Source organism: Malus sylvestris, chromosome 15, assembly GCF_916048215.2.
Source record: "Malus sylvestris chromosome 15, drMalSylv7.2, whole genome shotgun sequence".
NCBI lineage: Eukaryota > Viridiplantae > Streptophyta > Magnoliopsida > Rosales > Rosaceae > Malus > Malus sylvestris.
The window spans coordinates 46,187,995-46,260,083 of NC_062274.1; the positions used below are offsets into that span (position 1 = coordinate 46,187,995).

Below are 72,089 nucleotides of genomic sequence, written 5' to 3' on the forward strand. Positions count from 1 at the left end.
TCAAAATCTCATTTTCTGCATGGCTCATTTGATAATAAGGAAGATTTGGTAGGCTAGCTCCAGGTACCAAATCAATTTGATGCTGGATGTTCCTCATGGGAGGAAGCTCGTTAGGCAACTCGTTAGAAATGAGTTCTTGAAACTTTTCCAATAATTGTTGCACTTCTAAAGAGATTTGTTCCTTTTCTTTGTTTTCTATCAACAGTCCCTTCATCACGATCGAAAATAAAGAATCTGCTTCTTTTATGGCCCCTTCAATCTCTTGCTTATCACTAGTTAGAGTGAGGAAACTAGTATTATTTGCTTTTGGTACTTCAGAGGGCGAAATAGGAGCCATCGCAATCTTCCGATTATTCTAAGTAAATAACACCACATTATCTCGACCTTTCAATGTCGAATCCACATCAAACTGCCACAGTTTCCCTAACAGTATATGACAATCATCTATATCAATAACATCGCAAAGTACTTCATCATGGTAATGCATACCAATGGAAAGTGGGACACGGCAAGTTTCTGTGACACAAACGGAAAGTCCTTTCTTCACCCATCCAAGTGAGTATGGGGTGACATGAGGTTCCGTTGGTAGCTGTAAACGCTCGACCACTTTCTTGGCCATGAAATTTTCACAACTTCCATTGTCTGCTATCACTTCGCAAACTTTGCTGTTGATGAAGCAAAGAGAATGAAAAATGCAGTGTCGTTGCCTATCCTATTTTGGTGTTAAAGAACTCGCTGCAACACCAAAGTGAGGTGATCCATTCCTTCTTCAGTTGTGAATTCAACGCCTTCATAGTCATCATCACCAACTTCTTCTTCCCCATAATCTACTTCTTGATTCCCTTCAGCCTCCAGCAAGTTGGCTTGTCTCTGTTCGGGACAAACGTTAGATCGTTGCCCAATTTTGTTGCAACGATAACAAATGTTTCCCATAGGTTTGGCGTACTGATTCTCCTTTGAAGGTTGGTTTCTATTTTGCCTCTTGTTAAAAGTTCTGTTACTCCCTTCATTTGATGCTCGAGAAGGAAAATTTGAAGGTTTCGACCTTTCCGAACTTTGTGGCATAGATTTCCCTTTGTCGGTGGACGAGACAACAAGGTTTTCAAAATGCTCTGTCACGTTCCTCTGGAAAGAGGTTTGTCACCTTTCTTTCTTTATTATCTCCACCTTCAAGGCCTCTTGCAAACTCCACAGATTTTGTAGCCCAATCTTTTCTTGAATGGAGGGTTTCAATCCATTCATGAACCTTGCAACCCTTTGATTTTCTGTCTTTACCAGATTGTTTCGCTCCGCAAGTCTTATGAAATTATCCGTATAATCAGTCACATTTCTGTTTCCTTCGATGTAGTTGTTGTTCATAATCCACAGGTAAAAAACGATTCATCAAGAATTGCTTCATTTTTCTCCAAGTGCGGATTCAATTCTTTCCTTGCCTCTGCCGAGTATTTTGTAATTGATCCCACCAAACAGCGGCAGTTGCTTTGAGACGGAAGGCCACCATTTTCACCATCTTTTTCTCGGGAACCTCCATGACATCAAAGAATCTTTCTATTTCAACTAGCCAATCCAGGAAGTCTTCGATTTTAAGGTTTCCCGCAAAAGTTGGAATGTCGGCCTTAATCCAAAAGTCATCAAAGTTGTTGCGGTTTTGATGATTTGGACTGTTAGCCGGGTGTGGTTCCATATCTTCTTCTTTGGATTCCAATTCACTGTTTTGAACACAGAGCCTAAGAACGCTCAGATTATTGACTCCATCAACTCTATGATTATTTGGACAGATGGCTTGGACCAACATCTCACGAAGTTCTCTAATTTGCGTAGTCAGATTTGTAATCTGTTCAGCTTGAGCGTCTAAGTCCACTCGAGTGATAGAGGCAAGTTCACGATCACAATCACCCATGGATAGATAGGATAATCAACGATGCCAAGACGGAAGAAACCTGTTCTGGTACCAATTGACACAACACGAAGCAATGAAAGGGCTACCAGCGTAATCCCTTGTAGAACAAAGTTACTGGAGTCCACCAGTTTGACAAAAATCCCAAAGAATAATTTGATTAATTGATTGAAAAGTGAAAAGATGATTACAAAGCTATGGCTTAAATAAGCCTTTTACAACCTCTTGGAAAACTTAAAAGACTTAGGAAATTAAAATGAAAATAACTTACATATAATAAAGCCCTTGAAACCCCAAAAGATTCCATTTATTAGTATACCGTTATTTTGATGACTTTCTGCAAAAGATGGCTCAAGCCATTTTTGTAGGAGAACTGTTTTAACAAATTTTTGCGAAAAATGGCTCAAGCCACTTTTATGGGAAATTAACACCTCTTTTAGGATTGCGTCCCTTTGTCTTACAAAGGTCCATCTCCTCCTCGATCCATTCTGCCATTTGTTCTACATCACAATCCAATTTCGAGTTTGTTTTTACAACATATGGTAGAATCAGGGCCTACCAAGGTATGGCATCATGCCCAAAGCATAATCCTTGGCACCTAAGACCTAAAACTTCAAGAATATAGATAGTATTCCTAAACCTCAACCCTGTAGAATATACTTCTGTCTTGATGGAATAGATCATTGGTTATGCACCTATTCGTGCCTCTACCAATGTCGTTGAGCACACCATTCTCGTAGTCAATATGTGAAACTAATTTTGGTCCACCGAACATCGTTTGAAGAGTAGAATTTTGACATGGATGACCTTGTTGGCTGAATCCCCTTAGTAAACCATTTACTTTGTGAACATTTTTCTATGTTCTTGGATTCACATTTGGTGTTTGTTTTAGTTGTGGATAATCTTATTGATATTGTCCTCAAATATGAGTTAATTGAATCATGTTTCTTAAAACATATGGCTGAATTCAATTAAATACGTGATTATGTACGAATGTGGGAAAGTTAGTTGTTTGGATGAATGCGATACTACGCACACTAACTTTATACCTAAATCACATCTCTAGCAATGACTTTAGGTTTATCCAACCTGATTAAGAACATTGGCACGCTCCTCGTTGTATGAATGGTACTAAATTACCATGTTAGAGACCTTATATTATCCCCATTTCGGAAGAACGTCGTTAAGAATATTCAAGAGAACAATGATCATGAATGAAACCACTACAGAAAATAGAGTGGAACATCTTTGCACCACCTCCAAAAATGAGCCTAAAGCTTTGCTTTGGGGCTAATAGGCTACCTCCCAACTAGGAGCACACCATATGTGGCAAGCCTAGAGTTGGGTGATTCGAGCAGTTTACTTGCTTTGACACAACTCTTTGGGACACTTAGGTCGAACAATGATGCCATGATGTATCTCTTTACTTGAAGTAAAGATCTTGTGCCTACAAGCACGCTTTGCCAAGCCTTCTCATTGGGGAAATTGATTTTCTAAATCATGCCTCACAAAGATACAAAATCACCCTTTTTCACAGTGGATTCAAGGGAATATAGATGGACTAATCCAACCAAAATGCAGACCATATAAGTACTTATAGTTTTGGTTGATGAATTGACAAACTGGTTATATGTTTGTCCACACACATTGCTGCTAAACCTCCTGACCGATTTTAAGAGTTCACCACCCTACTTATCCCATAAAGTCTAGAAGACTGGATAATGCCTGAGAGTTTATATCGCCGGTTTTCGATAAGTATTGCATGTTTCTTGGGTTTTTAATTGAGCATCAAAATCCCATGTTCACTCCAAATAGCTTCGCAGAGTGATCATAAAGCTCAATTTCAATGATTGCCCGGACCTTGGTGAACGCACCAAGTTTTCAGTTTCTACCTAGGGCTATGCAATCTTGTACTCAACTCTGTTGGTCCACCTTGAGGCTTATTGCCACCCAACCTATTTGACATTATAGTTGATTACTGGGTACGGACCTGACATTTCGTATTTACGCATTTGGGTGTGCATTCTATGTGCCAAGTTGGGCCGCCGCAACGTACCAACATAGGTCCTTAAAGAAGGATGTGAATCTTTGTCGATTACGATTCTCCTTCACACTAGCTCTCTTAGTGTCCTTGCATGCAATCTCTTTACCCCTCATTTATGGATTGTCATTTCAATGAGACAGTCTTCCCATCGTTAAGGGGAGATAAAAAAGTCAACATTCCTGTAGAACGGCACGAATTTGCGTGAACATTACCCACTATGTCTTATCTCAATCCCCATACCGCACAAGTGTGATGAGGAAGTATGATGAATTCTAGCTTTCAGAATGTTTCTCCAGACGCTTTCCTCTGATCTAGCTAAAATGACGAGATCATATACCAGCTGCAAACATGCTTACAAGGATAGACGTACTTAATGGACGTTGAGTCAACATCCTCGAATGATGTACCGTCCTGATGGTTTAGTCGTTCCTATTGGATGGTTCGGTACACCGGTGGATAGCCAATCAATCTGTCTTGGCCTGAAGCATGACAAATACTTGGTTCATAAGATTCACTTCTTTAGAAGAGGAAGTTCACAGCACAAAATGAACCCATACTTGATCGCTATCTTAAATCATTTCCATCTCATGAGATTAATCCAGATTACTCCCAAGACTTGAAGTTCTTAGTCCAGTATACTAGTTTGGATGAGATTATCATCGATGATGTTTTCACTTATATGGTAGCTATCGACATAAATGAAAAGCGATGATATCAAATCATGTTCCGTTGATTAGTGACAATGTAGAACTGATTGGATAACCAAAATCACAATCTAGGTTAAATTCCTTACCAAAGTGTGTTTTGGACCTATCGTTCTTACATTGCTCAAGGTAACCCTATTGTGTTATAAGTGGGAAATGAAGCGTAATGAGATGAATGAAACATTGTGATATGATGCATGCCTTACGACACAATGTTTCTCTTAAACGCCCTATGATGACTGCAGCATTACGAATGTGGTTAGTGTTTCTCCATGGGAATATAGATGCAAAGATTTACATGTAAGTTCCTGAAAAATTACATGGACTTGTTCAAATAGTTCCCAACCACGGAACACCCTATCAACTTGTTTAAGGCGTTCATTTACGGATTGAAGTTATCTCGTGGATATAGTATTCCCATCTAAGTGATTATTTGATCAGTCAAGGATATGAATTATGCCATTGCGTGTTAAATTATGAAGTCTTATTCTGAATTGCCAGAGTTACAGTTTATGTTCATGACATGAATCTCACTAAGACTCTAGAAACAGCTTGAGAAAATTGCCTCGTTCCTGAAAACGGAATTTAAGATGATGAATCTTGAGAAAACTCGTTTATGCCTTGATCTGAAGTTGAAGCATTGTTCTGATGGTACTTTGGTCTAATAGTCGAACTACACCCCGAAGGTGTTACCTTTGAGTATATCTATGATCTTTCATACGTTATATGCAAATGAGACCCTCGAAGAGGTTATGGAATCTGAAATTCTATATCTAAGTTCAACTTTAAGCTTTGTTGTACTTAGTTCATTGTGTAAGATAGGCCATCTCCTTCGTTGTTGATCTATTGGTAAAGATGCAGCACTACACCTACATGCAACCAATGAATTGATATTAAAGATGTTTTCCGCCACCCTGAAGGTACTACGGATTTGGGCAAATTCCAACACATCCTGAGTGGATCCGACCCCCTGATCCTCAGAATGATGCTTGCCTTGTTTGTTATACTGACGCTGGTTACTTATCAAACCCGCACAAGGCATATCCCCGAATGGTTATATCTTTACCTTTACCGTTAGGGATATAGCAATATCTTGGAAGTCCACAATATGGCCTTAGTTGTGAAATCTTCGAATCATTCCAAGACTCACCTTATGTTACTACGCCACATGTGAGACATGGTTAGGAGTTCTTGTTGAGCATATTTGAAGTATTTGTTGTTTTCATCCGTCGTTGAGTCCTGACAATGATCCATGAAGACTATGTCGCATGTATCAACCCAACCAAGAAATGATACAACAACGAAGTCAACGCAAAGACATATTGTGTCTACGACTACATCAGCAAAGCATCAGGAGATCAAAGTCATGCAAGCCGATCCCAGACAACCTTGCCGACCTCTACACGACGTCATTGCCGAAGTCAACCTTCCAAAAGCTTGTCCGAGGAATTGGTATGCCTAACTATTCATATGCAATGCTTGTAATTCTCATTTGGAAGTTCTGTCAAACTTAGGGGGAGTATCCAAAAGTATACTCACTTGATCTTAATGTACTCTTTTTCCCTACGATTAGGAGCATTTTTCCCCTGGGTTTTTGCTACCTAACTAGGTTTTGACGAGGCACTCATCTTGGGCTGGTTATACCCTTATGAGCTTTTTCTACTTGCGTTCAGAAGACGTTTAGTTTTGACTTAATGCAACTTCTCACTTTTCTCCTTAGTCTATGAGTTTTTCTCCCACCTTGGGTTTTACCATAGTAAGGTTTTGTGAGTTTTACTTTTATGCATTTTTCTATTGATTTGAAACTCGCATTCGCTCATTGTGTCAACGACTTCATCAACGGTACTTGCTTCATCGCTGAAGACTTGATGCGCCATTTAGTTGAGTGTTTACACACTCAAGGAGGAGTATTGCAGTCCTATTAGATTAGGAATGTGATTGTGTAATTCCTTGTGTATCTAGGGATATCTTAGAATATTCTATAGGGTTAGAGATTATCCTATTAGAGTTGTAATCCTATTAGGGTAAGGAATTTACTTTCCCTACTACCATAAATAAAGACACAATGGGGTGATACAACACACACCTCACAATTACACATCTCTCTCTTCTCTCTCTATGTGCCCGCACCCCTCTTTCTGACCTCCATAATTGTTCAGTAAATTATGCCTACAACAAAATTTTAATTATTATTAAAATCCCACTATTTTTCTTCCTTTGTTTGTATAATTGAAATTTTGTTGCAGTCATATTTAGAATAGGTATGTGATTGTGTAAATCCTAGGGAATATGAGAATGTATCTTATATTCCTATTAGGACTAGATTACCTATTAAATGTTGTAATCCTAAAGGGAAATGTTTTACCCTCCCTACTACTATAAATGAAGGCACAATGAGGTGAATCAAACACACCTCACAATTAAATCAATCTCTCTTCTCCCTAAAGCTTGCCGCACCCCTCTCTCTCTCTAACCCTAGATCGCTCAATCAAATAGACCCACAACAAATTTTAATTTGTCAAATTAAATTTTTAGTTATTCTTGCCAGTGAAATAGGTGTCAGCACTTTCCAATTCTAAATGCATGTAATTTGTTATCTGTAATAACTTGCGAATGCATTTAACTCGTGACTTTTAATTTTCTGTCCTTATAAATCTTATATAAAAAGGGTTCCTCCAAACAAATATATAATCAAAAGTTTCAATATGATATAGTTTTTTTTTCTGTACTAATTATTACTTTGTCATCTTATAAGAAGAAAAAAAAGGTTTTTTTTAGCTAAAATGATCTTTGAAATTTGCATAATACGTCACTTTGGTCCCTGAAATTTGAAATCAATAGAAGTGGTCCCTAAGATTGTACATTATCAATCATTTTAGTCCTTATGTGCAAAATTATGTTAAATAAGGATCAAAATGACAAATATACCCTCAATTTAATCAACAATGAGCCAAAATGATTTGACAAAAATCAAGGGTATTTTGATCATTTTATTCTTATTTAATGGAGATTTTTCACTGAATAATCAAAATGATTAATGGTGGACAAACTCAAGGACCAATATATTTTATTGATTTCAAATTTCAAGGATTAAAGTGAGAAATTGTATAAATCTCAGATACCATTTTGGCTAAAAAGCCCAAAAAAAAAAGAAAGTGTAGTTGGTTTTTTTAATTTGTCTTTTATATTCGTCTAATAATTTGTTGAATAGTTCCAACTATGTCTAGCTAGCAACAGTTTAATTAATGGCATGCGGATGTTGAGGGATATGAATTCTTTGCAAAGCCATCATTTGATTCAAGCACGGCAACCTCAGAAGGAAAAGTAACATACATTGCAACAAGTGGATTACTGGATATCTTATCCTGTCATAGGTAGGTCCCAAAAGTCCTTGTTATTCCGATACAAGTATAATGTCCAAAACTTCATTGACCTAATACAATAGTGGGTTTAAGTATACGTCTCCTTCATTAAAGGAAAAAAAAGGGCAATGATCTGATGGCCTAATGACAATTACATATACTTAGAGTTCGAGATTTCAGATTGTGAAGAAGAAGGTTAGTTAATTTAGATAGCCACGTTGAGTAATGAGCATAATATCTCATGATATAATTCTTAAGAGGAAGAGCTATATATGTATGTATGTATGTATGTATACATACATACATATATATATAGGGAGGTATTATTGGCACTCTAAAAATCTCATTCTGCACTCCTCACAAGTGTATATTTCTTTCCAAATATAGAGAGTTTGAAGTATAGAATGAGATATTTGGAGTGTAAATAACAATTCCATATATATATCTAATTAAACAAAGACAGCGATAATAATGTGTTAAACGTCTATAAAATAAAATAAAATGTTAAAATAAGCATGTGGCCTGCAATGCGTGGTGCTCTTTCTCCAAGAAGTTTTAGGGATATATCAATTTTGCTTGCTTGTACGTTTAGATTTTGATCAAAAGAAAGGTACATGTATGCTTAGATATATTTGAATTCAACGCAGTTTTTTCTGGCCTAAAAAGAATTTTTTAAGAGATAATACTTAATTAAGGATAATACTCACTATGTACTTACGTTCTGATTTGGCCCAATAAAAAAAAAATATTGTCTTGCTTTTTTTAAAGCCTAAGAAAAAATAATAATATGTCTATTATTTTTTAAGGGGACAGTTTAGTTGCGGTCCTTAACCTCGAACTGTTACAGATCCAAACCTTATGCATTTTATATTTTGGATTGAAGTCCCTCTCCTGCCACCTAAATAACACAATAATAAAAGAGATGCAATGACACCATAAAAACGCGAACCATTATTTTTTGCATTCATTTACACTACCAATTCAATTATTCAAAATTGCTTATGGGTTTCAAGAAAAATAATAATGATTGCTTATGGGTGCATTCTAGATTATAAAAAGAAGGGGATTTTTTTTTTAATTTTTATAAAATATGAGTACATTCATATAAGAAACTTGGGGTACATTTTATGTCACATTCAGGTCCGGGCCCCCACCACATCCCGGGCTCGACTCCGCCATAGCTAGACCTGGCATTCGTGTCGTGTTTACCCGATATCTTAACGGGTCATGTCGTGTAACACCCGTTAAAATAAACGTGTAAAATGACCCGACCCGAAATCGACCCGATAATATTAACAGGTAATAGGACCCGACTCGTTAGTCGTTAAGGAAAATATATTTTAAACCAAGAAATAATCAAATGAAAAACATAATACTAAATAAGTATATACATACCATATTGTCACATCCAAAACATGAAAATGCATTTTTCTTTTAAGTATATTTTCACTTACCTAAAGTCTTTAATAGTTTTTTAATTAATGTAGAAGTGTACTCCGTGGACGTAGCCAATCTGGGTGAACCACGTACATCTTGTGTTTGCTTCCCTGTCCCTATCCATTTACATACTTATCCACACTAGTGACCTGAGCAATCTAGCGAAGGTCACAAACTTAACACTTTCTGTTGTACCAAAGTCCTCACTGATTTTGTGCATCAACAAAGTGTAAATGTAAACAACAATCAACGGTTAAATTTTGATCTATGATTTATATGATTATAGTGGCGAATTTTGAAGTTAAGCTCTTCATGAAAGTTGTAAAGCTTGTCATTACGAGTGTTTATATATTTTTTCTATAGTTCATTAATTGTGAAGGGTTTACACAAGTATATAGGTTCAAGCTCTCCTATAGTGAGTACTAGTGAATGATTTAGTACAAATAACATTAGGAAATATTGTGAGAGAATGATGTCTATTTATAGAATAGAGTTTCTAGTTTCATTCTGACATTGACATGTGTCGTTTTGTGATTGGCTTCTGATGTTGACACGTGTCGCGCTATGATTGGCTTCTGATGTCGACACATGTCGCGCTGTGATTGGCCTCTTGGTTGGAGGGAAACTCTTCTGGGTCCTTGACGGTATAACATTTACCAATGCTCAGTAGTTTCGGGATTGGTCAAGTATGGTACAAACAGTGCTCCCCTAAGTTCCCGAGTGAGGGAAGCTCCTCGGTTGGGGACTTGCAAGATCCAAGCCATTGAGTAATCACAAAACTTCTAAGTACCGAAGTGTGGTACCATTTTCACTTGCCTTATCTGTCTTATATGTAGATGTGGCATCTTCTTTGGAAGTACTTTTCCTCCATCCAGGGGTGGTATCTTTAACCGATGAAGATGCATAAGGTAATGTATCAATTTCACTTGAAGCTTACTTGTAGTTTCGGGCTTAGTCAAGTGCAATACAAACCCTATAGTAGGAGTCCCCCAAGTCGCCGAGCTAGGAGATTTGCTAAAGGAGGTAACAGACATGGTAAGCAATCAGACTTCCAAGCAAGCAACCTAGATCGGGGGTTCAACTTCGACTTTTGGTTTATTATTCTCATTCTCCTTGTATCGTAAACAGCAACAAGGATAAGGATAAGCAAATGGAGAAGAGATGATATGAGATACTTTTGCTTTTGAAAAAGTAACTTTCCACAGGCTTATCCTTGAACTAGGCTGGAAGGTTTTCTGGTTTCCTCCAGAGTATAAGGTCGACTCAAGAATTTGAAAGTCAAAACAAGTCCATCAAATCTAGAGTACGTTCGACCCTAATGATATGGGATACTTTTGCTGTTGACAAAGTAATGGATGTATCGGCACGTGTTCTGTTACACTTGTTTCCACATGCTTCCTTGTATCCTTCTCACTTGTCCTATCTGTTCTTCAGGCAGATGTGGTATCTTCTCTAGAAGCATAAGATGTTGAAGATGAGTACTCGAGAACAATGCCAGGTAAGTAATCAGGTAAGCGGTTCCAGGCAGTCAGTTCCTAACTGAAAGCTAAATTCCAAGTGTTGACTGATTGCTCTCTTTCTCCTTGTCTTGCAGGTAAAAACAAGGCCAAAGGAAAAGACAGGGAAAAAGCATGATATGAGATACTCTTGCTTTTAACCTTGATGATATGAGATACTCTTACTCTCGCGTGGTTTGTTTGCAGAGGTATTATCGGGGGGAAAAAAGCAAAATATTTTGAGAGACTCTGCTAAGAGTGCCCTCTCGGATGTGAAGAAAAGTTGAACATTTCTTTTGTATTTGCATGTCTACCTGGCTGTGGAGGATAAAGGTCGACATATATAGGAATTGTCCCAACAGCGAGTGGTAACGCTGTTCCTTTACCCTTCTCGGTCATAGCAATGTAGTGGGAGCTGCAAGCTTCACGTGTTTTAACTTTGTCAAAGCACTTTGAAAAAGTGGTTTATGGTATCTGGAAAGCTGATGTTGCGTGTGAAGATTGCAGACAAGCTTTATCTAAGGAAATCTGGCTTTTGAAGTTCGGAGAGCGGTGCCTCTTCGATTTTTGAACAAGCAATCATGACGAGGATCTGGCTCTCAAAATTCAGAGAATGGTGCCTCTTCGATTTTTTAGAAAGCAATCATGTTGGGAGTCTGACTTTTGAGATTCGAATAGCAGTGTCTCTTCAATTTTTTAAAAAGTAATCTTGTTGGGAGTCTGGCTCTCGAGATTCGGAGGGCGGTGCCTCTTCGATTTATGAGCACGTAATCCTGTTGGGAGTCTGGCTCTCGAGATTCGGAGAGCGATGCCTCTTCGATTTTGAGCAAGCAATCTTGTTGGGATTGTTTTCTCGAATGTGAGTAAAGGTTGGACATTTTTGCCAGTCTGCCTTGCCACGGAGCACAAAGGTTGACACACATTGGGACTTTCTAGTTATCAAGCAGTGGTACTGTAACTTTACCCTTGTGGGTAATAGTAGGGTAGCTGGACCTTCAAAATTTATGTGTCTAAACTTTGTCAGAGATCTTTGGCAAAGTTATCTGTGGTACCCGAGGAGCTGATGTTAAGTGTGGAAAGTGGTGCCTTTTCGAAATCCGGAGAGTGGTGCCTTTTCGATTTTTGAACCAACGACCCTGTTGCCCTTTCTTTTATAAGGGCACCAATTGTGTGCAAGAAGTACATTCAGAGAGTTATTGCTTGTAGGAATTTTCCCCTTACTTCAGAGATTTATTGCACCTCATTTCTCCTTCATCATTTCTGAGAATGTCTGGCCCATCCAACCGTCGTTTTGACTTGAACTTTGGTGAAGAGGCAGCCATGCCTTCTTAAGACAACATATGGCGCCCATCCTTCTTATCCTTTACTGGTCCTCTTACCGTTGGGAAATTTGTGATGAAGAATGATATGACCATTGCGGTGGTGGCCAGGAACCTTCTCACTCCCAAAGATAACAGACTACTTTCCAAACGGTCTGATGAGTAAGGATTCTCTGGCTCTCAGTGTTCAGTATGCAGGTTCTGTGTCTAATATGGCCCAACGCCTATTTGTTCGAACCCGTCAAGTTGAATCATTGGCTGCTGAAGTGATAAGTCTCAAACAAGATATCAAAGAGCTCAAGCATGAGAATAAACAGTTGCACAGGCTCGCACATTACTATGCTACAAACATGAAGAGGAAGCTCGACCAGCTGCAGGAATCTGATGGTCAGATTTTACTTGATCATCAGAGGTTTGTGAGTTTGTTTCAAAGGCATTTATGGCCTTCGTCTTCTAGGGCTGTACAGCGTAATGAAGCTCCAAATGATCAACCTTTGGTGCCTCCTCCTTCTGGGGTTCTGCCTAGTACTGAGGCTCCGAATAATTACCCTCTGGTGCCTCCTCTTTCTGGGGCTCTGCCGACTATTGAGACTTCTCCTGAGCAACCTCGGTGAGCTCCATTGCCACTTTGTTAGGGGTCGTAAGGACTAGTCTTGCTCCACAACCCTGTTGGTTGGATAAGCCATCAACATATAGACTCCATGTTGGGGCTATTGGTTCTATTTTTTGAGCTTCCGAGGGTAATGAAACCAATTCTTTAGGCGTAGAAACAATGTCAACATGATATGTGAAGTCGGCGATAAAGTCTGCCACTACTTGGCCCTTTTCAACTGGCTTTGGTTGGTAGGAGATGTTAAACTCACCCAATGTTATCGTCCATTTGATCATTCGCCCGGAAGTGTCAGGACTTTGGAGTATCTGTCGAAGAGGATGATTGGTAAGCACGATGATAAAGTGTGCTTGGAAATAAAGGCGAAGTTTTTTAGCAGACATGACCAATGCTAGAGCCAATTTCTCAATGTTGGAGTATCGTGTCTCTGCATCTTGTAAGGCCTTGATAGCGTGGTAGACAAGCCGTTCGACATTACCATCATTTCAAATGAGAACGAAACTTACTGCTGAAACTGATACCGATAGATAGATAATGAGAGTGTCACCAACCTCAGGTTTGGAGAGCATAAGGGCTTTACTCATGTAGTCTATGAGGTTCCTGAATGCCTCAACACATTCATCAGTCCATGTAATGTACTTCTTACTTTCCTTAAGTTCTTTGAAGAAATGAGCACATCTATCTCTGGCCTTAGAGATGAACCTAGTTAAGGCTGCCACCTTACCAGTAAGGCTCTGGATGTCTTTTGAAGTTACTGGTTCCTTTATGTCGATGATTGCTTTGATCTTCTCAGGATTAGCCTCAATGCCTCGTTGGCTTAACATGAAGCCTAAGAATTTGCCAGAGCCTATGCCGAAGGCACATTTGTTGGGGTTCAACCTCATTCGATAACTCTTCAGAATGGTGAAAGTTTCAGATATGTTGGTGATGTGTTGGTCAATATGTTTGCTCTTGACCAGCATATCATCAACGTAAACTTCCATGCTCTTCCCAATCTGTTTGGTGAACATTGAATTGACCAGTCTCTGATAAGTTGCTCCTGCATTCTTTAGGCCGAAGGGCATGACTTTATAGCAATATAGTCCCCTGTCAGTAGTGAAGGCTATGTGTTCTTGGTCCGGAGGGTTCATGAGGATTTGGTTGTATCTTAAGTAAACATCCATGAAGCTCAGAAGTTCACACCCTGCCGTAGAGTCTATAAGTCTGTCTATGAGAGGAAGAGGAAAGATATCTTTCGGGCATCCTTTGTTTAGGTCGGTGTAATCGACACACATTCTCCACAAGACCTTTTGGAGCATAAGGTTTTCCTTGGTCAGATTCTTCTTAACAAGGACAACATTTGCTACCCACGTTGGATAATTGACTTCGCGGACGAAACCTATGCCTTTGAGTTTTTCAACTTCTATCTTCATTGCCTCGTACTATTCAGCTTATAAGATGTTCGCTTCTGTCTCACTGGTTTGGTCTTGGGGTCAATACTTAAGCGATGACAGATGATATCGGGAGAGATGCCTGGCATGTCCTCGTATGACCAGACGAAAACCTTAGTGTTCTCTTGCAAAAAAGATATCAATGCCAACCGAATAGGTGGTGACAAGGTGGTGCCAATCTTCACCATGCAATCCGGATAATCTTTTGAGATAGAAACCTTCTTCAACTCTTCAGCGGGTTGTGCTTGCTAGGTGAAAGAGTCATCTCGAGGATCGTCGGGTTGACTGTTGCCATCATGAAGATCCAAGTTGGTTTTGTCTGGGTTGGTCTTTATGACTTGGTCATGTATAGAAAGGGTTTCCTTGGGCACAGACAGGTGTTGTTGCTTGACCGAAGTGTTTTAACATGATCGTGCACTAAGTTGATATTCTCTGATGTAACCATTGCCATGGGGGGTTGGAAATTTCATCAACAACATATGTGTGGATATCATGGCCTTGAGATCATTGATGCCTGTGCGTCCGAAGATGAAATTGTATGCCGTTGGGCAATCAACCACCAGGAAGTTAGTGGTAATGGTAGCTATATAAATGCCTGTACCAATGGTGAAAGGTAAATGTATGCTCCCCAAAGGTTGCACGATATCACCGGAGAAGCTTATCAGCAGGGAAATCGAGCGATCGAGCAAATGTTCAGCTACATTAAGTGCTCTGAAAACTTTAGCAAACATGATATTGACCGAAGCCCCCGTGTCTACCAGGATTCGTCGTACTTCAAAGTTGGCTATGTGAGCTCCCACAATCAGTGGGTCGTTGTGAGGGTAGATGATACCTCTTTCTTCCTCAGGGTAGAAACATATTGGATCTCAATTAGGCTTTTGATACTTACCTCCTCTGATGTCTTCCATGTGAAACACTTGGTGGCCAGACCTTAAAGCTCGTTCACTATTTTTCATGGCCATGTTGGAAGATTTAGATATGGGTGTGCCACCACTTATGGAATATATCACATTCACCTGGCGTTGGTTACGGTTACCACTTTGAGGGTGAATGAGGAATTGATCAATTTTTCCTTCTCGTGCCAAAGCTTCAATATGATCACGAAGGGTGATACACTTATCGCCGTCATAGCCGTTATGCTCGTGGTAGCAGCAAAACATGCCCGTGTTCTTCGTAGGCTTGTAATCCGGGTGCCTCAGCTTTGGCTTCGGTATCAGGTGTGCTATGCTGGGGTAAATGGCCATACATGTGGCGTTCAAAGGTGTGTATGTCTCATACCTCGAGGTAGGGGCTGTCTTGACACGTGCTTGACCCACTGTGATGATTGTCTGGGGTCGGGGATTATCATGGCGATACCCTTGGTTATCGCAGTAGTGTCCCTTACTCCTTTTACTAAAATGAGACTGGTGAGGATGGAAATCTTTCCTTTTGCCCTGAAATTGATATGTCTGTTGACTTAGCAAAGTATTAAGTAAGGCAGGGGGAGGCATCGCTGCCGTTTGGAAGGTCGAGGTCTTCTCATTTGGTTGGATATGGCTTCCACTCCCTATTTACTGATAAGGGGTGGCTGTGGGGGGTTTCCCTTGATATGTCTTTGCCTAGACAGAGGCATGGTTGTAAGCATGTGCCATCACATCAGAGTAAGTCTTCCAAGTGTTGGCATTGATCATGTACTTGAAGAAACAATCACGTAGGCCTACCGTGAAGGCCTTGAGGGCGGTTTTGTCATTTGCCTCAGCTCAATGAGAATACTTATAGCTGAAACGATCGGCATAGTCTCATAGTGACTCGTCCGGCTTCTGGCGAATAGTGTACAAGTTATCTGCAGAATGGAAGCGATCGGTCTAGAAGATGTGTTGAGAGACAAACAATTTCCTCAGTTCCTCAAATGAGTCTACTGTTTCAAGTGGAAGACGGCATACCAGTTTAGAGCTCCGCCACAAAGGGTGGAGGGGAAGAGAAGACATCGCTCTTCATTGGTGTGCATCCGATATGCCATGGTGGACTCAAAGAGGTTAAGGTATTCAATTGGGTCCTCCCTTCTAATATAGAGTTGTAAACTAAGTTTTTGTTTTGTCTTCGCTTGAAGAGGGGTGTCGAGGATCCTCCTTGTCAGAGGGCCAGGCCTGGATTGGTTCTAGTCAGGTATCTCGGCCTAACGTTCGGCTTTCAACTTGTTTACTTCCTCAATGAGCTATAGGACAAGGGGGTCCTGAGTAGAGTCATGTACCATTGAGATTTTCTTTCATAAGTCTCCATCGCCTCTTAGAAGTAGGAAAGTTTGAGCAAGGGAGTGTGATTTTTCCTTGGACTCGCCGTACTGACTTCTAGGGCGAGTGTGTCGGAATACCTCAGAGTCCCATGTACCTTCATGTTCCTCTGGGACCTGTCGTTCCTTCCCTAGATTGGCAGCTGGCCTGGGTTGTGAGAGGGGACCGAGTCTTTCAGAAACCCTTGGGTCATTGATCTTCGAGCATATATGGAGGGGATTATCTCGACATTGCTTTAGGAAGTCTCGGCAATCACGATAAACGACTTTCGATCTTTCCAACCCTTCTGCAAAGAGGTGTCTTCCTCCGCTTTTCCTGTTTTGGGTCGAAGCAGCTAGGTTGAGAGAAGTCACATGTTGATCAATGTTTTGATGATTAGCTCGCTCCTCATCAGGGATACCCATGTCGAAGGAAGGTGACCCTCCGTGTTGGGGGGCACCCAGATAATGGTTGATGTCCACAGGGGTAACGAGCTCGCGTGTTTGAGTACGCCTAGTTTCGTGGAGCGTCTCAAAGAGCTTCTCATACTGCTCCTGGAGGACCTCATTCTTCATTGCTATCTTGTTGTTCTGAGCTTCTAGCTCATCAACTTTAGCTTAAAGAACAACCTTTTTTCCTTCATTCTTTCGTTGTTTCGCACTAGGTGCAAGATGGGTGTCATTCTGTGTGCTGTGGCTTCCTTTGCTCCCCATGTTGGAGAGGGATACCTGGTCAAAAGAGAGTGTACAAATGGTGGAAACCACCTTAACAAAGCTGAAGAGAGTGGGAATAAGTGTCGTTCCCACAGACGGCGCCAAATGTTGATGAACAAAATCAGTGAGGACTTTGGTACAACAGAAAGTGTTAAGTTTGTGACTTTCGCTAGATTGCTCCGGTTACTAGTGTGGATAAGTATGTAAATGGATAGGGACAGGGAAGCAAACACAAGATGTACGTGGTTCACCCAAATTGACTACGTCCACGGAGTAGAAGACTTCTCATTAATTGTGAAGGGTTTACACAAGTACATAGGTTCAAGCTCTCCTTTAGTGAGTACTAGTGAATGATTTAGTACAAATGACATTAAATAATATTGTAAGAGAATGATCTCTATTTATAGAAGAGAGTTTCTAGTTTCATTCTGACATTGACACGTGTCATGTTGTGATTGGCTTCTGATGTTGACATGTGTCGCGCTATGATTGACTTCTGATGTCGACACGTGTCGCGCTGTGATTGGCCTCTTGGTTGGAGGGAAACTCTTCTGGGTCCTTGACGGTATAACGTTGACCGGTGCTCAGTAGTTTTGGGATTGGTCAAGTATGGTACAAACACACTTCATTGTTCTCATCAAATTTTGTTTTTTCAGATTTTCGTTTTTGAAAACTTGATCTATTAGAGGATGCAGGAAGATGAACGGTTTGGATTGTTGATATGATATTCAGAGTTTTACGGTTATTGAAAATATTGCTTGATGTTTATAAAGTTTCTACAAAATATATGACATCGACTCATATTTCAATTAATCGTAAATATCGAAACGTGATATCAAAGATCTGAACCGTTCATCTTCTTACATCCGCCAGACGATCATGTTTTCAAAAAAGAAAATTTTAAAAATGAAATTCAGTAAGAAGAATAAAGCGTAAATGGCAATCGACGGTTAAATATAAATTTAAGGTTTATAAATTATAGTGTTGGATTTCGAAGTTGACCCCTTCATGAAAGTTGTAAAGTTTGTCACTATGAGTGATCGTATATTTTTTTTTACATTTTTTTACACTTCTACAATAATTATTATTAATTTTATTAATTTTTCCCTCAAATAAAAAACATTATTCATGAGGGTTTGGAGGATTTTAAAAAGGAGTAATTAGGTTTTCATCCTTATTTTTACTACTCTATTGATTAAAACCTTATTACTTTTCAATTTTTGATCAAGGTCCTTTGTATTAATAATATCATTAATTATTTCAATAATAAAATATTTTTTATTTATAAATATATTCATTTAATATTAAAAATGTTACAATTAGTATATTTATATTTATGGCTAAATTTTTTATCATATATTTTTATTTTTAGTTTGTACCCATTTTTAATTTGCAACCCTTTTTTAATTTGTACCAATTTTCCTTTCAATTTTAATTTGTACCCATATATTAATTTCTTTTTGTGCCCATATTTTTTAAAGTTTTATTTGTATTGTACCCATATTTTTTTATTTATTTGTACCCATTTTTATTTTTGCTAAATGTACCCATTTTGAAGAATGTACCCATGTTTTGATACAATAATTTTTTGGTTATTTTTTATGAATGTACCCATGTTTACACACACACATAATAGTATATTTATATTTTAATATTTTTAATCCCACAAATTATGTTTTTTATTTAAAATCTCATTAATATAAACAACTATAAATTTTAATTTTTAATTTAAAAAATATAGTAACGTACATAGAAATAAATTATCAATTAATTTTAGGGACTTGGATCAAAAATTGAAAACCAACAAAGTTTCAGTCAAAGATTGTTCATAACTAGGGACTGCATCCAAAGTCTCCCTTTTAAAAATCTAAACGATAATGTAAGTGTAACAATTATCTACTCGTGGAGGAATAATGATGAATCACGAGTGTTTATATATTCTTTCACATTTTTCATACTTGTATGTATGTCTTCTTAGTTCTTGCATATACAAATACTATATTAGTTTATTTTAATTGTGGACAACAACATGTTAAGTAAAATTTATCCTAGTAATGATAATAAAGAACTCTCATAATAAAAATAAATAATTACTAAAACTTTTTTTTAAACTTATATAGAATAATAATACAAAACTATATATTTAATATAGAATATATTGTATATATTAATATGGCTATTGTATTTTATAATAAATCTTTTAGTAATTAAACTTTAAAATTATCAAAATAATTTTTTTCTTAACGGGTCAAAACGGGTTACCCACGTGTTACCTGCGTGTATACCCGTTAAACGGGTTCTTAACGGGTTACCCGATAATGACCCGATAAGTTATGGTGTTGATCAAAAACCTATTATTTTCATGTCGTGTCATCGTGTCGTATCAGAAACTGCCGGGTCTAGCCATAGCACGATATTGTCCGCTTTGGGCCCTGACCACGCACTCACGGTTTTGTTTCTGGGAACTCACACGAGAACTTCCCAGTGGGTCACCCATCTTGGGATTGCTCTTGCGCGAACTAGCTTAACTTCGGAGTTCCGATGGAACCCGAAGCTAGTGAGCTCCCAAAATGCCTCGTGCTAGATAAAGATGTGAATATACATTTAAGGCGTACATGATCTACTCCCTTGGGCGATGTGGGATATTATATTTTATATATAAAAATTGATACATTTATATAAAAATGTGAGTACATTTTACATACAAAAAGTTGGTATATGTTATAAAAAAAAATGGTAAGTTTTATATAAAAAAACAAAATACGTATATTTTATATAAAAAACAATGGGTACCTTTTAGATTAAAAAATAAATAGATTTTACATTGGAAAATGAGTAAACTATACGTAAAAATGGTACTTACAAAAACAAATTGACACATAATTTACATGTAACGAAGTGGTACATTTTTAAAGAAAAATGGGTACATTATTAATAAATTGTGGGTACAAATAAAAGGTTAAAAAAGTATGAGGATGAATAAAATTTTTTAAAATATGGACATAAAAAGAAATTAATATAAGGGTACAAACTAAAACTGAAAAGAAAATTGGTACAATTTAAAAAAAAAGGTTGCAAATTAAGAATGGGTACAAACTAAAAAATAAAAATATATGATACAAAATTTAGCCATAAATATAAATATCTAAAGTGTAACGTTTCTAACACTAAATGAGTATATTTAGAAATAACATTTAATTATCTTGACATGTAAAATATTTTATTATTGAAATAATTAATGATGTTTATTAAAACCCAATGACCTTGATAAAAAAATTGAAAATGAATAATCTATGGAGTAGAAAAAAAGAGGGATAGGAACCTAATTTCTCTTCTTTTTTTAAACAAAAAAACATGTAAAAACATTTTTTGACACAATCAAAAGGCGAGTACTCACTAGTGAGTATCCAATATTATCCTTTAATTAATTTGTAACGTCGATTATAATTTTTGTTGCCATAAGTCACCTATGGATACAAAATAAATTTGTTTAAGCCTGTTTGAATTATATCGTTGCAGTCTTTTGAAGGATAATATTGGAAGCAAATTCAATATTTTTAGACGAACTTAAATTATTGGACAAAGCTAGTCTCTAGGTCTCACATTGTGGGAAAAGAAGAAGGTAATAAATGAACTCAACTTTTATTTCAAGTGGAAAAATACAATAAAATATGTAATACGAGTGGTCTTTGTCTAATTTTCTTATTTATAAATTTTTGTCCTTGGAGATTATAGAAAACTTAGACACTTATTTAAATGAGAGTGTGTGGGACAAATCTTCCCATAAAAATACACAAAAAAATGCTTAAATTAGTTACGTGAATGATGCGAGCCAAGTGCTATCTGTCCTCCTCATATACGAACCTTACTTTCAATTCTCAGCAGTTGACTTCACCTCTATGTTTTGATCTACATGTGTTTTTGTTTGGTCGCGTTTTGACTTTATTTGTCGACACTCGACAGCTCAAATATACCAAAGTAGCAGTTATATAGTATGTGGTCTGGCAACCCATGTTGAATATGCATGGGATTTTATTCGAAAATACATTCTCGAGCAAACTTTATGATGTGCAATAATTCTCAATATTTTATCACAAAAGCAAACTTTCCACGCAGATAATTAAGGTGAAATTGTTCAGACTCGAGCTTTTTTAGCGAACCCTTTGGGTTGATGTTTGTTTTTATATGGACTTTTACTTTTCTTTGGGCTCCCTTTGTACCAAAAAATAGAAATAAAAATACTTTTCTTCTTCTGAGAAAATTAAACTAGGGATGTATTGATAAAGCTAGGGATTCCAATATATAAACTTTAATAAAGATTAATTACAGAAATATATGGAAAATGTTAGCATGTATAGGGGAAGGAAGAATTTGGAAGATATAAATTAAACATTTCATGAAGTTACAGAGAAAGCAATACTTGGCTGACCTCCTTAATCACATGGGGTTAAGTAAGAATAGGAAGTTCATGATGCGATAGCGTCAAAAATTGACAACTTTTGTCGGAAGAAATTTCATTTTAAATACAAAGCTTATTGGTTTGTCGGAAAGGTTGCTACCTACCTAGCTAGTTGCTGTATATTCAACAATTTGACTAATTTTTAGCAATTTGCTTAATTTCTGTTATTTGAAAAGGCAGAAATATATTTTTATATAACAGCAGTACAGCACTAGATGCAAAGAACAAAATGATTATCGCCGCTGATGAGCTTTGCAAAGTGGATAATTTTTTTTCATTTCATCACGTGGTTGTTTTGTTTATTACAAAGTTGGGTTGCCCTTGTTAGAATAAGAATAGATAAAGACCCGCCCAATAATGGGTATGCTTGGAAACACATGGATCCTAGAGTAGATCACTCGCCCCACTCTATATTTTATTTATTTTTACATAATTAAGGACAACTAATTGTATATACTTTAAAGATTAAGTTCAATTATTATGTAATTGACAAAATGAAAATATTTTAACCAAGACTTGGAAACTAGCAAGAGCCTTCTTCCTAGTTACCAGTACAAATATAGCACGCATGTCCATTCATTCGCTCCATCTCTTTGTCTAGTATTTGCTGAGCGAGTGGGTGATAGGGAACATTTGTTCAAACTCCCCGTAACAAGGATATGGCTTACCCCTACTACTCTCCACCACCACCTTCACCTCCTCTACCATGCGCTCCACCACCACCACCACCACCACCTCCTCCTCCTCCTCTGCCATGTAACCCCGTAAGCTCACCACCACCACCATCCCCCCATCACCACCACCACCATCACCATCCAAAAGCACCACCGAAACATAACCAAGTCTATCCTCCTCCACCACCGTCACCAACACCACCACCGCCTCACCACCACCATGACTATCCGAAGCCACCACCTCAGTCACCTCCTCCCCCATCCCATCATCACCATGTTTACCCTAAGCCGCCACCACCATCACCGTCTCCACCGCCACCACATCACCATGACTATCCAAAAGCTCCACCACCTGAGCACCACCATGACCATCCTAAACCACCATCTCCTTCTCCACCACCACCACACCACCATGATTATCCTAAACCACCATGTTCTTCTCCTCCACCACCACACCACCATGACTACCCTAAACCACCATCTCCTTCTCCTCCGCCACCACACCACCATTACTATCCTAGGCCACCATCTCCTTCTCCTCCACCACCACATCACCATGACTATCCTAAACCTCCAACTTATTCACCACCTCATGCACTACCACCCTCAGTTCCAGCACAGCCCCCAACGAAGCATGTGGCACCACCACCTCACTCACATGTCTATCCACCAAAGCCTTCTTGTGGTGCTCCACCACCTGAACATGTACATCCACCAAAGCCCAGCCAACCTCCAGTACTCCCTCCGAAGCCATGCCCACCAAAAGCATCACCACCAAAGCCGTACCCGCCAAAAGCATCGCCACCAAAACCTTCTTATGGTGCTTCACCACCTGAACATGTACATCCACCAAAGCCTTCTTACGGTGCTGCACCACCTGAACACGTACACCCACCAAAGCCCAGCCAACCTCCAGTACACCCTCCGAAGCCATACCCACCAAAAGCATCACCACCAAAGCCGTACCCGCCAAAAGCATCGCCACCAAAGCCCGGCCAACCTCCAGTACACCCTCCGATGCCATACCCACCAAAGGCATCACCACCAAAGCCATACCCGCCAAAAGCATCGCCACCAAAGCCCAGCCAACCTCCAGTACACCCTCCGAAGCCATACCCACCAAAAGCATCACCACCAAAGCCATACCCGCCAAAAGCATCACCGCCAAAGACTAGTCAGCCTCCTGTAGTACAACCCCCAAAGCCATACCCACCAAAAGCATCTCCACCAAAGCCATACCCTCCCAAATCGTCACCACCAAAAGGTAGTCGCCCACCAAAGGCGGCGCCACCAAAACCACCAAAGGGCGCGACACCACCTGCATTCCCTCCTGGTTATTACATTCCACCTACTTATTACGGCAACCCTCCTCCTCCTAACGCTGTACCACCGTCATTCGAAATCGTTGCACCGCCTCCTGGGAAAAACCACACCACCGTTATCGCCGTGTGCGTTTCCCTGGGTGGTGCATTCTTCCTTGCGTTCCTCTTGGTCGGTCTCTTTTGTTTTGCCAAGAAGAAGAAGAAAGTGATGGTTCCTGCACCTATTCCTTGTGTTGAGGAAGAAGAAGAAATTGTCCAAGTAGCAGCAGTTGGAGGAGGAGGATATGGTGCGGAGCCAACTCCAGTTGCAGTTCCCATAGAGCAACATGGATATGGTGGTGGTGGTGCAGCTGAGATCGGACCTTCTTATGCTCCTCCTAGTCATCGTCCAAGTTGCTAATAAAGCCACGTCATTTTCGGTTGCATTCTTCTAAGTTGGTGTGACTGCATTATCCTTTAGGGTTTGTATAATAAACTTTGAACAAGTTCAAGATTTTAATTTCTTCATTATTTTTTGGATTTTATTCATTTGTGTTGTGTGCCTGTACGTGAAGCATCAAAGAAGAAAAATACAGTGGCCAGCTAATAAAGAGCTCGGGTTGTACTATGAAGGGAAAGCCCAAATGTGTTCGTGATGTAAAGTACTTTTGTGAATTATAATAAGAATGTTCATCAATTATCACGGCGAGTCAGTGACAGACGATAACTGCATGATCTATATATTGCTTTCACAAATGCTACTTTTACTATTTATTTGTACTTTATATTTTAAAAATGTTACTTATATTATTTATTTGTACTATATTTCTAATAGAGATGAAACCTAAATGCGTTTGCGCACTTTACCTCTATCAGAGAGATAATAAAAATAAGTGATAAGTGTAGCACTTATTAATTGTATATGTTATATTTGCTCACAATTAACTTCGCACTATTCATATAAAGCATTACACCTTCAACTACTAGGATGCCATTAGAACATCTCAAGTCAATCAAGCACTTTCACGTGAGAGTAGCACCATCATGTGCAAATAGTGGATTGGCTTCGCATTTCAATTCAGTGTTGTGAATTCAATTTTTTTTTTTTTTTTTTTTTTTTGTAATTTTCTGGATTCAAACTTTAATATATCTTACAATATAGGAATACATTTTGTAATAATCAAGCACTTTTTTGTGTGTTTTACATACCTTTTTCACATAGCACTTCTTAAGTAGTTTAATATATCATCATATATTGACATTCCAATTATAAAAGTTTTGTTTTTAGTATACTTTATATCATTTTTTTTAAAACAAATGTATCGTATCTACAATAAGGGGATGGAAAAGTGGACTAAGTATTACATTGTGGCAGCCCATAATAATGTGGTTCAACTTCGCATTTGATGAGAATCAAACCTACTGATTATATATCATTTTTTTTTTTTAACAAACGATAGTATCTACATTAAGGGGATTGGGAAAGTGGATTTTATTGCATTGAGCAAAACCCGAAGTATAACCGCTTTTTGAGAAAAAATTGAGACTTGGATGTTTCCATTGGAAACCCTTTCAATTAATCGTAAGAACTAAGAAGTGTGCTTGAGCTTTTTTTATATATTTCTCATTTTCCTTTAATAAAAAAACTTTAGTTTAACAATATACTTCTAACGAATACTTCCTAGTTGGCCTATAAGTATAGCATAAAATAAGATTGTGAGTAACCTCATAGAACAAGACTATAAACAATAAATTAATTACTTTGAAGGTATTGTGCTTTATGTAATTTTAGTCAAATGCAAACAAATTTTCTTCGCTCGTACTGATTAATATCAAGACAAGAGATTGACATCATAATTGACGTAGAATTTTTGTGGTAAAATATCCTGCAATTAGGTTAAAGGTCCTTTTCTTTTCTGAAAACAATTGCGTCAAAGGTTTATATACACACACAATGATATACTAGTTTAACTTGCGGAAGAGGAAAATGCCAACACATTGTCCTGATCGGCTAAATCAACCTACTGCCACTTAAACTCAAAGGTTGCAAGCAGGGTATTGAAAATGAGTAAAATATGGAAAAAGAAAAAATAACAAAAAGGATAATGCCTGCACAGATAGATAACGAAATGTCCGTCAGAATCCGGTAAAAAATCATGTATGGAAAGTCTAAGGCTCTTTTTATAATATTGTTTACCATCAATAATCATCAGGGATATAATTTTTCAGGATTTGGTTCCATCCGAATCCAATTGTGGGGATCCTAGAAATTCTCACATCTTAATCATTCATCGTGCATCGTACGGTCAGAAATCATTTGATTTTTTTATTTAAAATCATACACAAATAGTACCTGACGAAAATTGGCCACACTATGTACAATGAACGGTTAGGTTGTAGAGATCCCTAGGATCCTCACAAAGTGGATCCGGAGAGGATCCTCTTTCATTTTTTAATATGTCTAGAACATCAGACGGTACACAATAAATTATTATACAAATTGAGGAAATTTTTTTTTTTTTAAGGGTCAATCTACTTGTATAATGATATACAGCGTATGTATCCATGTTCCACTCACATTGAAAAATCTCTCATCATCGTAAAGGTATAAGATCTTGTAGTTAGGGCTTGGTACTGGGTTTCCACCTTTGTGAACCAAAACTTCAAAAGTTAATATTGGTTAGCCCAACATTGGGTGGGCTCTCATAACTTGACGTTAAAAATGTTTTCTTACATGAATTTATCTGCGATTCAGTGAAGACGCGTACATGGCTCAACTTCAGAGTAATCTTGACACTTCCCATCCCACTCGCTTCAAGTTTCATAAGGCCATTTGTGGTCTCATGCAGGTCCCTCAAGCATGGGTTCAAAGCTTCAGTTCCTTTGTTTTACATCATGTTTCATTTAAGGTCAAGCTATTCCTTTGTTTTACACCAAGATGACACTCTTCCCCCTCGTTCGAATATTTCCTTTACAATTATTCCAGTTCATATCCAAATTTGTGCGCATTTTATGATATATCAAACGCTATATTTACTTGGGTTTTGTTTTTCATTCTTCCTCAAGTCCAGTCACCATTCTCCAGTTCTCTGTCTCTGAGGCTCATAACTAAGTCAACTATTCAAATACTTCGTCAATTCAATTCTAGATTATTTATTTTTTATGGTCCAAATCTAATATCATGGAGCTTTACCAAGCAACCTATGGTTTCTCACTCTGTACTAACTGAGAATACAGGGGTTTGATCAATACATGTAGTTAATGTTAAAAACCGGGAGGTCAACCAAGGACCAGTACGGTCAACTCTTGATAAAATGAACATTTGATAAAATGAAGTACGTGGAGCAACATACATACATGCATTTAATAATTAAATAGCAGAAGCATGCTTGTATGCACTAAAAATAAAACTCAACTTGTGAAATTCAAAGCCTAATAGTTGTTAACCAAAGACTCAACTCAAATTCAACAAAGAAAGTGGAGATTTGTTATACGTTTATAGATCCTCAATGCATAAGCAAAAGATAATCACCCTAGTGAGAGTTTTCAATTCTCTCTTTGATTTGGATTCTATAGCCTTCGTCTTCATCATTTTAGGTCCTTGAATTCTTGGATATGGATGCTTGAATGTATTCTCCAAAGCCACCAAACTAGGAAGTCTCTACGTTTTGACACCAAGAATGATTTTGGAAGAAGATGACTGACATGGGAGGAAGAAGATGCTAGTGTTCTTCCTCCTGTGCGGCCGGCCTCCAAAAGAAAGAGAGAGAGCTTTGTGTTTTCTCTTTCCTTAAAGAAACCCTAATGACCTCAATGCTATTAATCCCATTGTATAGTCACTTCCATTAAGTGAGTTAGTGGGCCTTTGTGTCTTTTGTGATTTAAGTTGTCACACAACTTAACTTAATGGGCTTGATGATTTGAAGCCCATTGGATCTTGAGGCCCAATAATAACTCAAGGTCTAAAACGATTAAACAATTAAACCACTTAATTGTCCTTACTTAACTCCGTTTATTCTTCAATCATTACCTTACACGGGATGCGAGGCATTATGTTCTAGTTAGCGAGGCAATGAGCAATTAGAAATCTTACTAAGCGATTGTGAATTGAAAACATCTTTCAATTCTCCATTTAATGATTATTAATCTTCAGGACTTCCACTAACCACGAGTTACACCTTGCAGTATGTTATGGCTACAAAGGCTAAGCAGAAGAAGTGGAGAACCTTGTTTGGTTGATAATTTATTCATGTATATAATCCAATGTGACTCTCTTGTCTATATGATTATCTTGAATGCGATTTGGAACGTACTTTCTAAATCTTATTCATACTCTAGCCAAGGATTCTAAATCATATCATATAGTATTTCCCTCAAGGTTGAATGTTAAGATCCATTGTTGTACAATCAAATGCCTCCATGATTAGGTAGCTTAACCTCAACGATATCGTAGACACCCTCTCACATCAGAGTGCCTTTAACATAGTAAAAAATTAAAGACCTAACCACAAGACATGAGTATGAGAACTCTTGTTTGATCGCGTTCAGTGGACTCATTCTATATTGAGCACGTACATACTTGTATTGGTGTGTTTCAAACCAATAACTCGAGAACAATCACTCTCTAGAGAAAAGACATAGTATGCATTTACCTCTCCTGATTGTCAATTCCTAGTCGACAAATCCTATGATTAGGAACGTTTACGATATGTGTGTGGAAGAAAGATTTCATGAATCTAACTTATTTAGATTACACTCTCTTAATTACATATTTCTTGGTGTTATTGTTTAGGCGTATAACATTTAATGACACGGTTTTAAACAATAACTTTTGTCCTTAAATTAATCATATGATATTTTTTTTAACATTATTGCTAGCCCATTGTGTTTTAATTAGACCCGACAGTTTTTGACATGACAAGAAAATAACAGGTTTCGGGTCAACACGATAACTAATCGGGTGACCCGTTAAGAACCTGTCAACGAGTATACATGCGGGTAACACGTGGGTAATCTGTTTTGACTCGTTAAGAAATAAATTATTTTGATAATTTTAAAGTTTAATTACTAAAAGATTTATTATAAAATACAATAGCCATATTAATATATACAATATATTCTATATTAAATATATAGTTTTGTATTATTATTCTATATAAGTTATAAAAAAAAAGTTTTAGTCATTATTTATTTATTATGAGAGTTCCTTATTATCATTACTAGGATAAATTTTACTTAACATGTTGTTGTCCAAAATTAAAATAAACTAGTATAGTATTTGTATAGGCAAGAACTAAGAAGACATACATACAAGTATGAAAAATGTGAAAGAATATATAAACATTCGTGATTCATCATTATTCCTCCACGAGTAGATAATGGTTACACTTACACTATCGTTTAGATTTTTAAAATCCTCCAAACCCTCATGAATAATGTTTTTTATTTGAGGGAAAAATTAATAAAATTAATAATAATTATTGTAGAAGTGTAAGTGTACAAAATGTAAAAAAAAAAAAAAAAAAAAAAATATATATATATATATATACAATCACTCATAGTGATAAGCTTTACAACTTTCATGAAAGGGTTAGCTTCGAAAATCAACACTATAATCCATAAACCTTAAATTTATATTTAATTATCAATTGTCATTCGCGCTTTATTCTTCTTATTGAATTTCATTCTTTAAATTTTCTTTTTTGAAAACATGATCAGCTGGCGGATGTAAGAAGATGAACAGTTTAGATATTTGATATCACGTTTCGATATTTACCGTTAACTGAAATATAAGTCGATGTCATATAGTTTGTAGAAACTTTATAAACATCAAGCAATATTTTCACTAACCGTAAAACTTTGAACATAATATCAACGATCCAAACCGTTCATATTCCTGCATCCTCTAATAGATCATGTTTTCAAAAAGAAAATCCGAAAAATTTTGATCTATGATTTATATGATTATAGTGGCGAATTTCGAAGTTAAGCTCTTCACAAAAATTGTAAAGCTTGTCATTACGAGCATTTATATAGTTTTTTTCTATATTTTTTACACTTCTATAATAATTAAAAAACTATTAAAGACTTTACTTAAATAACAGCCGTAAAATAAATGAGAGTAAATATGTACTGTTGGATTCTATTTCACTTATATTATTAGAACTTTTTTGGACGAAAAAATCCCTTCTCTATTCCATTATTTTCCAATTTTACCATTTGATCAAAACAAAAGCCCTAATCTTTTTCTCTCTCCCCACCCCCGTAACCCTCTCTCCCTATCCCGCCATTTGTTTTTCCTAGTCCTTCTCTCTCGCTGTATGTTCAGTTCTTCCGGTAGCCTCTCTCAGTCTCTCTTTTCTCCTCCCTAGTGCAGTGGATGGAATCATCCTTGTCATCTCTGGTCATCTCTGCATCTCTACATCTCTGCATCTCCGCATCTCCAGATTCCACTCCAGGTTCGATTTTGCCTCTTAATTTGGCTATTTACTTGGATGAAAAATATGTAAGACTTTGGCTATTTCCTAAATAAGTTCCGTTACTGCCTTTTCATTTTAAGTTTCATTACTACTTTAATCGATCTCTGCAAGAACAAAGTTTTACTGTACTTATAATTGCCTGATGATTTTGATTTAGATGTAAAAGAAAAATGCGTTTTTATGTTTTGAATGTGACAATATGGTATGTATATACTTATTTGGTATTATGTTTTTCATTTGATTATTTATTGGTTTAAAATATATTTTCCTTAATGGGTAACGAGTCAAGTCATATTACCTGTTAATATTATTGGGTTGATTTCAGGTCAGGTCATTTTACCCATTTATTTTAACGGGTGTTACACGACACGACTCATTAAGATATCGGATATGACACGAAAACGACACGAACACAAAAAACACGACACGAATGCCCAAGGCTAGTTTTAATGCACCGGACCGCAATTATCAATAGATTATACGTGGACTTTACCAACTATCACTGCTAGGAAATGGACCGGGTTCTATAAGTCCCTTTTTTTCAAAGATGAGGGACAAGAACAATCTTAAGTGCATAATTATAAGGGAGCTTTAATGAAAAGGGCTTAGGCTAACAAATATTTAACCAAAAACCATCTCAAAATGTTATTTAACCAAAAGGGCTCAAAGTTTAATAAAAAAACCATCCAAAACTATTGTTCATAGGCCAAATTTAAAAGCCCAATCCACTACAAAACTACAATTCTCTTGACTTTTCACCAACCTCAACTGACAATACGAAACCGCCATAATATCTCCCTGTCTTCCTATCAAATCGAATTCCCCATTTCAAAAACAATCAAATCAAAGTTCATATCGAAGTTGAAATGGAAGCATTCATCGGATCAAAGCTGTCAAAGCAAGTTGAAAGACATTCAATGGTAGAAACCGGTGAAAAAATGGTGCAAAACTTACCAGAACCTCCGTCGGAACAAACCGGCGAAAGAGTGGTACAAAACTTACCGTATCCTCCGTGTGAAAAAAACTAGAGAAAAAGAAGTCCAAAGTTTACCATAACCTCCGTCGGAACAAACCAGAGGAAGAAAAGGCCAAAATTTACCACAAACTCCGTCGGAACAAACCTGAGAAAAAGAAGTGCAAAACGCACCAGAACCACCGTCAAAACAAAGCGGCAAAAAAAAGGTAATAGTCTTATCCCTGTTAAACTCTCATGCAATTCTTACATGTTAAACATTCCTAGGAAATAGTATGATTGTTTTGGACTTTTTTAGAAAACAACAGTTTGCTCCATTGTGCAAAAAGGAACATTGTCTCTGGAAAAAAAAAAAAAAAAAAAAAAACGAAAACATAACTGTTTCTGGAAAACCCAAAACATAACAGTGTTTCTGGAAAAAATAACAGATGCAGTATTTGTTTTGGTTGTTTACAAACAAACACTATACCTAGAAAAAGAAAATAACCAAAATATAACATTGTTTCTGAAAAACAAAAAAATATCTCTGTTTCTGGAAAAATATCACATACAAAGTTTGTTGTTTCCTTTATTTTAGTATTTGTGTACAAACAAACACTGTATCTGGGAAGAAAAGAACAAAAAAAATAACATCATTTATAAAAATAAAGAACTAAAACCTAGCATTGACTCTGAAAACCCCAACCAAAAACAAAAATTGGATCCAGAAACAGTATGATTTTTTGCTACTTTTCCAGACACAATGTCCCATATTATGATTTGGATCCAGAAACAGTGTGATTGTGTGCTACTTTTCTAGAAACAATGTCCCTTATTTTGATTTGAATCCAGAAACAGTATGATTGTTTGCTACTTTTCCAGAAACAATGTCCCTTATTATGATTTGGATCCAGAAACAGTGTGATTGTTTGCTACTTTTCCATAAACAATGTCCCTTATTTTGATTTGAATCCAGAAATAATATGATTGTTTGCCTCTATTCTAGACACAATGTCCCTTATTTTGATTTGAATCCAAAAACAGTTTGATTTGTGGAAATATTTGACCTTTGAATATCTGTTTTCTTCAATCCATATTTTGCTTGTTCTTCTTAAACAATTAATTATAATTCCTTAACTATGTTCATTTTTACAAATACAGGTAACCAATAAAATTAGAATGAAGACTTTTGCAAGAAAAACAACAATAAAGAAGAAGAAAACTCCAGTGGATAAGAAGAAAACTCCAGATTCAACTGAGAAGAAGAGAAGATATCGGCATACATATCTCCAATATCGGCGCAATATGACTGGGTTTTCAGACTCAATGGAAACATACAAGCCAATGCTTGAAGAAAGCAAAGATGTTTGTGAATAGTTGGAAAAGACACCATTTTGGAGTCTTATTAAACTGTACATAGATGACTTTCTTGTTGTCACCAAAAGGAAGAAGAAGTCTGATACGGACTTAATTAAAGTTATAAAATGCTACGACCCCAAAGAGCAAAAGTTCAGATTTGGAGATCGCGATGCAAGAGGGATAACACCTGATGATGTTGCCCTAATCTTTGGACTGAACAATGATGGAGTCGAACTACCAAACACTGACAAATCCTCCAAATTTGGTAAGGAGGATAGATTCATCGAGAAGTACTTTCATAATGCTGAACGACTGAAAAAAAACTACATTCTTCAAGCATAACAAAAATCACTCGTTGACCGAACTCCTAAAGGTGCAAGAGATACAGCTTCAATCATATGTGCATATTTCATCCAGTCGCTATTGTTTGCAAACTCTGACACATACGTTACACGGAGCTTCGTGCAAATTTGTGGGAAGTTGGACAAAATCAACAAATATAATTGGGCCAAGGGTGTAAGAGACCACCTCTTCAAAATGATAGACAAATCACAAACCAAGAAGAAGAAAAAAGGAGATGATTCAACAACCAGCAATTGCACCGTTCTTATTTTGGTAAGAATATAATAATTATAGTTTTAAAAGTATGAAATTTTTGTTATGATTCTCAAACTGTAACTATTCTCACTTTTCTTATTTTGTGCAGTATTGGATATGTCTTAAATCAAACCTTGTTGAGACAATTAAAGGTCGAGAAAACATGGTCCCGACGATAGGAAGATAGGACACAACAATGATACACCAAGCAATCAGAGATGTCAAAGTTGAAGATATTAAGGTAATAACTAATAATCAAAATCATTTTCACATAATGCTTAGATTTTACAATTCTAAAAGCAATTCAACTTTCAGAAAACTATAAATCACCCTAATCTGTGACTATGTGCAGATTGCCAGTGCGATTCTTCCTACTGAAAAAGGAGAGGACTATTCCAAAAATGGCAAAACAAAGACAACGACAAAGAAAAGAAAGAAGGCTAGTCCTTAAAAACAAGACCAAGGTGAAAATTTTGAGGTAATGACTAGCAAGCAGAAACAATAACTTATATCCAGAAACAGTAACTTATAATCCAGAAACAATAATTTATAATCCATAAACAGTGTCTTGCAATCCAGAAACAGTGTCTTACAATCCAGAAACAGTTATTTATAAATTTCAGAAACTGTGACTTATAATCTAGAAACAATTACTTATAATCCAAAAACTGTGACTTATAAGCTGTGTAATTAGAATTCATTTTGAAAATTCATAAACAGTAGCACACTAATAATTTGAATTAATAAATAATACTTGTGTAACTATGTACATATTGTTGATCCTACTACTGAGATAGTAGAGGATTCTTCAAGAAAGGCCAAAGAAAAGACCGTGACAAGGAAAAGAAAGAGGACTGCTATTGCAAAAGATGTGATGGAACCTGATAAAAGAAGTAAAACAGATGAAGCGCCTCAATGCAGCACCATTGATGAAGCCCAACAACAATTTGACAAGTTGTACAATGAAGAATATCTAAAACTCAATCCAGATTATCAAACTCACATCCATGGTACTGACACAACAATAACTGATGAGATGTTCAACCAATTTGAAAAATGTACGGGCATGGAACAAATAAGGTATATGGTGCTTAAACAAATGATGATGCATGCAATTGACAATTTGCAAACAGCTTTTATAGTTTCTAGTCAAACAACCGGAAAACTCAAAAGAGACATTGAAAAGCTTAAAGAAGAAAAAGAGTTGAGCAAGAAGAAAATTAGTGATATATATGCTGAAATCCAGCAGTTACGGTTGAAGAATGCTGAAACTTCAGGAAAAGTGAATCTACTTCTCAATGAAATTGGAATCCTGAAGAATAAGCTACAAGAAAATCAAACAAATTCCAGAAGTTACAATTGATGATCAAATGGAGAGTCGAGAAGAAATCTCTAAAGATCAAATAGAAGATGTTCAAATAGAGGCTGAAACAGAGGATGTAGAAATTGCCAAACAACCATAAGCGATCACTGGAAAAGACCAAGTTCAAGTTCCAATTGATGTTCAAATGGACAATCAATATGTTGAAGTTGCCAACCTAGAAAATACCTCTGCTAACATGGCTACTCCAGAAGGCAAGAACACTAAAGATGGACAAGAAGAAAATGCCGAAGAAAAAAAATGACAAGAACTTTGGTTAAAAATATTTGAACCACGGACGATCGTAAAGCAAACGTTCTTCCTGAGTTTGACTATATCCCTTTCCAGAAAATCCCAAAAAAGAAAGACAAGTACATATATGATGTTAGTGACAGTTAAAGCCCTTTCATCGTTATATCACAGCATGAGCAAAATTTGGAACCAATTATTGAAAGAGAGAAAGAGAAGCGGATACTTGAAGAACAAGAAATTGAAAAGAAGAAGCCAATGATCGAAACTGACAAGAATAAGAAAGTGCTTGACAAAGAAAAGGTGAAGCCAATTGTTGACAAAACAAAGGAGAAACCAAAAGTGATAAAAGCAAGGCCGATTGCAAAAGAAACAAAAAGGAAGCCTGCAAAGAAGACAAATCCAAAGAGCTCAAAGAGTGATAAAGGCAGTTACCTCCCTTCGACAACACACGCTTACAAGTTGCTTGACAATGAGACAATAGAGAAAATCAAGGAATATTACAGACAAGATGAAATGTAAGTTTTCGGTAACATTAACTATGAACTCTTATTTCATAAACAGTATGATTATTTTCTTAAAATCCAGAAATTTTGATATCTACTTTATTTTTTTTACCACTATAAAATCTAGCTTGCAATCCAGAAATAGTTAATTATATCCAGAAACTTTGATATCTACATGCTTTCAAGCACTATAAAATCCAGACACAGTGACTTATAATCCAGAAACCCTGATATCTGCATACTTTCTAGCACTATAAAACCTGAAAAAATGACTATAATCCAGAAATAGTGAACAAAATCCAGAAACAATCCAAAAGCAATTACTTATAATCCAAAAACAATGAACTTATATTTCATAAACAGTATACTTATTTTCTTAAAATTCATAAAGAATGTGCATATTCCATAAACAGTGAACATATATATATATATATATATATATCATTTAATTTTCTTACATAGGGATTATTTTTGTATGCAACCAAAGAAACAGAACATGGCGCATGAGCTTGTTGTTTTGAAGTCAGATTTGACAACATTGTTTATCGATGGTGCAATTGACTCAAATATAATTGATGCGTCATTCTTCATCATGTCAGAAAATAAAACAAGGATAGGACAAGAGCAAAATCTATATCTTCCTTCCTTCATCTTCGTAAGTGTAAACAAGTTTATTTACAACAAATTTCTGTTTGTCAATTTCATAAACAGTAAAAAAAAGGTTATGTTATTGTTTCAGAATGACATGTAGAAAACAAATTCAGAGAGTGACCAGCATCATATTGATCGAACATTGAAGAGACTTTTGGAAGAGAATGTTGACAATGTGGGAAAGGTCTTCATGTTGATAAAGCATTACTACCACTTCACCCTGGTAGTTTGGGATATTAAAAATGGAAAAATGACACACTACAATTCCAAACTACCAATGATAAAAGGCACCACAGACATATATGTTAAGCATGTTGTGCAAGTGGTAAGAAAAAAACCTTAAATCAATTACAAACTATTCTACTATGGTAAGAAAGACAAATCAAATCTCATTATTATTTGTTTCTGTTTTGCATAGGGACAAAATAGAAGCACTGTACAAGGATTTCAAGGCTGATCAAACCCTCAAAATAGAGATTAAAAGATGCTTGACTTGTGCACAGCAAAGAGAAAACTCGTAAGTACAAAAATATAGTTTCATGTCATTATTTTGGTTTTTTTTCATAAACACTGAGCCTATTTTGCTTTGGATCCAGAGACAGTGTGATATGTGCAAACAACTAGACAACATTTTACTGTTATAAATTTATCTCCTTTCCTTATCTATCATACCTCTTTGTTTTGCAAAAAATGTAGATTGGATTGCTGCTTATTTGTCATTCACTTTGCAAACCAAATTCATGAGGGAAAACCAATAGAATCCACTTTTCACAAGGAAGAAGTATTTAAGAAGAGAGCTTCAATTGTAACTATCTTGGTGAATCATTTGCACAACTATCCAAATGGACTGAAAAGGTTGCTCGAAGAGAAAAGGGTTGCTAGGAAATATGATTACATTGATGAACTTTTTGGAGATGATGATGACCATATTTCATTGTAATTACTCAGTCATTACAATTACAAATTATATAGTCTAGTTTATTTTTTGTCAAACGGTTGTAGGGATCTGTTTTTGGAATTTATATTATAAATTCCAAATTGTATATTATATTTCATTTCCTAAACCCCCCAAAAATCAATTTCCTTGTAATATTGGTACATCTATTACAAAAAGAACATAAAAATCATAGAAAACAAGAGTTCACAGTTTCTGGAACATACATTGTTTGTGGAACATATACTGTTTCTCATACTTAGTTCACTTTTTTTGGAAACTATAGCACTAATAATTCACAATATTTCTGGAACAATGGTTCACTGTTTCTAAAAAATATAACACTAACATTAGGCCGCGACTTACATCATTCTAGCATAAGAATGCAAATGTACCATTTTCAGGCTCGCAAAAACTGTTTCTGGAAAATCAGAACCAAAAGATAACACTGTTTCTGGAAAAAATGAACAAGTTACAAAAACTGTTTATGGAAAAAAGAAGGAACATAAAACTGTTTCTCAAAAACCCGAACCAAAACATAACACTGTTTCTGGAAAAAGTGAACAAAAAATAAAACTGTTTATGGAAAAATGAACAAAATCAACACTGTATAATACTGATATTAGGCTGCGACTTAAAATTGTTTATACAAAAACTGAACAAAAATAAAAACTGTTTCTAGAACAAATGTTCAAATTATCATTAACAAACTAAAAAAAAAAAAGAAAAATATAATACTTATATTAGACAACGACTTAAATCATTCTAACATAAGAACCATTTTCTCGCACCCAAAACTTGAAAACCCACACACTTTTCAACTTCCTTGAGCCAAAGTCATCCATATTCATTCTTCGATTTCAGAAAATCGTAAGATTTTCAACTCCGACAAGCAACATCTGGTGATCGACTTCACTTGAATCATGCATATACAAACAGAGGTAAAAAATTCTTACAAACTTTCTCAAATAATTTAAAAATATCATTTCATTGTATACAAAAGTTAGATCTACTTGAATCAAGCGTATACAAAATAACATGCATGAAGTTAATCAGCATTTTTCATCTGCACTATAAAAATCACTTTTACAATGCTAATGAAAAATTGATCCCCCAACATTTTCTTAACCGACATTAAATATTAAGGATCTAGCAAATATATTTTCCATTTGGTTGAAAAAATGTTGAATTGAGAAAAGAAATGTACGAAATCTAGTTAGAGCATGTTTCACTGTGATTATAAACTACAACTTTTGCATTTTTCAGTTGCAGAACCATTGTGTTGTTTAGTATAAAATTATAGTGATTTTAACAGTATTTCATGCATAATGTGTACTCTATTTCAATTATAGGAAAAAAAATAAAAATTTATCCAGTGATATAATGTTTTACAATTACAGATACAATGCTCCATTTTTGTGTTACTTTCAGAAACAATGTGTACTCATATTAATTTATATTTGCTTATGTACAAGTTGCATTCTAATAAAACTATATTAGCAGATGGCTTCACTTAAGATAAATATACAAGTGCCAAACTCAACAAGAACAAGTGTCAAAGTGATATCGAAAACAACGAAAAATACACAAAAGAGGAGAATGATTGGTAAAGTAGAAAGAATATCATACACCAAGAAGGAAACTATACATCTACATATTGAAAACAGTATCGAAAAAGATATCATTGGAGACTCAATGCAAAATACACAGAAAAAAATGCAAAGGCAGTAGAAGAGAAAGACAGAACCTAAAGAAAACAGCAAATGCAAAACAAAGAGGCAAAAGAAAAGCTCTGAAACACTGCAACCAACAACAGCGATAAAGAGGAATAAAAAAGAAAGAGCCAAATCTGTTTCACAATCAAACAAGGGAGAAATTTAAGAAAACATGGTGAATGATGACAAAATTGCAGGACTGCCAGACAAAATTCTTTCATCAGTGGCAAAAGAAAAATAGAAAGAAGAGGAAATTCAAGCTCCGAAACACAACGATGCTCTTAAGAAGAATGATGGGCAATCCAAAAAACAAACATCCAGAAACACAACAACTAAATGCAAAAATATAGTCCTCCCAAGCACTCTATTATTCAGTCTGAATTTAAAAGACTAGAATTCATCACAACCTGATGACTTTCCAGCAACAAATCTGACAAATAGTGGTGTGAACTGGACATAACTTCAAGTGTACAAGATGCTAGAACCAGATGAAAAAAGGAAAATAATTCAATTCTACTCGACAGATGACATGTAAGTACTACAAAAAACTCTTAACTAATGTTTAATTACAAACTCCCATAACTTTATAAGCACTAAATAAATATAACATAACTAAACCTTATGCAATTTCTTGCAACGATCAATAATAGACTGCTGAAACTACAGATTTCAACTATTCAAGAATAATGGTATTTAAAGAAGACCTGCATAGTTTGATGTCAAATGAACCTATATCAACTCAGATTGTTGACTCTTTCTGCTACCTCAAAGGAGAAAAAGAAAACATAAAAACAAAAAAAAAACAAAAACAAAAGAACTTCTACGTCTCTACAACAATCTTTGTAAGTATATAACTAGTTTTGCCTTGTATGAACTTTTTGTTAACTGCATGTTTAATAAAGCTAAAAAAACAAAACAACTAATTTCTATGAATATTTGTATACACACATGTAAAATAACAAAAAGTTTGTGCCCTGTTATATTTTGTATCAATAAACAATGTGGTTGTTTAGTACTTTTGAAGAAACAGTGTTGCCTATTATGATTTTGATCCATAAACAGTGTGCCAATTTTGCTCTGAATCCATAAACAGTGTAGTTTCTAGTTGGCTATTTTCCAGAAATAGTATGCCATATTATGATTTGGATGCAGAAACACTGTGATATGATTTTACATGATTTTTATTCCAACAGCACAACATCAATAAACAAAACATTCAAGAAAGTGTCCAAAACAAGGAAAGGCTCACAACCAATTGATGGACCAATATGGAAAAGTGTCAAAGATTTTCTTCCGATTGTTTCATTACAACCATTTCTCCTTGGTAGTTTTGGACACAAAAACTACATAAATGACTCATTACAATTCAGCTCACCAAAACTCAAAAGATGAAGATCTGGAATGTGATTGCTAATGGGAAAATGCAGCAGTAGTGGTAAGCAAAAAAACCAAAATCACAAATCTCTCTCATATGTATTGCAAATAAGTATCTTATTATTCTATAATAACTTTATGCAGGGGAACTTTGTTCAGTATTGGCTTGAGAAGGCAAGGGAATCAACAAGCCATTCAAACTTAGGGATTTAAATCAAGAAACAATGAAGAAAATCAATTCCATAAAAAGTGACTTTGAATTTCAAGTCAAGGAGGACAAAATCTGTGCACAACAGAAACCAACAACGTACGTGAAAAAAATTAAACTAGTTTTACTTCTATATATAGTTTCTGTTTTGTGCATACAGAAACCAACAATGTGCTTTTTGAAATACTTATCTCTCACATACTTTGTTTGCCTTCAATACTCATGTTTATAACAACTTAAATTTGCTTGTAAATCAGATTGGATTACGGCTTATACATGGTTAGCTTCATTGACCAACTCTCAAAGAACCAAAAAATTCAAGAACATAACCAAGATTATCAAGTTTTAAAAGCACGGAAAGATATCCTCGTGGATTTGATGAATCATGAGTACAGCTGGACAAAAGAACAAGAAGCTTTCGTAGCAATCTCACAGAAATTGACAAGCATTGGGCATTAGAATATTTTTGTCAACTGAATGTACTTCTTAAGCTTCACGATTTCCTTTTTACTATGGTTTAACAAATATTTTTGTCAAACATGTTTGATGCTACTCAATATATATTATCTCTAGAAACATTTTCTTCCCATATATAAAACTAACAATGTCTTTGGAAAACACTATTTTTGGAAAATAATATATGTAAAACTAACATTATGATTTCAAAACAGAAACAGTTTCTTCCCTTATGTAAAACTAACATTGTCTCTGGAAAATCAACCAAAACATAACACTGTTTTTGACAAAAATAACCAAAAACATAATATTGTTTCTGGAATAAAACTGTTTCTGGAATACCTAAAACATAACAATGTTTCTGGAAAAAACAAAACATAAAATTTTCTCTGAAAAACTAAACAAAACACAACATTTTCTTTGAAAAACTAACACTGGACCAGAAAAAAATGTGATTATTCGGTTCAAGAAACAGTATGCAACGTTGTGTAAAGACCAACTATGTTGCTGGAAAAATAGAACCAAGACATTAAACTGTGTTGATGCACAAAATCAGTGAGGACTTTGGTACAACAGAAAGTGTTAATTTTGTGACCTTTGCTAGATTGCTCCGGTCACTAGTGTGGATAAGTATGTAAATGGATAGGGACAGGGAAGCAAACACAAGATGTACGTGGTTCACCTAGATTGGCTACGTCCACGGAGTAGAGGAGTTCTCATTAATTGTGAAGGGTTTACACAAGTACATAGGTTCAAACTCTCATTTAGTGAGTACTAGTGAATGATTTAGTACAAATGACATTAGGAAATATTGTGAGAGAATGATCTCTATTTATAGAAGAGAGTTTCTAGTTTCATTCTGACATTGACACGTGTCGTGTTATGATTGACTTCTGATGTTGACACGCATCGCGCTATGATTGGCTTATGATGTCGACACGTGTCGCGCTGTGATTGGCCTCCTAGTTTGAGGGAAACTCTTCTGGGACCTTGACGATATAACGTTAATCAGTGCTCAGTAGTTTCGGGATTGGTCAAGTATGATACAAACAAAATGTATTTGGAAAAAAGAATCAAAACATAACAGTGTGTCTAAAAATAGAGCAAAAAAACAACACTAGATCCAACAAACTCTATGATTGTTTGGTAACTTTGCAGAAAATAGTGGCACATATTACAATTTGATTCCACAAATAGTTTGATATGTATAAAACCAATACTGTTTTTGGAAAAGAAACTAGAAGCGAACACTATATCTGAAAAATTAAACAACAAACTAACACTAAAGGAACTACATTCGTATAAACCAAAACATATATAATTTGAAACATCAATTGAAAACAAATAAGCAATCTCCAAAGAATAAAATCGGTTACATATCACAGATAGCACCCATCTATAGAAAAAAGAAACAAAAAGAAAAAAGAAATCAACCTTCTTGGATAACAACTTTGCATGAAATCTTGTTATGTTCCGAACCTCCACATCTGCTACAAGTCACAATCTTCTTTGTCCAACTAATTTCACCAGAAAATTTAATCCTAATCTTCTTTGGCCTTCCAGACGGAACCTTAGTAATAGGAGGCCTCACACCATTCGTAAAATTATTAACATTGGGCTTATCTAAATCTGAAACTGGATTCATAACAAACTGATATGTTTCCAGATAAAAAGATGCATTCCAATAGTCTTTAACATACTTAAATACATCACGATTATCATGCAGCAACACCTGCAATGCATGAGAACATGGGAAACAATTGTGCTGCCATTGAACACATGAGCATGTCTTATCATCCAAACAAACAACAAAATGATTCCACTTCGTCCTAACTTCAAAAAACATTCATGTCAGAATGACTAATCCTTCAATGCATGCCCTTTTTCAACAACATCTTCAACTCATTTTTTTTCTTTGGACCCAAAATTGTATGAATATTCTGACCAAATAATTTCTTCTCAGTCATGCTAACCATCAGCCGAACTCTAATGTCTGCAAGAAGATCCATAAGTAGCATACAACGGCTATTCGACAACATGGCATTAAAAGACTATGAAAGTGCATTACTCATTGATCCCCATCTCTTACCAGGAAAGTGAGCAACAACATAGTTCTCTTTAGGCAAATCAGCTAAAAAATTCTTCACATGCCCTATCCCGTTATCCATAAATTCAGCAATGCAATCATCAAAATCTAATGCAGTGCATGCATAAGCACAGTTTGCTAAAAGATTCATCATCTTCTTCTTTAGTCCCTCACCAGTACCCTTTGGAAATAAACTACTAACATTCAACAAGACAGTATGAATGTGGAGATTCAGGGAAAATTCAGGAATGCACCCTAAAATTCTGTCATGTCTATTCGACATAAATGTGATCATCCTCTCTTGAAGCCTTAATATATGAGATAATATTGACAAAAACCATCTCCAATTTTTTATTGTTTCTTAATCAACAATAGCATAAGCAACCTCGAAAATCTCTGCAAAAACAGAAAAGAAATAAAATACCATTAGGTGTAATAAAACTGTTTCTGGAAAACCCGAACCAGAAGATAACACTGTTTCTGGAAAAGGTGAACAAAAACTAAAACTGTTTATGAAAAAAAAACACTGTATCTGGAAAAACTGAACCAAAAGCTAACACTGTATCTTCATAACGATAATAAATCTTCTGCAACTCATATACAAAAATGAACAAATAACATCAAATTATAAAATCAGACTATTAACTCACCATCATTGCCATTTTTTGCACAACATGTATTTGCTCTTGATGAATGTGCCATCAATGAATAACATTGAATCCTTTGATCCAAGCATCATAAGCGATGAACAATTGAAGAAACCTGTTGGACTCTGGTACAACTTCAAGCTCAAACACAGATCCAGGATTACCTGCAAGGTTAGATTCTATATACCAAGGCAACAACTTGTAAGAATCAACAACGTTGCCGTTTAGCTCAGAAACAGCCTTCTCTTTACCGAAGTATGCAGTAGAATAAGGTTATATTCTATATACCAAGGCAACAACTTGTAAGAATCAACAACGTCCCCGTTCAGCTCAGAAACAACCTTCTCTTTACCGAAGTATGCAGTAGAATAATCAATGTCTAGTCCGTAAAACTGTTTTAGGTTTGAAATGATTTCCTTCGATTTGATAAGTGGATTTGACTGAACCTTGTCCTTAATTATAGAAGCAACAAACTTCTGACCAACAACTTTGTTTTTCTTCTTTCAGATCATTCCTTTACATGTATGCACATTGTGCAATTTCTGAATAACAAAAAAATCATTAATCGAACACTTTGATGCATATACACGCCAAAGACAACCGTTGTATTCTTTCCTGGAATACTCAATGCTAATCCGACTCTTATCATTCTTCAAATATTTCAACTCAAACCCACACTCAACAAAGAACTTCTTCAACTTATCACGAAAATCAACACAACCTCCATTAAAAACTTGACCCATGAATTCAATATAGTTTTCCCATTCAGAAGTCATGTAGCTATGAATACCATGAGAACCATACCATACTTCCCTAAATGATAATTTTCACTAACAAGCGCTATAGAATCTGATGTATGGCATGAAGAAGATACACTATTTGTAGGTAACTCAACTAGATCACTTGCGCATTTATCAAAAACCAATATTTCTACCAAAGATTTTCCAACAACACCAAGAACTAACAACATGTTCTTAACATCGGCATCACAATCCAATATACAAGTAGAACCTTCACTCAAAGAATATCTCAACTCAAAACAACCCAGTCTCAAACCTTTAAACCTAGTGCAAAGATCAACAAAAATCTGATTGAATGTACACGTTGATGAAATAGAACTAATCACGGATAAACCACCATAAATAAACTGAGCTAGTTTACTATTCTCCATAACTATATAGCACAAAATAAAAGAAAACAAAACAAAACAAAACAAAAATCAATACACAAATATTAAATGAACATATATAACATTAACACTGTATCTGAAAAATGAACAACAAAATAACATTGTTTCGGGAACAACTGAACAAAAACTAAAATTGTTTATGGAAAATCCGAACCAAAAGATAGCACTATTTATGGAACAACTGAACAAAAACTATAACTGTTTATGGAAAAAAGAACCAAAACATAAAATTGTTTCTGGAAAATTGGAACCAAAATTAACACTATGTCTGGAACAACTGAACAAAAACTAAAACTGTTTATGGAAAAAGAACCAACTGAACAAACCTAAAACTATTTACAAAAAAAGAACGAAAACATAAAACTGTTTCTGGAAACCTGAACCAAAAGATAACAATGCTTCTGGAAAAAATGAAAAAAAACAAAAACTGTTTATGGAAAAACGAACAAAAAAAAACACTGTATCTGGAAAAACTAAACCAAAAGCTAACGTTGTATCTTCAAAACAAGAAAAAACCTTCTGCAACTCATATACAATTATCAACAAAATAAATACGAAATTGAATAACATGCAGTTCTCAAATTTATTTTCTGGAGAAACATACGATGAACTTCACTAACGAAGAAAAATTGAAAAACAGTACCACAAATACATTATGAATAATGACTCACGTTTCAAAAAAACAATACAAAACAATAAACTAAATAGCATCAGGATCTATGTTTCTGTTTCAAATAAAAATAAGAAGATATGCAAAACAACAATGAACTCCATTAAAGACGAAAGTCTGGAAAAAAATTACCTCGAATACAGTACAAATAATGACGGACGATATGAAAAGCAACGCTCACATTCAATTTGATCAGCACTTCAAATGTTGAAACGACTATCACGTTCAAATTGATAAGAACTCGAAATTTTGGTTCTCAAATCCTTCAACCAACCCCGGCAAAAAAGAGCTTAACAAGAAAATTGAACTGAAGAAATAATAAAACAACTCAACCTAAGGGTAAAATCGACAAATCATAATTTCTTACAGTTGGGCCACTTTTAGTTGGACTGCTTTAATATAGGCCTTGTACTAATTATTAAACAAAACTTATAACATGGTTTTTTATTAAAACTGAAACTTTTCAAGCCTTTTTCATTAGTTTTCCTTAATTATAATTCCTTTTATTGGTAGTAAGATGGAATCATTATATCATTCAATTGAAAAGTTCTAGCTTGTAATATAAAATGGGGGAACGATATATATACTTACACGAGTAATGCTGGGTAGATTAACTTTTTAGGTTAAATTTGTAAATCATATGATGTGTCATCAATAAGAAATAAACACGTTAGTCAACATTTAAGTAATAATCCAATCATCAACAACCATGTCATATGATTAAATTTGATTAAAAAATTTGATCTCTCTAGCATTAACCTATTCATACATATCCCTTACACTTCTCCATGTTCTTGTTCCATTGATTCTTTTTTTATTTATTTATAAACTTTATAATCTTAGCATGGTCCACCACTAACATCACCTGTAATGTCTCCACTTAACCATCTATTGGTAGATGTTGGGTTTTATCTCAAAAAGTCTCGGTTTATTAGGGGTGAAAACTCCCGTATATTGTATGACCAATGCTAGATCCTATTCTCCAATATTTTTATACATGTTCTAAGCAAAATTAGAGATATAGAGAGCGAAAATCACTTTCCAACCAAAACACTTCTATACGTATCATTTAATGGAGTAGATAGCACAGTGTGGAACTTGCCACTGAGGCATAACGCCTAATTTGCTAGCAAGGGAAGCTTTTCAATGTATGGAAGTGTGTTCAAAGATATAGCTAGACGAGACTGTTGGATATTTGACTCTAATTCAACGCTTAATAGGTCATTATAGTTAATAAGAATTGTTATAGAATGTAAGTAGGATTAGGGTTCAGTTAAAAGCTATAACTTGGACTCCAAGCAAAGTAAGAATTCTGATTATAATTGGAAAATAAGGGCTCCTAATACGATCCTATTTAGCACATTTGAGAGCTTCTAATCATTATTTCAATCTAACTGTTTACGAAAACTATGACTACCTCAATATATTCATGGCTAGTCAATGCAGGGAGTTCAAGTTTGAGTTACATGAGAGTTTGGGTCGCCTGAGGAGCCATTAGCCAATCCTGTTGCAGAGATGGATAGAGACCAGGGCAATGGGAGCTTTTGTACGAACAGTTTCAGTCCACGACTTTTGATATTTTTTATTTGGTTCATGTGTAACATTCCTTCAATTGTTTTATGATTTCACTAAAGATGCTTTTGTATAGCACTCTGGATGTACATTCAACATTTATCAATTAGTAAAATATTATTTCTTAACAATTGTCTATTATATTTTGATATGCATATGTAAGGGAAAAGTTGGTCTGGCAAAGTACACTCGACAATATAAAGGGAAAAGTTGAAGACCAAATTGTAGCGTTTGTCAAATGTTGACCCTTACTGGCAAGATTTACTCATTTCTACGCTTGGATATCAACCCAAATATTAAAACTTGTTTAGGTGAGGACTAGTCAAAAGCTGCCATTTATGTTAGTATTACTGACAATGTTTAGATTGTAAATGTAAATGATTCTAGTATATAGTCATTTACATTTTTGTAATTTACGTCCTTAATGTTGTGTTAACATCATGTCGGAACACAATTATATCGGTTACAAGTAAACTACAAAAAATTTAAGAATAAAACTTTGTGTCATCTCAATTGCTCACACTTCTAATAAATAAAGTAAATAGTACCAGAATTGACATTTTAATGTAAAAATATGATTTTTCGTTGAAGTGAACAGTACCGAGAGCCTTTCGTTAAAATTTCCACAACAAATAAAGGCTGCAAACCAATCTTTATTTCCCAAGAAGTTAGAAACGTCCACATGTCCATGATCCCAAATTAATTAATCAAATACGAAGTCTCTTTCCAACTTTGATAGTTACACACATTGACACAAATGAAAACCAATTTTCAATAAAAGAAAGTTATTTTTACTAGATCTGACAATCTCTTACATGATTCATTAACACAACACGAAAATAACGGATTTCGGATCGACACAATAACTATTTATATTGTTATCGAGTCACACCATAAGAGCAGCGACAGAGCCATATAGAGGGTAGTAAAGGCCCGGCCCTATCCTGCAATTCCATTTTATTTGTATTATCTGACAACATTTACTATAATGATCATGTGGCTCATTGGTTATTGGGGTTTACAATTACCATTGGTCTTGGGGTCGAGACTTGCTGAGTGTACCGAGTACCAACATCTTAAAAACCTTAAATTTGCCCCTTTTTTTAACCATATAAGAGCAGCTCCAGCATGTGCTAGAGCCCGAGGGACAAGCCCGCGAACAATGGCAGAGAGCCCAAGCAAGCAAGCCTAGCATGTGCTGGTGAGGGAGCCCGAGTAGGCCCGAGTGAGAGGCCCGACGTGAGTTGCCAGCCCGAGACCCCGAAGGCAACGTGACGTAAGGCTGACGTCACCCACTTTTTTATTATCGGAAAATGGCCTGCAAGGGCTGGGTTTCTTCGCCGGATTCTGAAAATGAGGAAAAACAGTATGCATGGATGTCAAACCTTAGTAATTTCCAACTAATTTTCACATGCAAAGAGGCATTTAAGTACCTGGAATGGATTCAAATTGAGCAAGAGCTCCAGAACCCACAAACTTGCCAAAGTTTGCTCTGAGGAGGTGACAAAAAACTAGGCAAGGTTTAAGAGAAATTGCAGGGGTTAAACCTCTGGTTTTGAATTGGAAAAACACCACAAATCTTGCCCCAAGCAACATTAAGACATAATGAAACAAGATTTTCATAAAGAACCTCACTTGGGTTCGAGTTTCAGATCTTGAAGCTCTCGGCTTCAATGGTGGTTTATATCGTGATGGTCCGATGACGCATGCAACGGTATAGCTAGGATCCTTTAGTCCCAGAGATTAAGGTTTCATGGTATTGGTGTTTGATTTGTTTAATTTTCGAAGAGGAAAGTGGGTGAGAGCTCTCGGAGCTCTAGAGAGAGTGAGAGTGTCGAGAGCTGAGAGAGAGAGAGAGAGAGAGAGGAACTTTAGAAAAATGGAGAGAAGTGAGAAAGATGGGTGGAAAGAGAGGGAGTGACATGAGGGAGTGGAGAGTACACGGGAAATTCCAAGCAAATTGCAAAAAACACTATTATTTTATTTACATATTGTCAGGGCTATTCAAGTGTAGGGGTGAAGATGCAAAAAACAATTACTGTTTATTAAGGGCAATTACTGTTCACAAGGTGGATTAAATAGTGGATAGCCCTGGGAGAACTTTCCCACGATATGGAATTGCTCTAAGAACCAACCCCCTTTTTTAACCGTATAAGAACCAACCCCCATTTTGTTAGTGTTATAATTTGCCTTCTGTGTTACCATATGCAAACCAAGCAACTTTTTTTTTTTTAATATTAACCTTATGTTTTACCATGTAAAAATCATACCCTTTTTCTTTGTCAGTTGATATAAAAGAAGACCTATAAAGTCTAGAACATGATATAATTTTAAGACTTAATTAAAAAAATATTTGTTCGAATCTAACGTATTAATCTTTTATTAATCAAAACTCATAAACAAGTTTTATTCTTATAATATACCTTTAATTTTTCTTCCATTCAATAAGATTTCAATTATTTTGTTTAGCTTCTTTTGTATGGCTTAAAGGCCCCTTCTAGTCTGGATTTCTAGCTCCGTCACTAGATAAGAACCCGTTAATAACAGGTCCTTAACAGGTTTACAGGTTTACACGAGGGTGACATGTGGGTAACCCATTTCGACACGTTAAGAAAAATGTTATTTTGATAATTTTAATTTTTTAAACTACCAAAAAAACTTACTATAAAATATAATAGCCATAGTGTATAAGCATATATGGTATATATTGTATTATTATTCTATATAATGTTTTTTTTAAATTAAGTTTTATTTATTTATTTATTTTTATAGTATACTGTAGGCAAAGAGTGAGAGTAAAAAAAATTATAAAACACATTAAAATTAAATATATCAAGTAATTTAAAAATACCAAACACATTAAAAAATTATAATAATTAATTTATAAGTGCAAAAAAATGTAAAAAAAAATAGGTAGACACTCATGATCGCATCCTTTATGCTTTGAGGATGGGTATACAAACCCTCATGAATATTACTTAAGGGGAGTTCAAAATAAATAAAATTCGTAATCATTAATGTACAAGTCTGAAAAATGTGAAAGCATATATAAACGCTCGTCATTGCATCCTTAACCTTGAAGCACAACTCCCTTCATTTTGCATCTCCTTGAAAATTTGGTATTTTGTAGTATTGTACTAATGTTTTTTTCATTACGCTCTTATTTTGGGGTATGTCATACTTGAAAGACAAATGTTCTTTTTTATGTTTTGAAATAATAATTATGTGACAATATGGTATGCATATACTAATTTAGTATTATGTTTTTCATTTATTTAGGGGTCAAATTATGTTTTTCATTTTCATTGATTTAAAATATATTTTCTTTAACAGATAACATGTCTAGTCATATTACCTAATAATATTAATGGGTCGATTTGGGGTCGGGTCATATTACCCGTTTACTTTAACGGATGTTACACGACACGACTTGTTAAGATATCGGGTATATCACGAAAACAACACAAACACGAAAAACATGACAAGAATGCTAGGTTTTCTAATTTTTACCGTATTTTCCATACAATATTTTTACAACATCTTTAATATAAATGGAACCTACATGTGTTGGTAGGTTCTACTTTGATTAGAAATGTGATACAAATGTGGTATAAAAAATTTATTAAGTATAGCCTTACTCATTTTCAATAGGACAAATTCAAGATGTTTATGTATATGCCATTGACTATGAGTGTTACTAAACCCATCCCATTGTCCTATTTTCTCATCCCCTTATAATTTCACCCATCATAAAAAGCTAAAAATACTTAATACTCTTTCTCCACCTAGTTCTATTCTTGAAATATCCTAGATACAATTAACATCATCCGACTCAACTCGACAACAACCTCCTTCCCACTAGAAACAATTTTTTCTCTCTGGAAATTTGGAGGGGAAGGCCTTGACGTGGCCCATTTTGACTAGAAGGACGAGGATAAGCGACATCCACGGTTGAAGTTGAGTTTTAGTATTTGTGAGTTTGATTGAGATGGAGGAAGGAAAAGATTAGGTTGAAGTGTCAAGCCAGTGGAGGGTGGCTGCCGTCAAATTGGATGGGGTGGTTGCTGGGCTTTCCGTTTTTCTTCTAAATTTTCAATTTTTCACTTTTTTTTTTCTTTCAATTGTACCAAAGCAGTAGCTAACAACAAAATGAAATTCAAAGAAATTGGATCCTTTTGAGTTTTGCAAAAACAAAAAGAAGAAACTGAGTTAGAATTATGGATAAGAAGATTTGTGGGATGCGAGTTCTAGAGAGTGGAGCTGGACAGCTAGAGGTCTGAAAGTGGGAGGGAGATAAAAGGGTTCTAGATTATTTAGGTATTTACGTCATTTGACATAGGGGGTAAACATGTCATCAAAAATAAATTAAAAAAGGGGTGGGGAAATAGGATTGGGGGGTGGCCTTAACAGCTCTCTTGACTATTCACTATTCTCATCGACTTGATAGGCACCTACTCTACCCTTGATATAAACATTGATCGACTCCCTTCCTTTTGTCACACTCTTTCCGTTGCTCCATTATTTCACTCCCACACAGCCGGATCATTTCCTGCCCTTTACTGGCTACAACACTAACGTCACTGAGAAAAACATATTCATTAATACCGAGCCAGTCCTGAAATTTCCGCGTTTCAGCGTTTCGGCGTTTGTGTGAGGGCCTGACGTAGATGTAAATGGAAACCGATCATATTGAAAAGCGTAACGCTGTCATGAAAACGCTCCTCCTCGTTATAAGCTGCACACTTTTATCCATAGGCACATGCGGAGGTCCATTGGTAATGCGCCTTTACTTCATCCATGGAGGCAAACGTGTCTGGCTTTCGAGCTGGCTCCAAACCGGCGGCTGGCCAATCATCTTCATCCCCATAGCCATCGGTTATTACCACCGCCGCAAGACTGAAGGCCCATCAACCAAACTCTTCTTCATGAAACTCCCACTCTTTATGGCCTCCGCTGTCATCGGCGTCCTCACCGGCCTAGACAGACTACCTTTACGCCTACGGCGTGGCCCGACTTCCTGTCTCCACGTCAGCCCTAATCATCGCTGGCCAGCTAGCCTTCACTGCCCTTTTTGCCTTTATTCTTGTAAAGCAGAAGTTCACCTCATTCTCCATAAACGCCGTCGTGTTGTTGACTATGGGTGCGGCTGTTTTGGGGTTGAACACCAGCTCTGATCGGCCAGAGGGGGAAACGAATAAGGAGTATATTGCCGAATTTTTTATGACGGTGGCGGCGGCTGCTTTGTATGGATTTGTGTTGCCGTTGATAAAGTTGACATACAAGAAGGCCAAGCAGACCATTACATATGCTTTGGTTCTGGAGATTCAATCGGTTATGTGTTTGTTTGCTACTCTTTTCTGCACTGTGGGAATGCTTATCAACAACGACTTCAAGGTTAGTTGTTTTGGCCTCTCCTTAGTTATCGTCATCCAATCAATTATAGTTATATGAGATTCTACTTCAATTAATTGTTAATGTGTTTTCATGCTTGTAATAATGTTAATTTAACGTGATGATCTGAACCGTTTATTTTTTAAGTCATATTTTAAATATTATTTTTATAAAAAAATTAGCTAAATCTGAACCAATTTAGTCTTATAGCCTGTAATTCAATAATAAACAAACTACGTTCTTCACTTTAATTAACAACAAAATCATGAAAATGTTAATCGAAAAATGATTCTTAATTTGGATGATTTTTTTATTTTTTTTTTTTGCAAAACTCATCTTTATAGAATGTCCTACGAAAGAGACATAAAAAGGTAGCTACACATGATAATCAGTAAATATCATTAAAATAACAACACTCATTTGCCAATGTGAGAAGCGAAATGATCTATCCTCGTATAGCCAAAGATCAAATGGTATACCTACATGTATGTTTTTTACTTAATTTAGTAAGTGGAACAAGTTCTACAAATTTATAAAGTGACCTTTAGAATTGTGAGGAGTATATCCTCAGTCTTCACAAAAGAACTAGAGAGCCATAATGTTATAGTGGAGAAATATGCTAGCTAGATAAACTAAAACTCGATTACTTCATGCTTTGAATCAATCTAAAGTTATTATACCAACTACCAACTAATGAGAGTTACTTTATTCTACCTTTTTTGTTCATATATATGTATTGATGTCGCACAAGATACCATATATTTTCAACAAACTGTATCAGTACTATACCTACGTCTATAGGTTTGTTCTTCATCCTTTCTAAAGTTCCAAGATCCCGAATTGAAATGGTAGTAATATTATTGACAACCCGTCCTTTCTAGTAGTATTGCTGCTATCTTTTTGCTATTTTTTTAGTTGCTGGAACTACGTGGTAAAGAGCATAGAGGTTCGAGTCATCTTCAAGGCATATTATTGAATATTAAACATGCTCACTAACTTGTAATAAGTTCGGCTTTGTTATTTTTAGTTATTTCATCATTGTTTATAAAAGATTTTTGTTGGACATGGGATCTTACTTACGTTTTGTACATTTTAATCTCATGATGTGTTTCAAAAATAAATTAATAAAGGAATAATAAGCGTAGTTCTGAGTCATTTAAAATTTTAACCATTGTATGTTCTCCCCTTTGGTAGATTAATTTTTGTTTGATAAGCTGGTAGAATAGTATGCTCCTTACTATGCATTTAAGTTAGAAATCAGAACTACTCCTAGTGATTTTTTTTATTTTTTTATTTTTTTTGGTACTCCTAGTGATTTTGCTAGATGATTTAGTGTGGAAAATTATTGGTATATAAAAAGGATATTCTTTGGTAAATAGTCAAATTTATTTACAACTTTTTCAGCTTATTCCAAGAGAAGCAAGAAAATTCGATCTTGGGGAAACCAGATATTATATGGTGCTGGTATTGAGTGCTATAGTTTGGCAAGCTTTCTTTCTGGGAGCTATAGGAATCATCTTCTGCGCCCCATCTTTGCTTTCTGGAATTGTGATAGCTGTTTTACTCCCCATAACTGAGATCCTAGCAGTTATTTTTTACCATGAAAAATTCCAACCAGAAAAGGGAGTTTCTCTTGCACTCTCTGTGTGGGGATTTGTCTCTTACTTCTATGGTGAGATAAAACAAAGGGATACTTTGGATGCGGTCCTTAATCCTTAACATTTTTTGACTAAAACTTTAATGATATTCAAAGTTTGATTAAAGTCCCTTGACTTTGTACACCTCATTATATTACAATTAATATTTATATTTTTATAGTTTTGACATTAATTGTTTGATATTTTATGAGATCTATAATCCTATAAATTTAAAATCCCTCATTATAATACTATTAGAAATGGTTACAATAAAAAAATTCAAACATTTTGATTGAATAAATGGATAAAAATAATGTAAAAATAAGAAATAATAAATGGCAAAAGAATGTATCCATAGTGTTAAAAAAATTGGTACATTTTACAAAAAAATTGGTACATTCACATATAACAAAGTGGTACATTAATAAAGAAGAATGGGTACATTGTAAATAAATTAGGGTACATATAAAAGATAAAAAATTATGAGAACAAATGAATTTTTAAAAAATATAGGCGCTAAAAGAAATTAATACATGGGTACAAAATAAAACTAAAAAGAAAATACTACAAATTTAAAAAAATGTTGCAAATTAAAAGTGGGTACAAACTAAAAATATAAATATATGATACAAAGTTTAGGCATAAAACATAAATATATCATATGTAATTTTTCTATTATTGATTAAATATACAATGTGACGTAACGGTATACATATGAGTACAAACACAAATAAAATTTAAAAAAATATGGGCACAAAAAGAAACTAATATATGGGTACAAATTAAAAATGAAAAAAAAATTGGAACAAATTAAAAATAGGTACAAATTAAAAATAAAAATATATGATAAAAAATTTAGCCATAAATATAAATATAAATATACTAATCGTAACACTTTTAACACCAAAGGAATATATTTAAAAATAAAAATATTTTATTATTCAAATAATTAATGATATTATTAATACCCAAGGACCTTGATCAAAAATTGAAAATGAATAGGATTTTAATTAATGGAGTATAAAAAAGAAGGATGTGAACCTAATTTATCCTAAAACAAAACAAGCAAAAGGAAAAGGAAAAGGAAAAGGAAACGGAAATGGAAACGGAAATTGCGGAGAAAAAGAAAGACACACCAGAAACATCACAAGTTCCTCTGCTGGAACTCTAGCTAGTCAGTAGTCACCAACCCTAGTTGGACGGCAACACCAATACTATCATTTTTGTTGTGACATAAATTCTAGCACATGTGTGATTGTACAAATCATTAGTAAATTGTATTTAGGATACTAGAAGATCCTATCCCTTGATAATTGTAGTATTTGCAAGGCAAAAAATCCTCATTGATTTACTATAAATAAAGGCACAATGCATAGGAATAATACACATAACTCCTCAAGTCTTTCTTCATCTCTCTTTGACGCACCCCTTCAATAAAATAGGCCACAACATGTTATCATCACGCTCATGTTGCTGCGCTAAGGAACTGAAAGTTTTTCTGCTACAAACCCATTCACAAGATTCATCATCGGAATCCCAAGCCTTCTAAAACACGGTCTAAATTGTTGATATTTTTAATTGCATGCAACTTTCACCATTGAACATGAATCCTAATTTTTTATTATCGAATTATATATTGTAAATAATTTTCGATTATCAAATTATATATTGTGAAGTCTAAATTGTTGTTTGGCATTCCTTGTCAAATCTTGTAAGTTGTACCAGACAGCTCTAGATAGTTTTAGGGTTAAAATGCTTACTTTTGGGATCTTGCTGTTGGAAATATTCTCTCAAGAGCTTAACTTCTCACATCAAAGGTTTGTTCATTCATATGCATTTCATGCCATTATTTCCGGTTCATTCTGTCTAGTCAAAACTTCTCACTGCTTTCATGCGAGCTCGGCACACACTTTAAGACAACCCACATGGGTCATCTGATAGCTTCTTCCCAAAAATGGATTTTCAATCCTAGATCTTTCCAGATTGCTTTTGCATATAACATGTGACTTTTTTGGTCCCCTTTCTTGTCTAAAACATCAAGCCCCTAAAACATCAAGCCCTCTTTAAAAACTCAATCTAGGGTTTCATTTCAATTTGGCTAGGAGAATTACATTTCCAGAAAAGAGTGTGTTTTAGCTTTGAGCTGCCTCTTTTGTTCTTCATTAGAAACCCTAGTCACAAAATCACATTCATGCATTAAACACCCAAATCGTTGCATATTAGGGTAGCATTGTCTTTGTGATTTTATTTTAAGTTTGTGGTCAAGTTTTTCCCAAGTTTCATATCTTTAAACCGACCTCTTTTTGGATTCACATCAGCTTCATCTTTCAAGTATTTGACTAGTGAAAATGATTGGACATTTATCCAGATTTGCATCAACTTCATCATAACATCATTTGCATAAGTTGATTTGGTTTCGGTGCCATAAGGTGAAGAGCTCAAGAAGAGCTGCCACTTCATAAAGACCGAAGGAAGATGAGAAAAATGATGGGAGGCACAAACTTATAAACTGCAACTGAAGGTTTAATTGATGAACCAGTCCGTTGGGTAAACTCATCCATGCGTCGGTTATATATTGGTCAGGGGACAGTTTCGACGTGTGGCAAATGAAAGTTTGACCACCTCGAGAAAAAATTCCCGACAAATACCTCTGTCGGGTAAATATTCTTATCATGATGAGACACATCTTTGTTGACTAAAAATTTCTTGCTTGGTAAGTGGCCCTTTACCAGAGTGGTGGAAAAGAGTTGAGCCCTTGCATGATGGCGTGGGTTCGAACCCTGTCGGTGGCTAATCTAACACCCAAGGTTCTAAAAAACGCTAGGTGCTAGTTGGGCAGGGGGCTGGCGCCTAGCGCCTAGGCTGATTTAGGTAAATTTCTTGTATATCTTGTAAATAAGTGCATATTGACACTTACAAAAAATTATACTTGTATGAAATCCATGGATAAGATAATAAAAGAATGATAAAATGCAAAAAGAGTATCCAACAAGTCCAAATTTTAAAAACAAATTAAGCATGTCTGTCATATAACCATAGTGAGGAGTATTGTCAGATGACACATGTACAATAAGTTGACAATTTAAAACCTCATAAAATGTAAAATAAGAGGAAAATAAGGAAATATAGTAATGTACATAGGATAATTAAATTTACTATATAATTATTGAGTAATATGTTTTTTTAAAAGAAGAACATACATATATATGTGAGTATTTTAAGTAGATAATATGGTAATTTAAAATAGAAGACAACAAAATATTATTTATATATCCTCATAAAACATTATTTTAAGTAGATAAGTAAATAAAAAAATACACAACTCAGTGGTGGGTGGTTGAAAACCAATCAATTACTCTATGTAATCCACCACCCCACGTTTCTCACATAATCCAAGGTGGAGTCCATCCTATTACTACCTTTGACCCCTTGGAAAGTGGAAACCCTTCATTTTAAATTTATTTCGTTTCTTCTTCTTCTTGCAGAACTCAAACTTTTTTTTCTTCTTCTCCATTGCATAACCAGGCTGAAATCCAGAAGGCTTAAAACCAATCAATTGCTCTCTCTCTCTTCGTGCTTTCTCTTCCCTCGTCCGCGCACATACGGCAAGCTGCAGAAATTCTGCATAAGGCTCCGTTGATATGATAAAAATTGAGAGTTGCAGATCCGATGAAGAGCTGCAGCGAGATTCAAAACGCCTAGGGTGCCGCCTAACACCGCTTAGACCGCCTATAGCACCCAGTTAGCGCCTAGGCTGCTGCCTACATCTTCCCCGCCTTAACCAAACGTTTTGGCCTAAATCAGATCGGAGCTCCGCCGCCCAACGCCTAGGTGGCCGCCTAGGCCGATTTTTAGAACATTGCTAACACCTAATCTAACAAAATCTATCGTTTGACAAAAAAAAAATCTTGCTTGGCGCCAAATGTTTACCAGACGAATATTTTTTTGCCTACGAACTATGTTTATCGTGTAAGACCTTTTAGTCAGCCCATGTCACTGACTTATTTTGTCTTATCACTGATGCGATGAAAGTTAAGCACTCAAATTAAACCCTTTTGTTGTCAAATTGTAGTAAAAATGCAAGTAGGGATCGTTCTAAACCGAGGATTAGGAGGGCTTGCTAAAACCTCTAAACTAACTCAAAAACATAAAAATAAAGTTTAAAACGTTTGAATAGACTCAAAGGACTCAAACAGATTCTAAAGACTCAAAACTACCTAAAAACACAAACTGGGCAGATTTGACTCTAACACAATTTTGGACTAATTTAGTGTTTTGGTTTGAATCAAAACACTCAAAAACACAAACAAAATCGAAATTTAACACTTTGAAACAAGAAAGTAAATGGGGATTTTGGTTTTGATGAATTTGAAACAAACAAACAAGTTATAAAACTAGGCAGATTGTAAGACAAATTTGAGGAATACGATGATGGATGGATTAGTTAGAGGTCCGTTTTTCACACATGACACACTTGTACATGAATCGATTTCCAAATGCTTTTCAATAAACTATGATGCTCAACACCCAGATTAACCATGATGCACAAATTAACCCTCAGATTTTCCTTTACTCATTGAATTGGATGAATGCATGCATGCGACAACCCAAATCATTCTCTAAAAGTCCCCTATATGAATGCATAATAGAGATACAATCAGAGATCATTACGTTCAATGAAAATCATAAGTGTTGACGAGGCAATTATAACTATGAATGCATGATACAATTGCCAAGAATTCAATTAACGCGATTGTGATAAACAACCTTCACTACTCATGAATATAAACTTGTAACGATTAGGTGAAACTCATTTATATTCTAGCATCTAATTCATGCATGAAAACTAAGTATGCATCCTTAATAAACATACAAGAATCAGTTATGAATAAAATAGATAATTGAATTGCAATCACAACTTATCAAATCACAATTGGAAGAAATCAATTCAAATCTCAAGCATGTTCATGGCTTCAAACTTCCCCCTAACTAAATAGGGGTTTAGCCACTCATAATTGCAACAAAATTAGAAAATAACAAAGTAAACATTGAAAGCAAGAACGAAGTACACCTAAAATGCTCCAAAGTTCCAAGCTTGAAATGCCAAGGACCTTTGTTTTCACCACCTTGTTGTAGCACAAGTGTCTAGGATGTGTATGGATATATGGATGGAATGGATTTGCACGGCTAAGAGATGAAAGTGTATGGATTGGTGAGATGTAGTATGGCTAGATGAATGGATGGAGGTCACAGCAAGGAAATTGTGTTTGTGAATGAAGCTCTTTTGATGGATCAAGATTGTTCTTAGGAAGGGGAATGGTGGATGTATTTATAGGCTAAGGAGAGGACCACTTCAATTCCTTGCATGTGCAGTTTGTACGGGTGTGTGATGTCCATGTTTCCCTTTACATTTGCACACACATGACCTCCATCATTTCAGCCACAAATCAACCCATTTTCTGCCCATGTGTGTGTGTTTTTCCTTTGCATTTGCACACACATGTTCTTCATTATTTCAGCCAACAATCCACCCATTTTCTGCCCATGCCAAGCCCTCCATGCCGTGCCTTTCTTGTTGTGTGTGTGCTGTCCATGTAAAGTGTGTGTATGCCCTCCAACCTGTGCAGTTTGCATGTGTGTAGCTGTCCATGTTTCTCTTTTGCATGTGCATTTCCACTTGCTCCAAAGCCAAATGAGTGCAATCATAACCCCATTTGCTGCTGAGTGTTGATGACAAAGTAAAACACAAAACAAGTGTCTTTACTTTCTCATTTTATTAGCCAAATCTGCTTAGCCCTTTTCTGAACCTTTACTTTCTCATTTTATTAGCCAAATCTGCTTAGCCCTTTTTTGAACCTTTCAGTGTTACAATGCCCATAACTTCTTCTAGAAAAATGATATTAACAATCTGTAAATTGCTCCAACAAATAGACATCCGTAGCTTTCCAAGCATATAAGGCTCATTCTCTCATTCATTCTGAGCTGTTCGTAACATGCTTCCAAAGTCAGCTAATCTGCACAGGCAGTTTTGACGAATTTGTTACTTAATATCTCACTTGTACTACTTTTCTTTTCTTTACTTGATAAATCACACAAAACACAAGAACATAGTAAATAGCTCAAAAATATAAGGAACTAACTAAGAAAAGACAAGTGAATTTTATGTAAAATATATATAAATATGAGCTTATCAATCACTGCCAATGCCCGTCTTGTAAGTACGATTTGCCCGACGAAATTTTGTCTGTTGCCTGAAAATTCGTAGGTGAACTTCTGGTAGTGAAAATTATTAGTGGGGTTTAAAGCTTTTTATGTTCCAATCTATCTAACAAAGGGAAACATTTGTGCCTCTCAATTTAATTCATTTATATATTTTAATTAGAACATATTTTCTAGTTTCCTTATCCAATTATGCCATTGCAATTCCTCAAATAAAAAATAATTCGCAAAAAGAAAATTAGAAAATTCAAATTTGATAACATTGCACCTTATGAAACACTCAAGTTTCAAGTCCAAGGAGAAGTAATACCACCTCTGCAGAAAATAATCAGAAGAAAAAAAAATTCAAATTTGAAATTCTCAAATCTGGAAGTTGAAAACTTGAGAAACTACATCCCACGAGGAGAGAAAGAGATTGATACCTTACCCAAAGAAGAAGAAGAAGAAGAAGAAGAAGAATGGTAGGAGAATGGTCAGAGTTGGCCAAGTTTGATGGGAAGAAGTGGAGGAGCTGCTAGAGAGAACTCAAGAACGGCTAAAATGCTAGAGAGAAACTCAAGAGTGACGTTTTAGTCCGAGTTGGCCAAGTTTGATGGGAAGAAATGGAGGAGCTGCTAGAGAGAAGAAGAAGAAGAAAAATGGTCGGAGTTGGCCAAGTTTGATGGGAAGAAATGGAGAAGTTGCTAGAGAGAACTTAAGAGTGGCATTTTAGTTTTTCGAGAAAAAGAAAACTCGAGAGAATAAGAAGTAGCATGGTCGGAGTTGGCCAAGTTTGATGGGAAGAAGTGAAGGAGCTGCTAGAGAGAACTCAAGAACGGCTAAAATGCTAGAGAAAAACTCAAGAGCGGCGTTTTAGTTTTTCGAGAAAAAGAAAACTTGAGATGAAGAAGAAAAAGAAGAAGGAAAAGAAAAAGAAGAAAAAAAAGAGTGTCCACACGTGTAAATTCCTTGTGCTACACAAAAAAGAAAAAGAAGAAGAAGAAGAAAAAGAAGAAGAAGAAGAAAAAGAAGAAGAATACTCAAAAGTGGCGTTTTGGTACTCAAGAGCGACGGTTTAGTTTTAGTCGGGGTTGGTCTCCATACGGGCATGAAGCCCTGAGTCCACCAGCAGGCCTTAAAAGCCTTGCTAGGCTTCACATGACCTGGCCCGCCTGCAACTGGGCTTTATCCTCGCCTTGGCATACGAGCCAAAGCCCGCCTTTTGGCTAGGCTTCTCACACCCAAGTCCAAAATTGAAGCCAGCCCGCGTTACTGGGCCTATCCCAAAACCCCGGCCCGTGGCCTGCAGCTATGCTTGGGCTGCTCCGCAGGCACCCGTGGCCCACTAAGCCCTTTTAGGGCCTTTCCCTACACATGGCACCCAAGCCCACCGAGATTGGGATATGGTTTTTCGAATCCAATGCTTTTTTTTTTTTTTTTTTGCATTCTCTATAATTTTAACCCGAATGTTATTATTATTATTTTTTTTTTTGCTCCTACGATCGACCCTGTATGCTCTGATTTATTGAATTAATTAAAATGACCAGCAGTCCATTAATCCAAAATTATTAGCCTGAAGCTCACTTTTTGGCAATTAACGATTCAATAAATTATTTCTTTTCTTTGAACCATTGACTATCTTTCGTAGTCCCAAAGCACTCACACTTGGGTTCCTGAAGCAATCCACGAATTCATTACACTTTATTGTATATTGTATTATGTGTTCTTGCAAGTACCCCTATATGAACTAAACGTTCATAACTAAATCGAACCTGTAGTTTCTAATTTAGTGCCTTTGAAACCTGAAGTTTTCATTCAAAACTTACCACATGAAACTCGTAGCTTTCATGCTTAAATTAAACCAATACATGTCTATAAAACCTGCATGTTCTATGATATATGTCTATGGTTTTTCATATGACTAACCACATCTTGTTGTACCATCTGTTTTAGGGACATGTCAAACTTAAATAAGCTCGATTTCACTGCTCTAGAAGTCTCTGGAAGAAAATATCTAAAGTGGATTCAAGATGTAAAGCTCCATCTTACTGCAAAAAGTTTTAGAGCTACTATTAAGGAACTTATCGACGATAAACCCGTCGATGAAGCTTAGATAGCTACTGCTACTTTATCTGAAGGCACATCCATGATGCACTACAAACCGAGTATCTCACAGAGGATGATCCATGTACCTTCTGGCTCGCTCTGACTGATCACTTCGATTACCAGAAAGATATTTACTTGTCTAAAGCAAGACACAACTGGCAACATTTACGCTTCCAAGACTTTAAGTCTGTGAATGAATACAACTCTGAAGTTTGTAGAATCTGATCACTGCTTAAGTTCTATAAAGAAGACTTAACCGAACAGGATCTCTCATAGAAGACATATTCGACCTTCAATGCCACTAATATTGTCCTGTAGTAACAATATATAGCACAAAAGTTCACCAATTTTTTGAATTTGATATCTGTTTTACTTCTCGTTGAAAAGCAGAACCAGCTTTTGATGAAAAATCATCAAGCTCGACCCACTGGCTTGAACGCTCCGCCTGAAGCGCATAAGACCGATTCTAGCAGCCACAACTGATGAAACCCCTATCATGGTCATGGAAAATGGCAGCAAGCCCCACCACGAGCCCACCCAAGGGAGGATATTTGACCCAGAAGTGCCAACCCCTTGCCCCTAAGGCCCCAAACTTCAAGAACAAGGGAAATGCTACCATTCAATCAACTTCCACTAAATTGGACATGTGCTACCATTGTGGATCCAAGGATCATTAGTCACGCGTATGCCGAGCTACCCCCAAGGCTATTACCAAGTATCATTCTCGTCGTGAGACTAACTTTGTGCATGTAGAACATCCCGAATATGCTATCATAACTCTAGAGGTTTCAGATTTTCAGGAGGCATCTACTCCCATGGAAGAATAAAGTTTTATTTTTCTAAGACATGTTAGGGTGTTTTTACACCCCTAGTGACCAAACCCACACTAAGAGTAGCCGAACCCCCTCTCCCTTAAATTTTTGGTTTATGGTTTAATTTTTGGACAATTTTCCTAAGTCTTTGGAAGTATTTGTTTAGATTGGTTTGTTTTGAATTATGGATAATTATTTTCTGGACATTATTTCTCAAATTGATTAATTGAATGAATGGAATTATATGCATGTGACCGATTCAATTAATTTATTTCTAGATATGACTAGTGGGGAAGTTAGTTGTCTGGTTGATAGTGCTACCATGCACACCATATTGCGTGAGAAACACTATTTTACTAACTTTGTACCTAAAAATGCACATTTGACAACCCTTTCAGGCCCATCCAACCTGATAGAAGGATACAGAAATGCATGTATTATGTTGTCCAATGGTACTGAATTAACCATTAAAGAAACACTTTATTCTGAACGTTGCTGAGTTTTAGAGATATTCAAGATAATCAATATCATGTTGAAACCACTGAAGAGAATGGTTCTGAATATCTTTGTATCACTTCTTACTAAATGGTCGAAAACGTATTCACGGGAAGTTGGAACGTCTCCCGAGTGGGTTGTACATAACAACCATTCACACCATTGAGACCCATCACGTGGCCAGCCCTATGGTTGGGTTCCAGGGCACTCTCATGCTTTGGCATTATCGAATAGGACACCTCGGACATCACTTAAAATCTTATCTCAGCCATCCGCTTTGCAAAGCATGCTCCCTAGGGAAGTTGAACATTAAACCCTCACATACAAAGATTATTCACGACCCTCCTAAGCTTCTTCAAATGATTCAAAGGGATATTTGTAGACCTATCCAACCAACATGCAGACCATTTAGATACTTTATGGTGTTGGTTGATGCATCGACGCGATGGTCACATGTCTGCTTATTGTCCACATGCAATGTTGCATTTGCGAAGCTCCTAGCATAAATTATTAAGCTTAGGGCTTACCACCCTGATTATCCGATCAAGTCGATTTGATTGGATAATGCTGGAGAGTTTACGTCACAAACTTTTAATGATTATTGCATGTTTGTTGGGATTGAAGTTGAACATTATGTACCTCATGTTCACACCTAAAATAGCCTAGCAGAAGCTTTCATAAAGTGCCTTCAAACGATAGCTTAGACTTTAGTTATGCGAACCAACTTACCGGTATCTGCTTGGGGCTATGCAATATTGCACGCAGCTATGTTGGTCCACCTGAGGCCCACCGCTACCCAACCTCATTCACTGTTACAATTGGTTATTGGATACGTGCCTGACGTCTCGCATTTACATGTGTTTGGGTGCGCAATATATGTGCCAACAGCACCATTACTACGTACCAAAATGAGTCTTCAGAGAAAAATGGGAATCTATGTCAGTTATGATTCGCCATCCATTATTTGTTACTTAAAGTCCCTGACATGAAATCTCTTTACCGCACGTTTTGCAGATTGTCACTTCGATGAGACAGTCTTCCCATCGTTAAGAAGAGATAAGATCATTAACGTTCCTTTAAAACGCCGTGAATTGTCATAGACTACTCCCACTATGTCTCATTTAAATCTTTGCACCCCTCAGTCTGAAACTGAAGTGCGACGCATTCTAGATCTTCAGAGCATTGCTTAAAGCATGCCAGATGATTTTACTGATCTAGCAAAGGTGACGAGATCACATATACCCACTGCAAACACACTTGTAAGGATGGACGTACTTAATGTACGCCGTATCACCGCCTTGGAAGGCCGGATCATCCCCGAGGGTGGGGCCGCACCTCCCATACGGCCCAATACACTGGCGGCTACCCAATCATCTACTCCTACCCTGAAGCGTGGCAGGCCCCCTGGTTCAAAGGATTTGATAGGAGCATATTTATATGACTAAGTTAGCTTGTTCTCATGCATTTATGTTGTTATTTCTTAGTTAATTATGTATTTTAAGCTATTTTCGTGTGTTTGTAGGTCCATAGGCCTTATAAAGCAATAAGATGCATTTTGGTGCATTTTGGAGCAGTTTTGGGCTTGGAATGGATAACACATGCATGGAGCAAGGTGGATGGATGAAATTGAAGACTAAAGAGGCTATGAATGTGTTAAAGAGAAAGAAGAATTAGTGTAAAAAGGACAAAGAGCTTAGCCGCAAAGGGGTGTCACTTCACCATTCACCTTTCCATCATTGTCTTGCACCACCATTGCACTCCCTTTGGATTCCTATGTCGTGCATCATCATCCATGTTCCCTCCATGGACTCATTTGTTGCATCATTCCACTTCCTTTCCTTTGTCTACCATGTGCATAATATCCTTTCACCTCCTTGCACTCATTGATTCACCACTTACTCACCTTTCCACCCATGCCATGCATAATCACCCTTGTCCCCTTCATGCACCAGATTTCTTGCACTCATTTCATGTACCATTACACTCATTATCCACCCATGCCGTGCACCACCCTTGTCTCTTTCATTATTTCTGATTTCATGCATCAAAACATTGAATCATTGTACTCAATTGATGCACATTTCTTGTCCCCTTCACCCATCAGATTTCATACAACTTTTACCTCCACTACATGCAGTCATTGATGCACCATCCACCACATTTGGAATCCCATGCCGTGCATCATGAGTCTTGCTCCACCTTTGACTCATTTATGCACCATTCCACCTCCCTTTTCTTTCTCCACCATATGCACAATCATTCATGTTCCCTAGCTGCAACACCATTCCATTTTACCCCCCATGCTTTGGATCATCACTTTACTTTCACCTTTGAATCATTTCAAACACCACTCAATGCACTCATTGCTGCAACACCACTCCATTTTACCCCCCCATGCTTTGCATCATTACTTCATTTTCACCCTTGAATCATTGCACACACCACCAATTTCCCTCCATTGCCATGCACTTCCTCTATAAAAGGAAGTGTGTGTGGCAACCATATAGTTTAGTTTTGGCTTGATCATTCATCCCCATTTCAATACCACTTCATCCAAACACATCCATTCATCTTCACATCCATTACTCCATACAAACAAACCTTCAAACACTCACCAACACCTTGTGTCGTAGCAAAGGAAGGGAAGGAAAGTGCTTGGACGTGCTTGCTGTCCAACTTGGATCGTTGGAAAGTTTAGGTGTTTTCTTTCTTTTGTTTCTAATGTTTAAATTCATTTCCTTTCGTTTTGTTGTAAATATGAGTGGCTAAACCCCTCTTAGCTAGGGGTGATTTCAAAGCCATGATTATGTGTGCAATATAATTTGATAAATTTCAGTTATGAACTCTTGAATCGTGAATGCAATTGGCTTAACTATTTGATTGATAACTTATTTGTATTTTTTTATTAAGGGTCGACACTTAATTGGCATGCATAAATCCGATGCTAGAATATAAGGAAGTTTCACATAATCGTTACAAACTTATATTCATAAGTAGTGGAGGTCACTTATAAACGATCGCGTTAAGTTCAATTCCTAGCATAAGCGACATGATGTCATAGTTGCAAGTGCTTTGTCAATGCTTATGATTATCATTAAACGTAATGATCTTTGATTGTATCTCTATTATGATGTCATGTAGGGAACTTTTGAAGAATGTTTTGGGTTATTGTATGATGTCATCCAATCCAATAAAATAAGGAAAATCTGAGATTTAACTAGTGATGTCACAGTTAATTTGGAGCATTGTCGTTCATAATTCAATGAAGTAGTAACTGGAAATCAAGTTATTTGCATACATGTCATGTGCGGAGAAAAAGCCTCTAGCTATCCCATCCATCATCTTATTTCTCACATTCGTTGTACAATCTGTCTAGGTTTTCATACTTGTTTGTTTGTTACAACTTCATCCAAATCAAAACCCCCTGTTAGTTTCTTGTTTCAAAGTGTTTCAAATCTGTTTTAGTTTGTGTTTTTAAGTGTTTTGATTCAAGTAAAAGTCAATTTTCGTCCAAAGTCATTCCTAGTGTCTAGTTTAAGTTTATTTGGTTGTTTTAAGCTGTTTTGAGTATTTTAAGTTTACTTTGAGTATTGTGAGTCTTGTTAAGTGTTTTTAAGTTTAGTTTTATGTTTTTGAGTCAGTTTAGAGGTTATTAGCAAGCCCTCCTAATCCCCGGTCCAAAACGATCCCTACTTATACTTGTACTACAATTGTCAAAAAAAGGTTAAATTTGTGTGTTAAGATAATTTTCGCATCAAGTTTTTGGCACCGTTGCTGGGGATTAGCAACTTTGCTAATCCCTTGTTATTTATTTTTGTTTATTTTCATGTGTTTTTATTCCTAGTTGCTTATTTTACTTGTTTTCTTGTTTTAGGTGGTTTATGACTCGAAGTTCTCAACCTGTTCATAAGCACATCTTTGACTTTGGCGACGATTTTGAACAAACTTTGAGACGAGCAAGGAATCAACAAGATCCCAACCATCTAAACCTGCACCAGATCTTGAAGAAGACAAAGTAGAAGAGCAAGAGGAGGCCACGGTAAGGACTTTTGAAGAAGTCGAAGATATGGCAGTAGACAATCGAACAATCAAGGAGCTTTCCGCTTCGGGATTGGACAATGCTCTGCCTTTATGCATTCAATATCCAAGGGCGGCCCAAAACAAGACCGACGAGTTTGAATTAAAGTCCAGTTTATTGCACCATATTCCTAAGTTCCATGGGTTGTCCATGGAAGATCCTAATAAACATTTGAATGAGTTCGAGGTTGTTTGTTCGAGCATGACCCCAGTGAATGTTGATGGGAGCATTATGAAAATGAAGGTTTTTCCCTTTTCTCTCTTGGAAAAAGCTAAAGATTGGTTGTATGAGCTAGCCCCCGGAACTGTCACATCATGGGAGAGTATGAAACGGGCATTTTTTGAGAAGTTTTTCCCAACTTCTCGAGTCATTCTACTACGCAAAAGGATTAGTGGCATTTAGCAAAACCAAGGTGAATTATTTCCCACTTACTATGAGCATTTTAAAACCCTTGTTGCTTCATGTCCACAGCACCAGATGAAGGAGGAGCTTCTTCTTCAATATTTCTACGAAGGGCTTCTACCAATTGAACGCCAAATGCTAGACGCCTCAGTGGGAGGAGCTTTGGTGAACAAAACACCCATGGCTACCAAGACCTTAATTGCTAACCGAGCATTGAATGCTCAACAACATAAAGGCGTTGGTCAAAGAGACAACCCACGGCAGCAACAAGTTAATGAAGAAAACGGCGTTGGTCAAAGAGACAACCCACGTTGGTCAAAGAGATAACCCACAACCCCAAAAGAGGAAAATGGCACAAACTAGTAACCCTAGTTTAAATCCGACCATTGCTTACTCATCTATTCCAACACATTAGGTTATTATAGATTACGGTGATGTCTTAGATGAGACAAATCGACCTCCCAAGAATCATGAGATTTCGGTCGATGACGCAGTATTACATGAGGTTTGGAATCGAAATGAGATGATTGTCGATGATGCATTCACGTATACAGTTGCTTCTGACATCATGCTTAGCAATGACATTGAACTACATTCCGTTGATGAATGTCGACATAGAACGAATTGGTCAAACTGGGTCTGTAGTTCCTACTCCACCACATGTAAAGCATATGGGCTACAAGTGGGTTTTCGTAAAGAAGCGTAATGAGAAGAATAAAATAATGCATTACAAAGCTCATCTTGTTGCGCAAGGCTTTTCTCAATGCCCTGGAATTGATTACGAGGAGACATATTCCCTTGTAACGGATGTCATAACGTTCCGCTACCTTATCACTTGAAATTGTCGTTCACTTGAAATCGGAATTTAAGATGAACGATCTTAGGAAAACTAGATATTGTCTAGGCTTAGAGATCGAGCATTGTTTGGATGGAATCCTAGTACATCAATCGAACTATACCAAAAGGTATTGCGATGTTTTAATGAGATAAAGCGAAGCCTTCGAGTACTCATATGATCATTCGGATTCTATATGCTAAACAAAATCCATTCCATCCCAACAAGGATGAGGAAGAGATTTTGGAGCCTGAAGTTCCATACCTAAGTGCAATTGGTGCTTTATTGTACTTGGTTCAATACACTTGACCCGACATCTCCTTCACTATTAATCTTTTGGCTCGATACAACAACGCGCCTACATGCAAACACTGGAATGGTGTTAAAGACATTTTCCACTACCTTAAGGGTACGATGGATTTAGGCTTGTTCTACACCTATGAATCCTCGAAAAGAGCTACCACCCCCCCCTCGGTCCTCTAGTTCATTCCCGCCTTGTTGGTTACGTAAATGTTGGTTATTTGTTTGACCCACATAGGTCATGTTATCAAACAGGCTATGTCTTTACCATTGGAGACACCGCTATATCTTGGAAGTCTACCAAGCAAACGCTAGTTGCAATTTCTTCGAACCATGTAGAGACTCTCGCCTTGCATGAAGCATTGCCTGAGTATTTTTGGTTGAAAGCAGTCATGGAACATATTCGAAGCACTAATGGTCTTACTTCCGTCGTTGACCTTCCTACAACAATCTTTGAAGACAATGCAGCATGTATCGAGCAATTAAAGAATGGATACATTAAGGGAGACAACACCAAGCACATAGTGCCGAAATTCTTTTATTCTCACTAGCAACAACAGCATCAGAACATTGAAGTCAAGCAAATCCGTTCCCAGGACAACCTGGCCAATCTCTTTACCAAGTCATTGCCCAAGTCTACTTGTCAAAAGCTCGTCCAAGGAATCGGTATGCATAAATTATCTGAGTTGAATTGCTTGTAGTTCTCTTATTTGGAAGTTATGTCTAACTCAGGGGGAGTATCCTGAAGTATACTCACTTGATCTTTATGTACTCTTTTTCCTACATTTTTCCCACTGGATTTTTGCTACCTAATGAGGTTTTGATGAGGCACCCATCTTGGGATGATCATACTTCATTGAGTTCACTACTTTCGTCATGTCTGACGTTTGTTTTAGACATTATGCATACTTCTCACTTTTCTTCTTAGTCTATGGGTTTTTACCTACCTTAGGTTTTACCATAGCGAGGTTTTGTAAGTTTTACTACCAATGCATACTTTCTTTTAAATTTGAGACTCACATTCACCCGTTGTGCCGACGACTTCATCAACTGTTCTACCTCATCTGCTGAAGATCTGATGCGATGTTTTGTTTGAGTATTTACACACTCAAGGGGGAGTGTTGCAGTCATATTGGATTAGGAATGTGATTGTGTAAATCCTAGTGTATCTATGAATATTCCCTTTAGTAGTTAAATTCCTATTAGAGTTGTAAGCCTATTAGGGTAAGGATTTAACATATCCTACTACTATAAATAAAGGTACAATGGGGTGATACAATACACATCTCAGAATTACAAAAAGAAAACAGAAGAGGGTGTCAAGGGACTTCGAACCCATGCCCCAATGGAAAAGTCATACTCCACTCACCAACGCAATAGAGGCTATTATCACTATTAGTTAACAACATATATATATATCCGTTAAATTTCAGGATGGGACTAGGCCTAACTTGGTCTCCATGTGGCTTCGCCACTAATAGAGAGTCCTTGAATCTTTTACGTGTCCTTGAAGTTTTTACAAGACGCCAAAATTGTGTCCTCGTATGCCATAAAACTTGTCATTAAAAATTATACAAGACACTAAAATTGTGTCCTTAAATTCTTAAAATACGTGCTTGAAGGAAATGTATGAGTCATTACACAAAACTGAGTCCTTATATCAAAAAAGTGTCATCATAATGGTTAGAGGACACCAAAAAAATCTTCTCATGTATTTGAATCCAAAAAGTAAAAGAAAAATGAGGAAGAAGAATAAGAGGGAACTTGTAATTCGTGGCGACATAAAGCATCTTTGTAGCACCAAGAAGCATGGCAAGATGAGCATCATGTCCACATACATGCATCATCCTGAACCTTTATTCAGTTACCGAGGCTGCGGGGGAAAAGGAGGACCAGATCCTTTGACCCGAGATGTTTCCTCTACAGGGACAAAACACCATTATTGAGTTGAAATGAGGCCAAGAACTCTCCCCAATAAAAGCAGTGGACACATTTGAAAATACATAGTTACCCAAAAGATGAGCTGCGGAATCTGCTAGTCGAAGATGATAGGATCATCATATCACGCATGTAAATACGCAGGGAAGTGCCAAATGTACATAACAACGAAGAAATTAGGTTTTCCTTTCACTTTTCTCCACTTGTCTTTCCCACTTATTTTTTGTTACGTGGACTCTACTATTACTTTTTAACAAAAATGCTACTAAGCCTTCCTCATTGTCTTGTTTTCTCTCCCACTTGGAAATAACAATTTTATTGACAAATTTATCCTTGTGTAAAATGACTTCCAAAGACCTAAGGATCAAACAATCAAGTTTTGCCACACAATTATTAGTTATATACTTTGAAGTTTTGAAACCTAAAACATCATAGTGAGAAGTTGATGATTGCTTTCGCGTTAATGAACATTCTTGAGGATGTACCAGAAAGGGTGATGAAGAATTTGCGGGTTTGCATTGATTGTCATGTTGCTATTAAGTAGATATCTCTAATAAAAAACTGGGAGATCATAGTACGTGATGCTAGTAGAATTCATCACTTTAAAGATGGGAACTGTTCTTATGGAGATTACTGGTAAGGGGTAAGTGTTCTTCATCTGATTTATGAACGTTTTTAACTTTGCCTTTCATTTTATTATAGCAAAAGGTTCAGAAATATTCATAGAGTGCGTACGGATTGGAATTCTTTAAATAAATCACGGTGTTCATACACATAACCTAGTTCAATGCAATGAAAAATCCTTGTCAGGATTTGCATTTGTATGGTCATTGCAATAGGATCTGGTGGTTTTGGTTTTCCCATCCTTGCATTTAATGGTTTCATATTCTTTGGTTGCTAAGGAACCAAAGTGGAGGAAGGCAAACACAATATTGAGTGAGTTGTTAGAATTCTCGTCATGAGGTTTTCATAGAGGATTTCATGGAAGATGTCACAGAAGATTTATATTAAAGTGGATAATGATAAAGATTCTGCACCGGAGCGGTTTTAAGGAGTGGTAGTATTGCGATGGTTGGCGACCGAGGAGGGGAACTGGGTGTCGGTGTGGCGTGGTTTTGAGGGTGTTAGTACGTTTAAGATGGGGTTTTTGGGGGTGGTGCGGTTGGGCTGAGGATTTGAGGGTGTCGATGGCGGTTTG

At 36.1% G+C, this 72,089-nt stretch overlaps 2 protein-coding genes and 3 pseudogenes across 2 annotated transcripts; 4 read left to right on the forward strand and 1 right to left on the reverse strand.

Annotated features, from left to right (window-relative positions):
• Positions 1-22,300: 22,300 nt before the first annotated feature.
• On the forward strand, positions 22,301-24,395 carry LOC126601114 (extensin-3-like). The gene is made up of 2 exons (XM_050267779.1): positions 22,301-24,177; positions 24,271-24,395. The coding sequence occupies exon 1, from the start codon at positions 22,380-22,382 to the stop codon at positions 24,114-24,116; it is 1,737 nt and encodes a 578-aa protein (XP_050123736.1). The 5' UTR covers positions 22,301-22,379; the 3' UTR covers positions 24,117-24,177; positions 24,271-24,395.
• A 6,645-nt stretch (positions 24,396-31,040) lies between these two features.
• LOC126603023 (uncharacterized) lies at positions 31,041-35,213 on the forward strand (annotated as a pseudogene).
• A 480-nt stretch (positions 35,214-35,693) lies between these two features.
• LOC126603024 (uncharacterized) lies at positions 35,694-36,788 on the forward strand. Its single transcript, XM_050269795.1, has 4 exons — positions 35,694-35,852; positions 35,949-36,172; positions 36,264-36,365; positions 36,545-36,788. The coding sequence occupies exons 1-4, from the start codon at positions 35,694-35,696 to the stop codon at positions 36,786-36,788; spliced, it is 729 nt and encodes a 242-aa protein (XP_050125752.1).
• A 5,176-nt stretch (positions 36,789-41,964) lies between these two features.
• On the reverse strand, positions 41,965-44,439 carry LOC126603025 (uncharacterized; annotated as a pseudogene).
• A 6,927-nt stretch (positions 44,440-51,366) lies between these two features.
• LOC126603026 (purine permease 3-like) lies at positions 51,367-55,037 on the forward strand (annotated as a pseudogene).
• Positions 55,038-72,089: the final 17,052 nt, after the last annotated feature.

What these genes read in the sequence shown, in the direction of transcription:
- LOC126603024 (XM_050269795.1), top strand. Translation starts at nt 35,694, where the DNA reads ATGGCGCATGAGCTTGTTGTTTTGAAGTCAGATTTGACAACATTGTTT. An exon ending in GTTAAGCATGTTGTGCAAGT is followed by an intron (nt 36,173 to 36,263) that starts GGTAAGAAAAAA and finishes TTCTGTTTTGCA; the next exon opens with TAGGGACAAAATAGAAGCAC. An exon ending in GCACAGCAAAGAGAAAACTC is followed by an intron (nt 36,366 to 36,544) that starts GTAAGTACAAAA and finishes CAAAAAATGTAG; the next exon opens with ATTGGATTGCTGCTTATTTG.
- LOC126601114 (XM_050267779.1), top strand. Translation starts at nt 22,380, where the DNA reads ATGGCTTACCCCTACTACTCTCCACCACCACCTTCACCTCCTCTACCA.